This window comes from Strix uralensis, chromosome 3 (genome assembly GCF_047716275.1).
Source record: "Strix uralensis isolate ZFMK-TIS-50842 chromosome 3, bStrUra1, whole genome shotgun sequence".
NCBI classification, from domain to species: Eukaryota; Metazoa; Chordata; class Aves; order Strigiformes; family Strigidae; genus Strix; species Strix uralensis.
Genome location: NC_133974.1, coordinates 97,692,820 through 97,764,908, shown reverse-complemented (window position 1 = coordinate 97,764,908; position 72,089 = coordinate 97,692,820). Strand labels below are relative to the sequence as shown.

General features: G+C 40.1%; 1 protein-coding gene across 1 annotated transcript; it reads right to left on the bottom strand.

Moving 5' to 3' along the window:
• Positions 1–41,665: 41,665 nt before the first annotated feature.
• On the bottom strand, positions 41,666–71,442 carry PPP1CB (protein phosphatase 1 catalytic subunit beta). The gene is made up of 8 exons (XM_074863520.1): positions 71,166–71,442; positions 58,503–58,634; positions 54,872–55,102; positions 54,417–54,521; positions 49,309–49,380; positions 45,683–45,834; positions 44,049–44,183; positions 41,666–43,425 (listed from the first exon to the last, which is right to left on the bottom strand). Exons 1-8 carry the CDS (start codon positions 71,215–71,217, stop codon positions 43,321–43,323), a joined length of 984 nt encoding a protein of 327 aa, XP_074719621.1. The 5' UTR covers positions 71,218–71,442; the 3' UTR covers positions 41,666–43,320.
• Between the last annotated feature and the right edge of the window lie 647 nt (positions 71,443–72,089).

Below are 72,089 nucleotides of genomic sequence, written 5' to 3'. Positions count from 1 at the left end.
CAGCCAGCATGCTGGTTTGTGTATGCGTAATTTGCTGCGATCATGCTATAAATCAAGATGAGACTGCTAAAATTATGTATGACCTCATTTGATAGATTATCTAATAAGGAATTTGCTAATGCAGTTTATCACTTAAAAAGCCATACGACTGCTAAGGATGAGTACTTTGCTGCAGCACATTTAAACCTAATTGTCAGAGGAGAAAAGCAAGCGGATTTCAGAGGTGAGTTAGAAGAGCATCCTTATGAGGATGATGTCTTCACTAAATCAGTGGTGCAATGCAGCAAGCAGGGTGGAAAGGAGTCTCCTCTGGATAAAGGTACAGAAAGCTGCTAGACAAGGCTGCGCTGTGTGAGAGTACTGCATGGACTCACTGACCAGGAAAGCCTTCCTAAGTGTAAATAGTTGCATCCTAATGGCATGCTTGATTTTATTGTTTGATCTAGTGTTGTCTTTTTATTGTTATGACATTTCAGTTCTGTTTCACTGTCTTGCAAGCAGATCTAAAATCCCTGATACATGGAGAGAAACTACCAGCCTAGACCTCTAGCTCTAACTTGCTATTCTGGTTATGATGCTTGTCAGAATGAAAAGAGTAATTGTTTTGCTGCTATATGTTACCATCAAATATTTTTGTTCTTCCAGTCCTGTGACTCATTTAAAAAGACTGAACATCACTTCCACGTACACAAACAGAACTATAAAGTAGCTCAAGCCAATGAAACAAAGCTTGTTTTGCAGGTTTGTTAACCAAATTTATGATTAATATAAATGCCCTTTTCTTTACTGATGATTTTATAAAGCTCATTCTGGGGTCTGAGTGCCCGTATACATTCCCTAGTTGTATGATACTGTTCAAAGCCTCTGAGATAAACATTAAACCTTCTCACAACTCTGTGTGTGTGTGGGGAGGGGGAGGTGTTAGAGAAGTGATGATTTTGAACTCCATTTTAGGTTTGGGCAAAACGAGGTGGCAACATGAAAGAGCTTACAAAAGGCCACACAGAAAATTGTTATCAGAGCTAAGGCTATAGCTCTGATTTCCCTGATTCCCACCTTGTCTCCTGACTGCCCAGAGCAAAACTGGCAAACATCCCCTTTCTACCTCCTGCACCTTGAGCACATCCTGCCTCATTTGCCAGCCTGCCCAAAAGGTGGAGTTTGTTCTTCAGGGGAAACAATGCTTTATGGCAGAAACGGGGAAACTGGACACGGCTTTACAGAAAGCAGGATGTGATCGTTGGCAGAAGGCAGCAGTAGGTAATTTTACCGAGTTCTACTAAGTCAATACGCTAGGTGAAACCTCCACATTGACTTAAGTGCGTAACTAATGATTTGGGATTGTACAGGAGCTACTGATGTCACAAGAAAAGCAAAGATACCCGTAAAGCATTGTAAATCTCAGGGACTGGGATCAAGGAGCTGAAGAAGAAGGATATTTTGGCAGAGTCATAAATTAGAGTCACACAGGGGGACTCCCCATGATATTTGCATAGAAGGCCCACCTAAATATTATGATGCCTGTATTTATAATGTAGTCCCAGTTGAGTAGTTGGGACTGTTCCTGAGAGAACTGGAGTCTGCGCTTCTGTGTGAACACACAAAACACAGCTGTGTGTATACATCTGACTGGAATGATTTATCTACAAAAGAGAAAAACACAAAGTAACGGCATTATCAGCTGCCTCATTAAATGGCCCAGCTCTAAATCGGAGAAGCCACTTGAGGGGTAAGAGTGTAGTTCACCACCATGCCACATCACTATTTGTGGTTTTCCCCACTGACATCAATTGATACAAACTGAGTGAGTGGATTTTACATTGAAGACACATTCTACAACAAGCTGGACTCAGGGCACCTGCTCACTCACCCTAGACTGTCAAATAATGCCCTGATGATAATTTTCAGTCACAGTTGACACGGCTGAGACAGAAGTTTCATCATAAAGCTTTCATTAGTCATTCCTTGAACCATCCCATTTCATGAGCTCTTACCCCTACCAAGATAAAATCTAGCTATCAGTAATGCTTCTCAGAGACCTACCAGTGGTTGTGTGATGCAACCTGTAGCAGCCAAGCAGAATTTACTCCTCTGCATTTTATCTCTTGACTGTCATCAGCAAGGCAAAGTAAAAGCAGCTGCTCTGAGCCCACATTATTGCAGTGAGATTCCAAGGGAGTTGATGCTGAACCTCATTCAAAACCAAGAGAAGAAATAAAGGTCCTAAGCCTGTACCTTCGAAGTTGAATGCTTTTTTTCTCAATACACATCTATTCAAAATACATGCTTCTCATTCCTGCTGGGCAGTAAACCTTGCCATGTAGCTGCATGTACTGTGCTTGGCTGTATAGTTAGTAATGCACCATGAAGCTATACATATCATAAAAATAGTACTGGTAGAATTATTCTTAAAACATTACTTAGGGGCCAAAAATATCCTCTAGAAGAAACAGACTGTGAAAGTACATATTGAGGTTGTTATCTGCTACAACAGGCGAATTCTCCTGCTGTGCAAATCAAAAGGTGGATTGCTTTGAAAACACAAGGTAAACATTCCTAGAAGGACAGAACTGAAATACATAACAAGAACTACAGCGAGCATTCGCTGATCAGCAGTTAAAGAATGCCCAGAGGAGTCCAAGGGATGTGGGAGGAGAGCAAGGCTGCAGCTGAGGTCATACCCGAGGACCATGCTACACTTCTTTTGAGGATGGAAATCCCACCTTACCACGCATTCTCCTAGATCACATGGGAGATCTTCAGCTGAGTCACCGTAGAAGAGCAATGTAGAAATTTCCAAGGCAAAGTTTTACAGACATCCTATTATGTTCAACTTACATAATCTAAGTACTTAGCTGCCCAGATAATATAGTGATAGAGCTTTATAGAATTAAAAAAGAAAAAGCTTCTCACAGATAATAACATAGCAAGAATGGAATTATAGTGCTCCAAAAATCTGTAAAATAAGTCCCATTTTCTTTCTGGCTTTATCGGACATTTCCAAGAGGCACTTACTGCAGCAAAGATGACACCTCAACCCCTATTGCTGTGACACCATTTACACTGAACTTTGACTTCTCAAAGCATTCTTTCGCTTTTGGAAACAGAAGCTTCTGGTGACTTAGAGACGTGAAAAGGCAAAGGTCAGGGTTCAAACAGTAGTCTTTTGTTCATTCCTGTTGAACTACAAAATTTGCACTAACTTCAGTGTGGATTATTATTCTCGTCTGTATGCAACACTAACATTTTGCAAAAGATGGGCAACTCTTATCTCCATATACTGTCAAGATAAACACAAAAGTCTTGCACAAGTGGTTGCAGCAAGGGACTGAAACTAATGTGGAAGATTAATGATGCAAGCATGTTATACCTAGAAATATTTCTTCTCTGATCACAAATTTTGGGGTTTATCTGCATAACATAAAATATCAAGGAGTTAGATCCTCCGCTGGCTTAAGTCGTCACTCTATCAAAGCACACAGAATGATGCTGATTTGTAGAAGATGATCGCATATTTGAAAAACATATTTTTGTCTAGATGGCTGATACACATCAGCAGTGCTCTCTAGAGTAAGGGAGTAGAAGAAAATAAGCCCTTTTAGAAAATAACACATACTTGAGTAAGAAGTATGTCTTACCCAGTGAGAAATGTACCCTTTTTTCATATGTACAAGCCATGGTATCTCTAATGAAATAACAACAACTTGTGATCCAGAAACAGGATGAACACGCATAAGAACAATACAAAGGAGGTGCTAACTCCAGAAGTGATTCCCCTGCACTGCTTCTGGTACCTTTGTCTGCTTGTTTTTCTGAAGTAGCACCTCTCTGGTGGTTCAGCTTCTGTGCAGGTTATCCAAGGACTCTTTTTCAAGTACCAGTACACTTCCAGGGATGCGATTTATCTGAAAGGTAGACTATGCAAATGAACATACAATAAACTTCTGCAGTTCCACATTTTTTCCGCTCCAAAGATTGTTCTTCCATCGCCTGACCCTTTGGTGCAAAATGCATCAACAGACTAGAAGCTGGTATGTAAACTTCACATGCCAAACAGAGGGAATGCTAAGGACATCCATTGCTGAACAGTTTCCATGATAGGAGAAGACTATATTCACGCGAGAGTGGAAAACTTGGTTTACCAACAGTCAGACCATTTGCTGTGGAATAATTTGGTCACTACTGGCATTAGACCAATTACTACTTTACATGGTGCAACTGTCCTTTGGGAAGCATAGGCTTCCAGCTTCCATGACCAAACACAGGACTGAAAAGGGCAAGGAATGATAACAAAGGAATTCAAGCTATCTACTACCAGAAAGCTGACCTGACTTCCAACCAAACACCTACCATTAAAAACTGGCTCACAACAAAATCTGCATTTCCTTTGTGGACTCTCATATCTAAGGCTAGCCAGGGATGAGAGGTAAAATGCCAAACCATTTTGCTTATTGACAATAAAAGTCTGCCAGTTCTTTGCAGCAATAGTAAAAAAAAAAACAAAAAAACAACCACTAAATAAAAAAAAGGTGATGCTGCTTTTCCATCATTTTGAAGCGGTTCAGGATATTGTATTACTTTTTGTCTTTATTTATTTCCAAGTGTTATTGCTTGGCAGGCAAAACTCTTGGACTGTGTTATGTACCAATCCTTCCAGCATCTAGGTTTTCACAGTGATATTTATATTCAAGAATACTGGAACAGATCTAAGATAAATATCTCACTGTCCTCTTTGCTGGGTCCTACACATCAACTACTGCACTAGCATAAAGAAACGTTAGGTATTCCACAACTGGATGGAGAAACAGACAAGGGAGAGCTCACAGTGAAACGCTGGGCGCTGGCTCGCTGTATACAAACAGAATGGAAGATAAATCAAAGCTGCTCTTTGATCCCGACAGTCCGGACCACGTTCTGTTTGACTCTGTGCTGGCAGCCTCCAGCTCCTTCGCTCCCGCACTCACGCAGGCATTGCCTCGCCTCCCTGTGCTGCGCAGTGGCTGGGTCAATGCAGCGTTAATTAGGCCGGGATGAAGATGTGCAGGCCAAATCAGAGCAGAGCCATTGCTCCATCCCGAGGAGCAGCACAGCAAACCTTTCTCATGGCGGAGCAGCCAGCTCTGCTGCTCAGTGCTTCCCGTGATCCAGGTGCCTTGACTTCAACGCTCATCATGTTCCACCTCTGCTGCTCCTAGAGGACTTAAAGGTGTTCCCTCAGATGCTACAATTTAGCCCTTCCAGGCAGCAGTTCTGTTCACCCATGTGAGGGCAACAGAATATTTAAAGCTGAAACAGCCAAAGAATATATTCAAGAATCCATGATAAAAGCTACAATTTTATGCACCATGGAGCATCCATCAAGGACATGCACAGAGCTAGTGCCACAAAATAATTACATGTGCAGAGTCCATTGTAAACACAGCTTTTATGTGCATCAGCACAGCTGGGGACAGTGTTTAAAAATATAATTATGTAATGCATTTTATGTAGTCCATGAGCCATTCAAGTGATACCATCAGTTCAGCAAAATTGCATGCAGTTCTGCATCTATTGGCCTGAGCAAAGACACATTTTTCAAGAGCATTATTTTTTTTCCTGCCACGAAATAGATTTGTCTCTGATGCCTACGGGGGATTTGTGTCTCTGTCATTGGCCACTTTCTCTCCTACTTTCACCAATGAAGGAGAAAGAAACGGGGAGTTATTTTTGGCCTTGCAGCAGACTCCAGCATCTGAATCAGTTAGTTCTGAAACCACTTGGGGTGGTGCTGGTTCTGTTTTAATGGCTTTAGAGAGAAGGAATTTGCAATGTCTGACTGCTAGCAAAAGGAAACAAAGCAGCTGTTGTCAGGTAGAAGGGCAAAGCAAGGTTAAGACGCCGTGTAACAAAGCAGGGTCCAGCTTTTGGTACTAGATGTGCAGCAGATGGTAAGTCATGGCTAGTGCAACACAAAGGAGGCTATTACTAAGTCATATACAGGCTTCGGTCAGCAGAAGATCTCCCTTTCCTGGCCCCCCACCTTTTTTTATTCATGTAATACTGATAGTGTAAGAGCTGCAGAAAATGTAGAGGAAGCTTTGCTTTCCTTCTTGTTTAATCTGCAGTTACAGCTGAGTTGAGGTGATGCAACAGTAAGATTTCTGAGACAGTGCTTAGTAGTGCTGCTAAATGATAGCAGCAGCATGCACAGGCATTTATCTGAGACAAAAATAGAAGTTTGTAGATACTACTTAATGGTCAATTTAAGGCCCCAAAACTTTCACTATTTTGCAGACAGTATTTCATGTCTTGTCCAAATCCTACATGGAAAATTACAGTTGACCTATCAAAATCTTTCTGGGAGACCCAGCAGATTGCTTTTTCATTTAAAGAGACCATCAAAGAAATTGGTACCTAGTTTCATAATACAAGATCCACAGGTGGGAGTAGTGAGAGAGCTTCTTCAGCTAGCCAGGAGCTGCTTGGCACAGAAATAGGACTTGATGCTAATTTCTAAATATGGGATGTGATATCTACATAGAGATTTCCTTTTCTCTGTTAGATGCTGGATCATGTGTAGCATATTGAAAAGGAGAGCGGGGATCAAAATCCAGGTGTCTGCATTCCTGCTTGCACGCTAGCATCATTGAGAAATAGAGACATAGCACCTTGCTTTCTCTCTTCCTCCCTATGAATATTCTATTTCCTTTTGTTTAGTGGAATGGCATCGATCGGAAGACGGAAGGTATCACAGCCAGAAGAGTCCATCACCGGCTGCGTCATGGCAGAGCCTAGCAAAGCAGGAGCTCTGCTTTTGGATCTCATCCGGATGATCAGCAATGCTCAACAGAATAGTTGTTTGTCTGAAAGATGGGCACAGGCATCATCAGCCAGCTACATTTTCAAATGGAAGCAAATACAGCACCATTTGAAAATTCTCAGAATTGCCACATATTTAGATGCTTCCTTCTCCATGGAAATCTCTGTAAAATACATTTTGTAGATGAAGCTTTTTGTGCTCTCTGTGGTAAAGCCTGCATAGATTATCTAGACATAATGCATGCCACCTCAGATTTATGGGGAGAGCGAAGGCTGCTATGAATGCGTTGCCTCCACTGCACAGCCAACTGTCATATGTGCATGCTGGTGACCGTATTTCATGTCACATTACACAATGAAGATGAGGTTTTGCATTAACACTTTATGTACATATATATACATGCACACATATATAGAGCATAGATACTGAGCAGAATCTTTACATAGTATTAGGAAAGATTGTTTTGGGGGAAGTCTAAGCAGTTGAATGTTTTCTGTAATTAAACTTGAGGAAAAGCAAACTTTTGCCTTGTTTAAATCATTCAACATGTGATTTTTAAAGTTGCATTCAGTGGAATTTTTTGAGAGAAATTTTATCAACTCAAACAATCACTGCTTTGCAGCACAAGGTGTACAGTGTAGTCAGTAAAAATTAAACAAATACCTCCTGCCATGCAAACAAATGGAAGGTATATATAAACAGTGCTTTTAAATGAACTTGCTAAACAGTATTGGTCAGTGGCCCACTAAGAAATACTTCAGTGTGTGGTATCAGCATCAAATGTGGGAGCTTTGTGGTGGTTTTTTTCCCTGTAAGATACAAATTCCCATGAGAATATAAAATGTTGCAATTGTCAACTTGAATGTGCTTGATACTTTTGAACAAGACATATTTAACATGGCTGCTGCACAGAGCGAGCTGGATCTTTAAAACCACACTGTTGAGCAAATACCCTCATGAGGTTGTAGGTCTGCGGCTTGCTTATGCAGGAGATAATACCTTTGTAAGTCTGGCTCAGGATGTGTGATGCCAACAAGCGACGACCAAATTCTTCTTTATATGTCTCATCTAATCCAACTGGAATGGTATCAGTATAAAATTTATACAATGGTATCAGTTGAAAAATTTACAGCTTTGGACCCTAAAATGCTATGTTAACTACCTTTCAAAGGAAACATGTTAAGTAGAGTACTGTCAGCAGATGAAACATGGGGAAGAAGCAGGAATGGACACGCAATGCAACTTCCTCAGGATCACATAACAGATTCGTAGAGGAATTCACAGCAGAGCCCCTGACTTGTGTTCCACACATTGCTAACCACTTCTCAGGTCCAGAGTGCTTGCAGTATGACTTTCTGTAGAAATATCACAACACTGCACTACCACAGGAGCAGCAGAGAACATGTTCATTGAACGTTTGTTAAACAGCTCTGGTTTAAGGTTCTTAACACACAAGTTACTTGAAAGGGTATTCTCTATCCAAGTGCATTCAGCACAACTTTATGGCTTAAATGCTAATAGAAAAATTGATTAAGAAAATGGAATCTATTTTATATGACCAGAGGGAACCTTCAAAACACTAAATTTAATAATTTATGTCAGTACCTTCTGGGTGAAGCCTGGCTGTGAATTCAGAGGTAGCAATGTGCAGGCAGCACATCGTGTCCTAGAAAGAGGAACAATGCTACTTCTACCTTTACCAGAGAACAGAAGATCCCAGCACTGACATTAGCATGGAAAAAAAAAAAAAAAAAAAAAAAAAAAAAAAAAAAAAGAGTTAAAAGCATAGGGAATCCTGCAGACTCCCTGTGCAGATATTTCTGAGTGGCCACAGAGAGGTTAGTGCTAAGTATATTCATTAGATAGCAGAATTACCTAGGTGTAACTAAAACTCTGATTCCTTGAAGCCAATCAATCATTCTTAAAATATGGTACATATGTGAAACTGTTACCTCTTCCAAATCAGACAACTGCCTTGGCACAGCAGAGTAAGTAATACTGCAGGGTAAACAGTGGGATTTGGTCACAGGTTCAAAAGAACATCATAAGGAGAACCATCAACCCCATGCCCTTAAATTCCTTCAATGCTCTTCCTTTAATCCCTCATACTAATGTTATTTATACAGTGTTTATTAAAAGTGGTTTCTAATTTCAGGAGCCTCACTTAAGTCATCCAACTGCTAGAGGTCTGCACACCAAACTCCAACTAAAATAATGGAAGCAATGGACAATACATACCCAATACCATCTCCTTACCTAGGATCACAGTAAGACATTCCCACTCTTCTGAACACCAGTGCTCAGCACACATGGCTACTCAAGCTGTATTTCCTTAAAAATTGGGGAAGCATTGGCTATTTGGGGAACTCGCATGCAAAATGTTTTTTAAGTAAGAAGATACCAGCAGATGGATTTAATGAAGGAAAAACATTGAGCAAAATGCCACAGCCACTTCAAATAGTTACAGCAAATAAGAAATGTGAAACTGAAACCCAACTTGTAACCACGTCTTGGCAGCATGCAGTTGCAGGTAATAATTGTCTTTACAGTCCAAATTCTCATGTACTTCCCTGCCCATGAAACAAAGCTGAGAACATGATTGTCTTGCGTAGCGGACAGAGCAGGTGGATGGCAGCTTTGAACTACTTGGAAACTACAAAAGAGACTCAGCCTTTGGAACAGTAGGTACTGGTCAGCCTCTTCCACGATGACCCTCCAAAACACCTGATCATCAGGATATTACCTATTACTTACTCGCTATGCACAACAACAGGAGAAGTGGTAGTATGTCCTCATCAACAAGCATAACCACAAAACAACTGTTTTAAGGACAAGGAAAAGGTGATAGCCAACTTCTACCTGCAGCATCGTTGAAGAGCACCGCGAATATTTCTTTCCCCCATAGAAAAGGTAGGTAGATGTGGGGGAAGGTCCACAGAAGCTCCTACCCTCCATCATACCCTGAATTTTCTAGAATTCATGACTGTTGGCTTAGACCTAGACCCAGTTGAGTACCCACTCATCTGCCATATGCAGGTGAGAAATTGGTCAGTTATAGATTCAGACAGTTTAAGGCAAGAATGGACCATTGCAATCACCCTTTCTAATCTCTGATGTATCACCACCCTTTTAATTTCAACTCCGTAACCCCATATAGAACCAAATAACTGCCTATTTAAGTAAAAATCTGGCTAAAACGTGTCTTCTGAAAAGTTATTCAGTCTTGTCTTAAGGAAGAGGATATGAACAATCGCTCCTTAGGAGGTTTTTCTTAGCAATATATCACCCTTTCAAAGTATAAGCCAAATTTCTATTTTGAGTTTGCTTAATCTCAGGTTTCAGATGGCCAAGACATACTTCACCAGTCTCCACACATACTCGAGCCATTCAATCATTTTTTTGGTGACCAGTACAGTCTTACAATGAGGGTATTTTATACTAAGCAAATCAACTCTTAACCTTCTTCCTATTAAAGCTAATTAGGCTCTCCACTAAAGATCCCAGGCCTCAAATCTGTTTGTGGTTTTCTGCACAATCTTTAATCAATACCTAGGCAACTAACGTATCTGTCATTGCATGTTAAAAAGAAAAAGAAAACATATTGAGACAGAAAAGGGACGTAAGAGGAGAAAGAGTGTGCGCCCTAAATAGCAAGTCTACAATGTTACAAAAAACAGTGTTCAGGTTTAGACTTCATCTGTTTTACTTTGTTTCCTTTAAGTTCAAACCTTACCTTTAGATCTTCTAGATGCATAGAAACTAAATATTACGGGAACCTTTGTATTTCCATGGCTGCAGAAAAATTTTAGACCCCTGCATTATGCACAGAACTTCTTAGCCATTGTGCCGGATGGTGTTCAGACAAGGGCTGTGACTAAAGAGGTGTGAAGAGTACAGCCAGGACAGCGTGGCCATGCCGGGGGCACCGCTGCAAGGCTGGCCGGAGGGACGCTTGCAGCAGCGCTCTGCATCCTGCTGCCAAGTGCAAACTGGGACTGCTTCCACTCAGCCCTTCTGTAGGTCATCTGTTTTGACCTGGAACAGAGCACTGATATCTGGGCTCCAGGCCGTGGCTATTCAAGGACTGAGTTCATATTTGCTAAGCTGTTAATTACTGTGTAGGACTTAGTTTAATACCAATGACACAGCAGGAAGTATCCCAAAGTCTCTACTTTGCCATTCTCCACCAGTACCGAGGGGACTATATACCACTTCTTACTTCACATTATTATGTCTTTTAAAATGATCAGATCACCGTTTCAAGAAGAAGCCATCCTAGGAATGCTGTATATTTAAAAGAAAGGCAATTTCCAATTACTACAGTCTGTAAAAGCCAGAGATCAGATTCAATTACACTGCACTTTGCAATTTACAATCTGTTGGTGCTCATTCCAGCAGAGGCTTGTTAAATGCTCTCTTGCTGCAGACCTTCAAAATGTGCTTACCTACTGAAAAATAAGAGGTTCTCAGTCCAGAGCCTCACCATAACTTAAGCCATCAAAACCCAGGCCAGACCCCAGTCTCCACTCAGAAACTCCACTTTGGCAAAGATGGCACATGGCTGGGTTTCAGCCCAATAAAGGAACCTCATGGGCTACTGAGTGATCTTAGCACGAGCCCAGATTTAAAATGTGAATTCACTAGAATAAACAAATATGCCATTCAGATTCTGACAGGCACACTGACCTATTACTTGCATGCTTCTAAATCCAGAATTTGAATGTTCTCCCTTCAATTTTCCTTTCCCGAGAATCAGGTCCTCCTGGCTTCACAGCTTGGTTGTAATGCAGTGGCACATCAAGTCTCCAGAGGTAACAACAGGCATGTGGTGAAGGTGCTTGCCCTAATGTTTCCTAATGTGCATTCAGGCAGATCATTAATGGGAATGCTCACAAACAAGGCAGAGGACCATAGAGGCAGTGAGATTCCCAGGGTGGTGGCCTTTACTAGCCTCTTCTCATAAGTACAATGCAAATTATCCCTTAGGTATGCTACTATAAAAATCAAGCAGCAGTGCTAAAGCCAATAGAATTGTATCAGTTCACACCAGATAATAATTTGGCATTCTTTAGGAAACCATATAACAGTGGTATATGATGGATCGATTGAAAACACCAACACTGGTTTCCAAAGAATCCACAGCTCTGGCAAAATGCAAGGTGGCTTGTGACCTGTTACAATAAAAAAGATTCAAAATATGCCATTAAGGGTGATAGCAAAAATATTTGCAAAAATGGAAAACAATTACATTTCTAAACTCATCCCAGAACCGAGTTCAACCCACTCGGTTTACTCCTTCCCCCTTTTCTGCACATCTACTTGTATGGACCTTGTCAAACACCAGAAAACATGAAACTAAAGCAGAGGAGGAGAACACCAACAGAAACCACAGCATGGATCTCTCAGTATTTAAAAATGAGACTAACTTTGCAACAAGAAAATTGCCAGAAACAATGATCCTCTAACAAGGCACATCAAAAGGATCTAAAATTTGTTTAGGAGACTAGATACCAACAAGAGTAATTTCCATTAAATCTTGCCTATTAACAATGGCATAGTGTGAAATTAGCATACACCTGAATGGGTCATTGACCTTACGCTGTGGTTATTTAACCTACAATGTAATGGTGCAGTGCACCATGAAAAAACATGGTTCAGGTGGGCAGCTGACATTGCAGAGTCAGCTTTTGTCCTCGGATGCATTTGTTTTGTGTGCTCATTGACATCTATTTCTTTTAAATATTGTGACCTCTTCGCTCAGCTTTCTGCATTTCCTTTTTTAAGCTTGCCTTACCAGGTGTTAGAGAGTTTTCGTTTTTGTTTTGGTTTTGGGTGTGGTGGAAGTCAGAGATATTTATCTGTTATTGTTCCCACTAATAATGAACTACATTAACAGTAACATGGGCTAAAGGGGTTTTGTATAATCAGGGTAAATCAGACTAATTTCAGAGAAAAGCGTGGAGTCAAGCTCAGATTGTGTAAGTTACTCCAAAGTCACAGGAGGAACCAGGTCATATAGCAGACAGCAATCTAAAACCTAGATTTGAACAGGTGTCAGTTGACCCTCCGGCCACGAAGAACGATCAGAAAAAGCACCCAGGGAGGATGAAGGGGAATGAATCTTGAAGGAGCTGCAAGCACGAGAGCCCCAGCTCTCTCAGCAGTCCAACGACTGCAAAAGCACACAGCAACCTCCACGACTGCTCCCTCCTACCTTTCCGGCCCTCGGGGGAGTACAGCCAGAGCAGCACTTGGGCAGCATCCAAGAAGAGGTTTTGTCCCTAAACAGTGGAGCTAAGGAGGTTCCAAGGAAGAAGTGAAAATGATTTTGGCAACCTTGAGGAAAATCCCAAGGCAGTTTTTGAGGGGAGAGCTAGGAGACAGGCAAACTTGGAAATGCAGAAGCTGCAATATCCATTGAAATGGAAATCACATACAGGTTAAATATGAAGACATAATTTCTGAGCTACAAGTATCATTGGGAAAAGGAGCCAGGCAAGTCAGTAGAAAGGGACCTTCAAAGCTGCATGTTTTTAGCTAAACAAACTAAATGTTAACAGGAGACACTGACATGAAGTTGGCTTTTATAAGGAAGAACTTTCCCTTCCTCCTCCCAGCAAGGCAGCAAGCCAAGCTGAAAGGCGATGATCAAAGGTCAGTCACCGCTCCTGAATCTCACTAGTTATCAGGATCTCCGCTGGAAACGAATGCTTTCACACTACAGTTGAGCACGTTTATAAGGGCTGCTGAAAGCTACATTTCAATTAATGCAGAGGTAATACACTTCAGGTTCTGGGCAACATCAGTATGTGAGATATTTCAAGTGGCAGTGAGTCAAGACTATTACTAGCAGCTCAGCAGGCAAAGCACCCGCTGGGAATAGGGATGCAGCTATGCTCTCCCCTCCTGGGAGGGGACCAGGTGGGGAAGCATCCACTTCTGCTGCTTACCCCATGCTAGGTTTTTTGGGTAAGCTGAGAACTTTGGTTTCCAGGATCATCCACTCAGCATCGCTATCAGAACCCTACATTTGCTGTAATAATATGTTTCAAAACTGCTTCAGAAAAAAACAAGCTTCTGCAGATGAAAAGGCTGCTAACGTGAATTTTGAAAGCCAGCTTTTGTCTGCGGTACTCAGGTGTCCCTCCTGACTGTCTTAGAGGCCTGCCTACCTACATTTGCATCTTGCCATTTTGTTGGAAAGTACTATTTATATCACTTACAAGGAATCATGCAACTGGGGTCAGAGAGGTAATTATTTATACTTAGCAGAGGAAACACACAGCATTTCACATTTCCTGCACAAGAGACCCTTTGGTTTCTCTCAGTTTGGGTCTTGGCTACAAACTGCATTCCACTTTTTGACCTTGAGCTGTTGGGAAGTAGCTTCTGGGCATGACAATTAGGAAGAAACTGAAAATATTTGAGTATTGGTGTGGGGTTGTGTACTTTTGAGCAGTGTCCTTGCCCCATTGATGGCAGATAGCCCCCCACACCTACGTGGAATTTTCTGCCTCTCTCAGAATTGATTCTGGAATGAACGAGGACTTTCTTCACTGCCTATAAAAGTTACTCAAGGAAAAAATTTAGAAAAAATACTTAAAGATCTCTCTGAAAGACATCATACTGGTTAACAGAAAGGCAGGGAATTGGGTTTTTTTGCCCATGAGACTGTGTCTGGCAACTCCATCCTGCTATGTCACATGCATACACCACAGCACTTGGTAGAAAAACAAGAACAAGGGAAATGGCAAAATCATGCATCTAACACGGGCGGGCTAAAATGAAGCTGAAGAGGAAATAAAAGATGATATATCCACAAACAGTGGTTAAGTTGTGGGCGTTAATGAAAAACAAAACTTTTCTTCATTGAGCTAAACAGTAGTTGGGACTGAACATTACCCAAACTTAATATGCATCAAATGGAGAAATAAAGCTGTATTTTTTTAATGAATGAAATTCACTTGGGAGACAGTTGGCACAAAGTCTAAGCAGAAATTAAGACCCACTTCAATCCATAGAATAGGACTTAAAGCCATAGGCTTCTCTTTTCACCAGGGCTCATTTCATCCTTCAACAGGCAGAGAAAGGAATGGAAGAGGAGAAACCAACGCAACAGCTTCAGAAAAAAAAAATAAACTCACAAGTTGGAAAATAGCAGCTCAGCATGCTTCGTGGGTTTTCTTCCCCCTTTTAAATTATTGTAGCATTTATTCCTCTACCATGTATTCAAGTTTCTTGCATTTTCATCACTTTAGAAAGGAATTTGAGTGGAGTGGGAATGCATAGCCAAGTATATGATTTGGATTACCTATGGCTTTCTCCAAAAATGCTGATTTATCCCTGTATCAGCTGATTTTGGAGATGTGCCAATTAAATAGGTAACACACAAGAAAAGCGGTAGTCCCATTCTTGTCTTCTTACCAATTACCTCTTCATTAAAGTTGGGAGCAATTTTTTTCAAGCCTTTGTCATATTGTTGAAACACGTTCAAACACAAAACTGCTTGTTGTGCAACAAATAATTCTTATGTCATGCAGTGTCTAAACCCCTACAGTGACAAGAGATCTTTGCATAGGACATTTCCACACTTGCATATTGCTGCCTGACTTCACTGTGGCTCTGGAAAGGTGTGGAGCTCGCTACACACATAGTACACATCAGCAAAAACCATCAATAAAACTTCGCACGTTACCGATAAAAACCAACAGATTTCTATGTACCTTCCTTGCCAAAACAGTGCCTCTGTGGAAAAACTGCAGTGAAGAGGGCAAAGTTTGCTTTCCTGTGCTATATCAGAGCAAGGAAAAACTGCCTTTCACTTGCTGCTTTTCTCCTAGGTCTGCCTATTCCAGCTGACCTTTGAGCAGGGCACAGATAGCAGCATTGTCATTCAGCTTCCTTGAATCACCTGGCTTCCATGTGAAGTTTAAACTCATTACCAACAATTCTCACTGTTACACTCAAAAAAGGGCCCTTGAAATCCATAGGCTATAACTTAATCAGTGCTGCAACTCCCACAGAGCACTTAGTATTGAAACAAGGATGACTGCGTTTCTTTGGAAGTTTGTCACATTTTATTCTGCAGATCGAAAAATTAAGCCATCATACATACCAAATTCACCCACTTCAGTTATTTTGCATATAAGTTTTGATTTCACTAGTAGTTCTGTATGCTATATTCATTTTGTGCAAAGATGAAAACCCCAGTCAGTGTCAGGTCCTGCTGAAAGCTCTGACTCATTCTCATATTTCTCTTTGCTCTAGGGCCTATCTTTCTTCCTAACCTTTATATTCCTTCTCCGTAAGAAGGACTAAGGAAAAAATCTTTTCCCCCCATTTATTGATGATAGTGAGAGTAATGGCTTTTGTTCACAGTCTTAATATAGCATCATCACCATTCTCCTCCTGGTTTTCCATGAAACAGCCTACTTCATCTCATCACTAGTCACCAAAGTCAGTTGAAACGTTTCTATGGATTCCAACGGGCACTGAAATAAGCCCTTACAAAAACCAACTTGTGCAGTTTTACTAAAATCTACTCTATACTAGGAGATATTTTTTTCAGGAAAGATTTTAATGCTCAGGTCTGTTATGTAAGTTACAGAACAACCCATAGGCCCACAGCTGCCAAAGTGAAAATAAATTGAAACATTCGTTGAAATCATGCCTGCAGCTCACAAAAAGAGCTCTGTATCTTCCAGTCTTCTACAACCAGGATGGGAAAGTACTTGTCAGGTTCAACAAATTAGTGACCAGCACCAAAAATCTTTAAGCATATTCAGTTCACCTGGTGGGCAAGCAGTCAGAAGGCAAAGGAGAAGACAGTCCTCTTACCAGTCTACTCTGTGGCATTTGCTGTTGTAGAGTCTAATTCTTCTTAACCTCTGACAGATGCTCCAACAGTCTTCTCAGTTATGCAATGGCTCACCTTTGTGAGGACAACTGCAGCATTTCAGCTACAACATGCAAGAAGTACTAGGCTCACATGATGAAGTTTGTATCAGGTGAAAGCTCATGGAAAAGGGGATTCAATGATCTCTTTTTCTTTTTTTAATACCTATTGAATTTTGTCCTGTAATCTCAGGGAACACTTCTCACTCATGGTGTGCCTGCCAATGAGAACACTAACATTCAGTGTCTGACACAGCCCTTCTTGCAAGTGGTGTTCTGGTGCTGCTCTTCTCCTGGTTTTGAAAATCTAGTTGTGATTTGCAACATGCAAGTCACCTCAGCAGAGGATCACATTTTAAGGCAGCTCACCCTTCTTAAATGCTGTTTTCTCACCACATCATAAAAGGACTTTTGTTCCCACTTAGCTTACCATAACTTTGGATGTGTTACATGATGGGATTGCTCAAATATGGCAGTGAGTGCAGAGCAAGGTGACTACATTTACTGGACTTAGTAAAACACAGTCTACTACTACAACACTAGTAGACAAGTTTTCCTCAAGCAGGGGATTACTCAGTTTAGCCATAGGCTCATTCATATCAGATGCTCTCATCAGAGCCATGACCCAGCTGAGGTGACTTAATGTTGAACTTCCAGAACCAAAGTCCAAGCAAGAGAAAAAAACCCATCAGTCTTCAATTTCAAACTTCAATTTTCCTTTCTTCATCCCTTTTCCTTCTTCCTGGCAAGAAAACCAGCATCAGCTTCTTTGGGTGCAGCACTATACCACCCACACCCATAGCAGACCCTAGGAGCCATCGTTTCTAAAGCATCAGGCTCAGCACCTCCCACCTTCACACTATACGCCAGTGTCTTTCTCCAAAACTTCTAAGGCTTTCAGGCCCTTTTTACAAGGGCCTTGCTTCATTAACAGAGTCCTTAGGACTGAAGATCCTAATCCCTATGGGTGTTCTGTATCTCCTAGCAAGCCCATTTCCCTTCTCATATGAGTTCATGTCTGCTCCCTTCACCCAGGGTAAATAAAACAGAATTAAGGTTGAGCCCCTGTTCCTCTGAAGGGTCCAGCTCACCATGTGACAGGATGCTGAACATAGATCTGCACATGGGGCCGTTTGGCCCGTCAGCATCAAAGTACTCATTTCACCTGAGCTTCTGGGACATTGGCTGCAGCTCAAAGCAGATAGATGTGTTTAACTTTAAACATGAGAACAGTCCCTAGGAATCAAAGTAGTGACATTGCCTACTCACCTACCTAAATGCTTAACTGCATCAGAGCTGATGTGACCTCGCTTTGGCACTAGGTTTAAACATCAGAGGCTGGCTTTTTCACTTGCTGTTTTAAAGGAACATAGCAAGTCTCCTTTTTCATATGTTGAACTCCAGCAGGTTTAGCTAATGTCAGGGGAAATCATGAATCCTTTGGAAATCTCTGAGATTTAGGCACATACTGTATAAGGGAAGATTGTACAAACAATGCATCCAAATAAGTAAATTTTGGCAATAAAACAGTTGTTTACCGAGGAAATGGCATACAGAGAAGAGGAATTAACTGGGAAGTACACTTTTGTAAAATTATTTGCCCAATTTCCATGTAAGCTATCAGCAAATCTCGGAAATTACCTTGGAGATTTCCAATCACTGAAGCATTGTTGCCAGCTCTCTATTTCCATGCCACAGAGATAACAAAGACCCACTGAACAATCCTTCCCTGCTTCCATGCTGCTTTTAGGCAACTTTTCCACTATTTTCTATGTGGTGATGTTTTTAAACAATAAGAAAATTCCACCTGGCATATCACACTGTCCCTCTCCCTCTCTCAAGCACTGTGGGATCTGTGATGCACATTGCTATGTGCACAGAGCAAAGGGGCTGCAGACTGGCTCCAGAAAAAACACTCAGACACACAAGTCCACTACTTCAAGACATAAAGCCAACTCCACCAGCTCTGCACTGCCACTGCAGCACACACTTGGTGCAGAGAGTCATGAAGGCTTGAAGAGAGACCCTAGAAAGCTGCATTTCTGCCAGTCCTCCCGAGATTCACTGGAGGAGGATCATAAAGTTAGGCCACTATTTATTTCCACATTAAGTCCAATGAATAGGAGTGGGCCAGGTACAAGCACTAAAACCAGAACAAGTCTGGCCTTTAATCCAAACGCTGAGACTTGATACAAGCATGAAAATGTTATAGTAAACAATCTTCTTTAAAAAGGTTCCATTTCCTTTGAATATATGGATGCACTTATCTCCAGGGTTGCAGCTGCCAGCCAAAATCTATCCATCTCCAGAGATGAATAGTTAGTGAGAATATGAGATCATATCCTCTGAAATGAATTCCCTAGTATTTAGTTTGTCCAGCTTTGATTCATGAATTCTGCACAAAATGTTTCAGGGAACACAGTGCATCTCAGCTAAAGATGACTTGTTAATAAACAAGATTATTTTATGAACACAGAAATTAGAGAAGGTCAATAAACAAACCCTACTTTAATAACATATTTTGAGTCTTCCCCTCAAGAGAACCAGAGCAGCAAGTAAATTTGTGTTTGTATGAAAACTCCAGCTCCACATACTCTGCTGCTGTTAATCAGTGCTCTTAATTGCTCTGGGGCAAGCCTGTTTGCAACAGCTGAGGATGAGGCCTCCCCTGGATTTGATTTGCCATTGGATATCACAGATAACTATGCTAAAATGATATCAAACAGAAATAAGGTGCACGAGAACACGGCCCTCTCCAAGAAGTGCAGAGTGCATCTTAGGCAGATAGGTTTTGTGGTTTTAGATGTAGGTCCTAATTAAATCATCCACCAGTAAATGGGTGGTCATTTTTTTGGCTGAGCAATAAGCAGGAGAGCTTAATAGTCTATTAAAACATTTTATCCCCTGCATGGCCATTTTCAGCCTATCTATCTATGGCCTGCCTTTTGAGGTATCACCATATTAAAAACGTTCTTCCCTGAAGGTATTTCCACACTGCAGCAGATGTCACTGACTTGGCACTACTTGAAGGGTCTATTAAAAGTAATGCAATTAATTACTTGGGTTGTCATCACAGCACTGCTTTTGAGATATTTAAAATGGTTTATTATTGATAGTCTAATCCTGGCAAGTGCTGAGCATCTTCAGACTCAACCATGGACACCGAGACATGCAAGGGCCAGTGCAGGCTCCCCAGTCACTGGGCATCCTCGGGTCTCCTCCTGATGCTACCGCCCTGCGTGGCACCCAGCATGGGGTGCAGTGCCACCACTTCTAGGAGACCTGACCCAGCAGCAGGCACTATGGCCAGCCCTGGGTGTTTGGAGTCCTGAATCCTCTATCAGTCAGTGATCTGGAACAGCAATATTCACCACAGCCTGGGGAGAACCTGCACCAGAGCAGAGGAGCACGACAAGAAGGGAGCAGCAGAGAGGAACTACTGGGTACTGACTGTAAGCCCGCTCTCTGCTGCCTCGCTGAAGGGACTGATCGTATGTAACCTGAGGTGATAACAAGGGGGGGAATAGAGGAGTTGGGAGTGAAGGAGTAAAGTTGAGCCCAGGAGAGGCGGAAGGAAAGGTGTTTTCTTTAAGTGTTTTAGTGGTTGTGTTTTTGCATTCCAATACCTAAATCAGTAATTAAATACATATATAGTAATTGGCACCATATTAAGTCAATTTTCCTCAAGTTTAGCCTGTTTTGTCCATGATGGTAAGTGGAAGTGATCTCCCTGTCTTCATCTCAACACATAAGCTTTCTCATTCCTGTTCTTCCTATTCTTTCTCCCCTTCCTGTTGAGGTGGGGGAGTGAACGAGCAGCTGGTGGGAGTTTGGCTGCCAGCCATGGCCATCCCACCGCACTTGGATACCAAATATCTCATATGGACAAATGTTGAATCATGTGCAGGGAACTGGGAACTACAGCACCTATGGAAACCTCAATGAAAGGCAGTGGCTGCTGGTGCCCACAGAGCACTGAACTCAGCCAGAGCTAGACCACCACCTTTGCTGAACTGTCTGGCTGCATCTTATTTCTTCATGAGGAAGTGTGTCTTGGGTTCTGCTAAATTTCTGCCAACACATTTGACTTCTACGTTGGGACAGAAAATGCAATATAGCAAAGCATCCTTGAAAAATTGCTGAGCTGTGCTCTGTGGCAGTAATGACGGCATCTATTGCCAATAAAATGAAAAGGGACAAATTCCAAGAAGCAAAAAAATCTTTAGGCATACAGAGGATAAAAAAAAAAAGTAAGAGTAATCTTCTGCCTGGGTCTCTACAGCACAAATGTTTGGTTAATTTCAGTTGTTGATATTGCTGTTGTTTGTTTAATTTCAGACATACCACCAGCAAGCTAAAAGGAAGCATCAGATATAGGGTTAGATTATATAAAATAATTTACACGCAGCTTCCTCTCAAAATTGATTCAAATCATCTCAGATATGAGCCAGGTCATGCAGACTAAGATCTGCCTAAACACTGTAAACAGAGTAAGAATAAGTATGAATTTGAGATATGAAAAGAGGGGGACATCTCCAGACATCTTTCTCAACATCCTCAGTGATATGGAAGGCAGAGTCACTCACACATTAATGACAGTCATGTACAACAGTATTAAACTGGAACTTTTCTCAAGTACTACCAAGGCCCAAGAAATATTACAAGGGAAGAAATACGTGTGGTTAAAGTAGAAAGAAAATACAGCACAAGCAGATTTAGGACCTCACCTGAAGGCTATTCAATTCAGGGTAGAAAGCTCTCGACTCAGTGATACTTTTAGATCTTCCTTGAGCAGGAAGAATTCAAACTAGCATTTTCTCTGCAGGAAACAAAGCTGCAGACACTCCTCTAAGACCAGAGACAAATCTGAAAAGCAAGAATAACAGGAGTGCCCTAGAAGTGAAAGCAGGGAGCTAGCTAGGTATGACTATGTCATGCAGTTTGGCAGCTATGCAAGCTGATATATTTTGGGCTGCAAACACATACATACATGATGTGGTGCCAAGGGACCCAGGCTCGCTCTGAAAGAGGTAGGTGTGTTACCAAAACCACTATGGCCGTGTTTGCTTGGCACTCCATTCAATCTCAGAGGAGTGGGATGTTTTACCTTAGTAACAGGCAGCGTCAGAGCAGCCTGTGAGTGTGGCCAGCAGAACTGCATGCTGGCAAAACCCAGGCTGACTAATTTTCAGCTACAATCCAGGTCTCAAATCCATGAAAGTTTTTTCAGCTGTGGAAAAAAGGGTTGTGGGGAAAAAAACCCCAGCATCCAGGAATCATCTATACAGACCATCATGGCTGGCTGCAGTCACTTGAAGAGCTGAAGTGTTCCTTGTAGCTGCTAGAAGATCTGCCAGATGCTGTCTGCTGGCCACAGTAATGTTCCCAGTGAGGTGAACTCTTTGGAATAGGAAAAGGCTGTACTTGATCCCGAAGTAGAGACTGTGGATGAACAGGCTAAACTTACCCCCGTTTGAACTCTGTGAAACTACATGAGAAGTTCACCATTTGAGTGTCATTCTATTCTGCACCGATTACTTTTTCCCCCTCTTTCTGTGAGTTGAAAGAAATGGAATAATTGGAATTCAGTTGACCTTCTGTTGTTTAAGACTGAGTCTTGTTATGCTCATACAAGGTGGCACAGAACTAAGCAGACATCTAACCTAGACAGGCAGGCTTTCATGTTATGTAAAGCATAAGCAGATTTCAAAGTAAAGCTACTATTAACCTCTGCCTAATTTCTTCTAAAAGGATTTTTTTTAAGAATTTGGAAGCGGGGCAAAGTGAAAGCTGTATTTCAGAGTAAGGCCCGTTGAGCAAAGGCCAGTGAGATAATACATGACTCAAGCACACTGCAGTGCTTCCCTTCATCTGTCTTTCCATATAGGTTGAACTGCTTACCATCAGGTGGCCCCTTTTGCTCTATATACTGCACAACTTGAAACAATGAACCCTTGATCCCCAGCACATCTATGTATTTATGTAATAGTAATAATCATAACTATTCTGAGATAGCAGAGGGTGTTACTCCAGGGAAGATTAGCTCATGGTATAGGTCTTAAGAATTTACTACTTAGTTTGGGAAACATCTGTTGAATATAAAGAAGCAGTTGTACTGCTACTTTCTTCTTTCTTAATCATGTGCTTCTTATTAAGGATATTCAAGTGACCCGTGTGAGAAATTACTGCCTCAATGCTTTTACTTATGGGCACTGCCACAATTGTGCTGTAACAAATTCACCTAGTAACATTACAGTCTGATCTCTGTAGGGAGATTTCAGCACCCTGCCAGGAGCAGACCAGAGAACAAACTAGGACACACAGTTTACTACTTAGCAGTTTAGTCCCCAAACAATGACACAACCAGATACAGAGCCCAAATTCCTCTCAATTCATGCCCAATAGGAGGAACCAGGTAACCACTCCTGCTTTTCCCTTCCTATTTTATCACCTACCACTCTGAAGGGGGCTGACCATGGATCTCAGACACCAGAAACCAGACCTATTGGGTAATGTAGAACTTCTCTCCTTTTATAACAATAGGATTATTTCCTTTAGGTTACTGCATTCGAAGTGTATATAATGAAGCTAACACCATCATATTATCTGGCCCTCAACAGCTGGGAGCTCTATTGTTCTCAAGTTCTTTTCCCTGTGTTTGAATCAAACTCATCTTTTTTTGAACCTTTCCTCAAATTTCTGTATCAGTGACAGCTGATCAAAACTCAAAACTTCCATAATGTGGGGAAGTCCAATGATGATGGAGTCCCAAAACCCTACAGTAGGATTTTTAACATTTTTAACAGCCCTCTGGTTCAGATTCAGCTACAGGTAGGCACATTAAAGCAGCCATCCATTGAAGTCTGACCAAGGTTAAAATAGACAGGCTGTACAGCTTCAATGTGAGTGTTTCTCTATTTTCTCTTAACCCCTTCCATTTAACTCCTCCACCCAACTATGTAGAGTGCTGACCTCACATCTGCATAAGATACTGACCAACCTCAGGCAGTACTGACTTCAAAATAGACTTTCCATCCTCTCAGGAAAATGTCAAAACGTTCAAATTTGTTTTATAATTAAAAAAACAAAAAAGGCAAATTAAAATACTGAAATTGCCTTTCAAAGTGCTTTGTACCAACTTACATTGTATGCAACATCTAAAATTATAATTGGAATGAAATGCTTTTGCCTTGTCAAATTAAAAAAAGTTCAAAAGCTTTCCTTGAAATTTTAAGCAGAATTTGTCTACGTATGTGAAATGCTCCATTTTACTTAACCAGCAATTTCCAACACCAAACCTGTTTACTTGAAACTTTTCAACTGTTTTGCTTTAGTAATTTTGCTCTTTTGTCCTCTGAACAGCTGATTATTTTCACCATTTTCTGTTAATAAGCAGCACATAATTAAACATAAGCAAGGTATCACTGCAGCATGACTTGATAGGAGAGGAGTTACCTCACTGGTACCACACAGCATATGCAGGGCTCTGAATTAGATAAGAATAATGTGGCTTAGCTGTTCCCCCAGAGTTTCAGCGATTCTGGTCTCCCCTAAAAAGACATGAGCCAGTGAAAGTATTCACATCAAGAAAATCTATATTGACAAAACAGCAAGTTGAAATTTAAATAATCAGTAATCAGCTATGCTTTTTGTCTTTGTAGTTCTGGTACATTTTACAGGACGAATTATTCAGTTTTCTGATGGTCACAGAAGAAAACAGCCTTTTGACACCCATCTGCCCAAGAGGCTGGGTTGAGAACGGAGTTCATTTCAAGCTGCATTCTTCACGTTTCATGGTAAAACTGTGATAATATACCACACAATGCCTAATTAAGGATTTCTTATAACTGCACCAGTCTGTTTTACACCCTCTGCTGTTCCTTCAGGTATAAGTATTAAAATTTGGACTTAAATATATTTTCAATACACATTTATCTGTCCACATGGTTGTATTTCAGGGGAATGAATATTAACTAACTTCCTATGTTACAATCATCTCACTGATTTTTTGTGTGGTCAGTTATGAGTGCTTTTTGTTAAATATAGTTTCGTAAAAGCAATCTCTATAGCTATGCATAGCGAAACCTGTTTCTAAATGGCATTTTGCAGGTGTATTGAGCTCTGAAAGCACAGATAGCCTGGAGAGATGTGTGTTCTCCACCCAGTACCTAGTGGACATGCCCTGTATCAGAGCATCCTGGGCACAACTCTCAGAAGCAGACAGACATTCAAGTATTCTCCAACCCCCTGCGGCACAACAGCATGGCACAGAGGGGTCATCTGAACATAGAGCTGCAATAATGCAACACTAGAGTTACGATAAAGCTACAAGTGACAAGCTGCAGACACTACTAAAGCAAAAGGCTTTAATAACTCAATTCCCTGACTCCTCTCCTGCTGCTTATCCTATAGGACAGTTGTCTGCCCAAAATGGGACTTCACCTGGCGTGGACTTAATCTGAGTAATAGGGAAAGAAGAGTACCAAAACAAGATATAGGGGATCTTTGGAAGTTGCAGCTCACCACTATTATTTCTCGCATTTTCCATCCTTGAATAGCTCTGAACAACCATGCAGTAAGCAGCCTTTGTCCTTTACAGATGGAACTGGTCAACCCTCAGAAGCAACCCACTTTGTGAATTGCTCTGCTATGTGAGTCCTGATTTCAACCTATCTTTTGCAAGCACATAGGCAAACAAAGGAAGAAAAAGACAAAAAAACTCCCCAGACTACCTAGTGATGTCTCAGTTTAAAAATATGAGTGACTGCAAGAGCTAGGAACTTCTACAGCCAGTCACATTCCTAATATCCCTATGTGCAGTCTGTGTAATTCGTAGTACACATATCTATCTTTCAGTAAGTCCATCTGTACATATGCTATAGTTACCAGAGAAAAGTTAAAAATACATCCTAGGTGTAGCCATAAGGCAGATCCTCACCAGTAAACTAGGAAATGAGTAAATCCCCCTCTCCTGAACAATTCTTCACAATGACAACTCCCTCCTTCCCACACACGTACACTCTCACACGCCTGGAGAAGCTGGGGGTGGGGGAAAGCTGAGCTTTGCAATGTTGTCTAGAAGCTCATCAGACCTGGGCTACTTCCAATTAAAGGAGGGAGCAAGATCAAAGTCTCTGCTGATCTCAGCTGTGAACTGGCACTGTGTGCAGAGACAACTATGCCTGCTGCCGAGACATGAGCCCACTGAGCCAGAGAAGAGGGCGTACCAGCAAGTCCCCCTTCAGGAAATTAAAACAGGATGGGAGCGAAACCCCAAACCTACTGAGGTGGCTTGCAGTACTGGAGCACTAACTTGAACTGACAGGAGACAGTGGCAACCAAACCCAAGTGCTTCCCGAGCACTGGCAGAAGATGCTGAGGGCGAGCGAATACTAAAGAGAGGAGATGCGCAAAGGGGAGATAATCCTGGCACTGTTCGCATCATCACGCTGTGTGGATCTGAAAGGTTCCCAGCTGAAACTGCTTTGCAGCATTGGCTTCTCCTTCCCTAAATGCATGCACTTTTAAAGTATCTCTGGTTTTTAGACCCTAGATATTGTACTGGGAAATTAAGAAACAGCCTTCCAGAAGATTAAGATATTTCAGCAACTCGTAGGAAAACATGCTCAAGAATGAGTTGTATAGTTTGTCACATCTTTTCCCTTTTACCTACTGTCAGAGAATTCTGAATTGCAATTAAAAATGCCCAGTTTCTGCCATTAGCTTGGGCCTGGATTCTTTGCAGCATACATATACTCTAGAGAATAGGTTCACTGACAAGAAATGGATCTACATAGAGCTTGCATTCGCTGTGACAAGTACAGTGACAACAGTTGTGGCAGCTCCCCTCTATAAGCATTATCTGTCCCTTGAATATCATTATATCAGGGAAGAAGAATAGCGAGAAAACCCGTACTTATATGCTTGTGATACAAAACAGCTTTACACAGAGATAGGCTCCTACTGCCCTCTGCTGTAACATGTTTATAAAACGTCTGAGAAGGAAGTACCAAGCAAGGTAGCCTAATGTGCACACTAGGCATTCCATTCAATACATTCCATGTATTAAAACTGGTAACTGGAACAAGACAGCTAGAAACAATAGGCTTTGATTTCTTACTACTTCTTTTAATTCTTGGAAGTGGATACACACTTCTTGTGCACACATAGAAAACAGACCACAGGCTGATCGCTTCTTGTTATATTTTTGCTTATGAGTAGGTATTTTGATTATGTGCCTAGACTATCACAGCCTTGACTGTACCAAGACAGAGACTCCCTTTTTACAAGGAGTCACATGGAAAAGACAAGGGGTAATGGGAACAAGATACTCCTGGGAAGATTCTGATTGGACACAAGAGGAACATTTTTCACAATGAAAACAATCAGCCATTGGAATAATCTCCTCGTGGAAGTGGTGGATTCTCCAACACTGGACACTTTTAAGATTCAGCTGGACAGGGTGCTGGGCCATCTTGTTCTAGACCATGCTTTTGCCAAGAAAGGTTGGACCAGATGATCCTTGAGGTCTCTTCCAACCTGGTGTTCTATCATCTTTTGTTTTTTCTTCTATTTTAAAACCAGATGTTGACTCAGACTATACCAAATTACTAGTAAGCTTCCCTAACAAAACGCCCCAGTGAACCTGCATGGAGCTTCTTTTGCACTGAACAATCACTGCAGCACCAGAAACATACCAAACATTCCTGGCAGCATAGCAGTTAGGTTGTCCAGACAAAACATCCTACTAAGTAGTTCATATGAATTTAAGCAGAAAAAAACCCGTCTAATTCATCATCTTAAAAGACAGTAATATCACTTAAGTTATAGATAAGGAAGAATGCTGGTGACTATGTAATACTGATACCTATTTGCAAGTTGATCCCTATATAGAGAATTCCATTCATCCTTTTCCAGTAGTTCATGTTCCTTTAAAGCTTTGTAACCTATGGAGACTTTTACAGAGCTACAGGCTTATATAGCAAAACCTGACTTAACACTTTCTTGCATTCATTTTCTTCTGTGTTTTTTCCTTTTACTCTCAAACACCAAACAAGACTAAATTTACTGAAGCTGGCTAAGATATATTGCGTTTCTTCTTTTGCCTCTACTGTTCATGCAAACAAAATCAATTCCTATAGAAAAGAAGATATATTTGGGGGCAGTAAACAAGATGCAGCTATTCAAGTTTGATTTTTTTTTTTTTTACCCCCTGAAATAGAACAGACATCACAACGATGGAAGCACTAATGTAACATGAAAATTTTAGCTTGGCAACACGGATGTGTGAAAGACTGCATAGGAAAGCCATACATACATAGGCTACATGTAGACATAAACAGAGGCTGAGATTCTCAGTGCCATTTGGATTTATGAGTACTTCCCATTAGAACGGAGAGGAACTGGGACATTCAGATCACTCTAGTGGATTTGAAAGCCTCTCCTGTGAACCATTTGGGACACCAGTATTTACTCTTGCTTGCAGTTTCATTCTTAAAGTCTTTTCAATTCCTCTGCAAGCAGCTATCTTTAAGGGGGAGCAGAATTCTATGATCAAGGCTGCAACAAATGGACACTGCATGGGCAGGGTACTGACTCATAGATAAATCCACACCTGCACAAATCTGCACTCTCATACAAGTCTAACAAGGTTCCTTGCCTTTCCACCACCCTCCCTGAACTTTGGGTCAAGTCTGCTGTGTGAGCCACTATACCTTCAAAGAAAGGAGGACACAATTACAACCCAAGGCATTCACTTTTTTTTTTGAAGGCTTCATTCAACTGTCATGCAAAGGACAAACAGTAACCAGTGAGGCATTTGAGTTATGGGAACAAACTGCAGAACAGAGCCTGCAGGCAACTGGGCAAGTATCGGTGAGATCAGTAATGTATAGAATGCATTGGAAAGGGCTGGGGACACTTGTCTACAGAACACAGGCATCATATGTTTTGGAAAACATCCAATTCCTGTTTGATGCTGATTCTTAACTAGCAGTACACAAGATGGGAGAGTCTACCATCCCATTACAGTATATACATGATCTTAAGACCAACGGCAAATCTTGGGGGATGAAATAGTAAGTCAAAAGCCACATTCTGCTTCCAGATGCAACCACGTGATTTTGCTGAGGTCAAAGAATACCGGAAAAAAGCCAGTAATTTTACTTATTCTTTAAATAAGAGATGGGTAGAATGTGTGACAAAACACTGCTTTGCTAAACCCCAAGGGAAAAGGAAGCTTCTCAAGAAAGAATCAGACAAGTACAGGCTCGAGTTACTGTCTGGGGAAAGCATGCACTAATGGGATAAAGATGTGAAACAGTTAAGGAAAGATTAGAGCTGGCATTACTGTACTTGGCTGCCATGTCAAAGAATCCCTGTTTATGATGCTGTTCTGAACAAATGCTTGAACACTTCCATAAAGTTCAGTATGTAAACAGTCCTAATAATTGAAAGGGAACTACTACTGTTCTTAAGTACACATTTAGGTGTGACACTAAATCAGTGCTTAAAAGGATTAAGAACTTCTAATCCATGTAAAAGTTTTCTTCTACCTTATACACCTGAAGAACAGGATTTAATAAACTGATCTGAAAGGCTAATTTCTACTACTGTTCTGAACTACTTTTCAACAGCACAAACTACCAAAAGAATGCAAACCCAAAATGAACCCTAACATGCGCAAGACCTATTGGCCTTAAAAGCAGTACTCAAAATTGCAGGATGGTGATACCACGTGAAATGACAGAATGTTTCTGATTTCAGTTTCATCTCCAGTTAATTGTCATGTTTGCACAAAGCCTCCTCTTTTGTAACATCTGTTTTAACCACTACAAAAGAATATATATACAGCAAACCACTTCAAATCTTAAATTATATACTATTCTTCTTGCCATACAAATTATTTCATAGAGGTTGATTACCCAAGTGGAAAGAAAGGCTCATCCTCTCCCTCCCACAAGCTAGTCCGATTGTTTAAACAAATTCATCTTAACAAGCGATAGCTACTACTGTCTGCAGACAAAGTTCACATGTGGAAAAAGCTACAATACTTCTTCACCAACAATTATAAAGTCCCAAAATCCTGATGAGTGAAAGGCACTGGAAGAATCATAGGGAGAAAGGAAGCATTACCACCTTATTTCATCTTCAGCATGAGAAAGTGTCTCCCTGGGACAGCTCAGCAACTTGAAGTCAGTCAGGTTTATCTTAAGGCTTCTTCCTCTTCCTTGGAGAACAGTCTCGTAAGAGAGTAACCAGTTGCCTGTTCAAGTGAGAATTCAATTTCTTAAGGCTGTGTTGGGGCAAGGCCCCCATGGGCATAGTCCTCCTCTTCCTCATACACCTTACACAGGTTCTAGCAACTAAGAGAGTCCCTGGGGATGTGAGCAGCTTACCTCAGATGCTTCCAAGCCACTTTACTGAGGGGTAAGGAGCCAGAGACTGCTCTTCCCATGTCAGCAGAGGGTTAAAGAACACCGTATGCACTGTATCTCCAAGTGCAGTTGCTAATTCTACTAGGTCAGCCTTATTGCATGTCACCTGTCCAAAGCCAATTTCCCTTCAAAGGAGACCCTTTCCTCTCAGGAGGCAGCTGACTGCTCTCTCTTGTAAGGCAGTTCTCTCTCTTCCTTAGTAACAGTCTTGAGATAAACCTAGATGAAACTTCAGGTTGCTGAGTTTCCAGGTAACTCTTTCCATAAATATAGGATTAGGGTTTGGGGCAACTTTCCTAGAATTCGTCCTGTACAGATGCAAACCAGGATGATTACAACAAAAGGAGCTGTTGGCAAGGGCTTCACTGAAGTTGCAACTTAGGAGCAACTGATGACTAAACAGGTTGCATAGGTCACACTATGCACCTTCCTTCTGGACGCATTTATTAGTCTTGCAGGACTCAGACATGTCCATAGGAGTAAACTAGAGAGGGCCAGAGAATGGGGCCAAGCACTATCATAGAGATGCTATACTATTTAATTTTTAGCACAAATCTTGACACACTTTCACCCATGTCAAAAAGCCATTTACAGGTATCATCTGTATGTACCCTTTCCACACTGCAGAAGAAAGGTCTTGCAATGCACAGAAAGTTATACAAAGAGTGAGAGGGCACAGGATCTCAGATACCTGGACTTTCTACATCCTGCTACAGACATTCTTTTGTGAATACCTGACAAAATATCTAAACTAATAGAAACAGACTGAGGTGAACACTTGATCTGAAGAGACCCATTATATACTAGGGATATCAGTTACATGAACCAATTAGTAAGGTTAGTTTCTTATTTCATGGTTATGTAGTAAGCGTTAGTTCTTCTGTCAGGTGTGCCTTCTCACCAAAATCAATAGGAGGTGAATATATGCAAGAGAACACTGACCTTTTCACTAGTAAGGTTATGCCTAACCTACTCCTGGTTTGCATCAGTGGAAATCTAGACAGAAGGGTGGTAAGAGCAAAGAGGTAGCTGCATCCCTGAGGTATGCCACAGTACCTGTGGCAGAGAAGCAGGTCATAAAGGAAGATGCTGTTGCCAGGGCAGTGAAAGAGTGCAAAGGTTCTGGGCATCATCTCCTTGACTCCCACAGAGTTGGGTTTTGCTCTGGCAGAGCCAGGAGGAGGACAGGAGGCACTACCACCATGCGCCCTCCCACAGGGTGAAACTCTTCCTCTGGGAAAGAGGGCTCAGCTGGCACAGGCACTGCAACACACATCTCAGCTGAAGCCAGCCAGACCCTGTTTCTCTTCAGCAGAAGCTCCAGCTGCTTTCAGAAATCCCAGTGATAAAGTACAAGCCAAAAGAAAGGAATCCAGATCCTATCTTTTAGTTTTGTTCCAAATTAGCAACTGTAGCCCTTTAAATTGTGGGTTTTTTGCCTTCATTTATGAGAAAAACAGTTGTTTGTCATGCTTCAATTAATATATGACCTGACAGGCTTTTTGTTGGGATCCAAAAAAAGACAGTTTGCAGATATTAATCATCAGACAAGCTTCAAATGAGACTTTTATGTTCAATAAAAGGTTGATTCCATGCAGTCTTAGATAAACCTTAAGCCCAAATAGATGGCTTGTGTACAGTGTGAGAAGGAACCTCTGCCCTCCTGGCTTTTTGGGTACTACTTGTTAATGATCCATGCAGGATTCTGGCCAGAAAGCTGACTCACTAGGCTGGCCTGCCTCAAAATATAACCATTGCAGCACTGAAATTTCACACTGGGAATGGTTAACACTGAAAATGAGCATTTTTCAGTGCCCACAGCACTTTGTGCAGCATTCATTTCTATGTAGCTACTTTTTCAAGGCTTTCCATGTCCCTTCAACAGTACACTTGCTGTGTGGTAGGGATCAAGGAGAGTTCACAACTTATCTTTACTGGCATTCTTTTTCATGGAAGTGAGACTGATTCCTTATAACTGCAAGACTGCTGTGCCTGGGGCTTCTAAAATGAGCTGGACATGTGTATTCCATCTGTTTAAAAAGTAATTACAGGGATCAACATAAACTCCTTGCTTTTATGGAACAACATTTGCTCTTATTAGTGAAATAGCATTTCAAGAGTGTCAATAACTACAGAAATATATTGGCTGTGGATACAGGTATATTCTGTAACTACGTGAAAGTTTTATGAATTTGAAACCAATGAACATTTAATAGCCTGACAAATTACAAAATTTTTCTCTGAAATCTGCTATAACAGTTAATAGTTTGAGTTAAGTAACATGCAATACAGGGAAATCTTCAAATGCAAGTTATCACTTGCTTAAAAAAAAAAATCAATACACTGATGCTTCATCAACAAATAGTTAAATCTGTCTACCTGTCATACATGGGATATTGACACAGGGGATATTCAGGAACATGGTTGTATGCCCAAGAGGCAACAACAGATGGTGCATGACTGCAGCTAATGTTATAATCTGTGACCGTTTGGCATTCTTGAAAGAGACAGTCTTGTATTACCACACATCATAAATAGGGTGTGCACTGTTATAATAGAAGCATGAGGTGGGAGCATCTTAGAGTTCAACTCTTTGGAAGAGGAAGTCAAGGAGGTTTGGAAGTATGCTAGGTTCAGGGTACACAGACTAAACTATTCAGGTGTTTAGGCTTGTGGCTCAATCCTTTGTTGTCCCTGTAGCATCTCCGTAGTTCTCAAAAACATCACCCCAGGAGGAAGAAAAGAGTGTTTGATATACAGATGACCTGTCACTGAAAACAGTAGGTTTTTTTTCCTGTTTCCAGATGTTCTTACAAGTGACTATTTCTGAAGGACACTGAATTTTCGGGAAATACTAATTGTTAATAGGTCAGCATTTTGACCTATGGAGGTCAGAATGGAGAAAGAGACCTGATACAAATTCTATCAATATCTTTGCTACAGATTACAGAGCTCAACTGAAGAGTTCCTTTTAGGTCACAACAGAAACTTCTGTATGCTATTTTCCTAAATTATTGCAGCTCAAATTTGAGTAAAGGCATCTCTTAACTCTTCTATGAAAGGCCACTTTGTGTCTACTCTTTTGGCTAACAGTGTCACACATCTCAAAGATGTTATTTGTTCTTGGGGCTGTTCACACCTAGTTGTACTGTTTACAAAACAGTATCACCAACCATAATCACCTCTAGCTGAATAGCTTTAAAACAGGTAGCCTGGATACCAGTAAAACACTTGCTAAAGCAGCATAGAACATGGGAACACCTCAGCAGGGTAAGTTACCTTTGCCTTTATGCTACTGCAATTAAACTGCTTCCTTTGTTTTTGATGAGCTTGGGTGCGTGGGATTCAGGGGTGACTGACTCTCAAACTGGTCACCCCGATTTTCTACTCCAAGGAAAGGAATCAGAAGATTTATTTGAGAATGTATATATACACACACATACACACACCCACCTGTAAGAAAGGATGTCAGCAGAAGCCGCAAACTAATAAAACATCGAGCAGAGGTAATCAAGGCAGATTTTCAGGCTGGAGAAAGTGGATACATAAAGAGACCACCATAAGTGGGTAAGGAACTAGACAAGCAGCTTATTTCCCACCAGGCCTACAATGCTTAGTACTCCCAGAATGGAAATACTAAAGCTGGCTGAAGCCATCTGTGGACAATTTTTTTGCAAAAACAAGTCAGTCTTACTGAAACAAGAGGTAAGCATCAACTGCAGCACACCACTTTTGTTCTTCCTATAGGGAAATATATAAAAGCAATTGACTTTCAAATGTTTTTTCCGAGTGGAGTTTTGATTGGTTTCCAGTAAAAGCTAGCAGCAGGCTCAGATGCCTATTTCAAAGAAGCATGTGTATCATTCCAATGCTCTCCACTTTGAAGTTCTTGTTTCTCTTGTAAGTTGTACAGAACAATGTCTGCCATCTCCCACACGGACAAATGTACAGTGACTTAGTATCACAGGCTAATACCAAGTAAATTCAAATATACACAACACACTGCTTTTCTAAGAGATCGGGACATACACAAATCAAATGCAAAAGGGGGTTTTGGAGAATTACAGTCACTTGAAGTTTGTTGACAGGCACAGCAAGAAGCATCTTGAAGTTTCAGAAGTCCAACTCCTACCTCATGGACAACATGTTGACATGGGATCTTCCACAGCTGTTAGCAGTCACAGGATACTAAGAAATGGCTCCAATGAGAAGAATGCAGAGAGATGCTGTTGTCCCCAGTCTTTGCAGAAAACATCTATAAAGCCACATGCAAGATCACTGCAGCATTCCAAACAATCATCCCAGCATGGCACAGGTTATCCTCTGACATGTGCTAGTATTAAAGCTGAGCAAGGATCATGATGATTTTTTTTTCCTGGTCTCACAATGGTACTGCTTCTTCCTCTATTGAACTGATTCTAAGAATTGCAGGCATCAGTTCAAAGTACAAACAGAAGAGGTTAACATCTAGTAGCAATCAGCATAGGAAGATAAGTAGCCAACAATCTAGGTCAATTAGAACACTGCACATTAACCCTGCAGTAGGTCAGCGCCACTGTCAATATGACAACACCGTTGTGAAGGAGGGACTGCAGTGTTTTCTTCAGCTACTGCTTGGAAGTGTTATTTGTGGGCCAACAAAAGCACAAGAAGAAAGCAGTGTCTCTGATATGAGTGGACAAAGGTTTTTTTCTTATTGCTCATTCTTTGAAAAGGTTAAAATGAAGGAAGAAATAAAAAAAAAAATCAGGATAAAACAAAGACTGAGGAAGAACCAAAGTTCTGGAAGAGTTCCAAGCAAAAAAGTAGAACCTTTTATTAGGAAACTGTGGCCAGCACTGCCAGTATTGTACACAGGACACAGTTACTGTCTTTAAGTGGGAATCGAACCCTGACTGCAGGCCTGAGTCAGGCACTCTCACATCTTCACTCTAGCCCTCTACTGTCAATCAATCCTTTGATATTTTTGTTTTCTACCATCATACTTATCTACCTTAAAGGACTGTGAGGCAGATTTATTGCTTGGATACTTGTGGATTATAGACTACTTTAACATGAAAGGGGGATAGGAATGCATTATACTTGCAGCACAGAACAAACATTTCTTGTTCATAAAGCATTAACATTATAAACTTCAGCTACCCAAGTTTTTTTCATTTTGAAGACTAGGATGCTAAAATCAGTGACTGAGATCAGTGACCTATAAAAAACCTACATACATAAATTGGTAACCACACAAATACAGTTCGAGTAATTGTGTACGAAAATTACCACATCCAATCACCCTAAAAAGTATCTAACCATAACTGCCTGCAAATACTTAGTTCTTGATTTAGATAAGTTACACAGAAATACTGCACTTCACCTACCTAACAAAGCCTACTTGTACAGACATGGGTGACCAAGCACACGCTGAAAAAATGCTCACCATGAACGCATCTCCTTTAAGTGTCACTTTAAGGCTCAAACGCTTAATTGTGGTACACTGATGCCACCTCCTGGCCATTTTGATAACTCAGACACAAACTTGTGTATCTAGTACTAATTTTATTTATTTTTTTTTTAAAAGGGAGAGACAGCAGTTCATCTGAGTGCAAAAATACTCAGCACCATAAAATTCCTCTATTACCAGCTAAAAAAAGAATATGCAGTACTGTGTGGGAACAAGCTCATTCCTGACAAATATAAGTATGTGACAGTCAGGCTCTTGCATGATTCCCAGAGGCATCCCACACAGTAATGCTCAATCCCATCTCCACAAACTGGCCACAAGCTTCAGAGCTTCTCTGTTTCCTCTCAGTCTGCTTCATAGCCTCAGGTCAACAGCGCAGAGCCCTGAGGGCATAAGCTATTATTTGTTCTCAACTATCAGATGCTACTATAAGAGCTGAACATATATTTTATAACCAAAACAGATACATGCTACTCATCCCAGGAGGATGTTTGAGCCAGTAATTCAGCAGAAGGGTGAAGGCATCCGTTCATTCTGAGCCTAGTCCTTGCTGAAGTACCCTTTTCAGAGTTATCGCACCCTTCCAGCTTTTCATGTGGCTCAGTCTCTACCCTAGAAAAGGGTAGAGTCAGGAAGTCAGGTAATTTGAAATGGAAACCCAAAAATCTGAGTGGTCAGAACACCTGAGTTGAACTGGAATGGCTCAGCAAAAGTGTCCAAATTGTATTCCTTGAGAAGTGGCCAATAATCCCTATGTGGCTGAGCACACACAGGGCCCTGGGGGAGCCAGTGGGGCCTAGAACTTCAGGGATAAGGAGAGATAGGAATGAGAGGGCTAATACAAACTTCTCCTAGGGGTTCAACATGGCTCACTAGGGACTAACTTAACAAGTGTGCCCTAACCAAAGGGTTGAAAGACCCCATGAAGTCTGCCACATTTAATGGAAATAAATTTGTATGTCTGAGGTAAGTGTAGTTTCAATGCAGCACGATCTGAGTTATTACAAAGCCATGCACTATGGACAGATTTCAGTACTGATGAAGGGATAAGGTTTCCACATCAGACAAGTGCAGGATAAGCATGCAACAGAACACCAGTTCTGCAGTAACAGCTCTTCATACACTGGCCTTCGACCACTAGATGGCATCTGCATGCTAGACCAACTCTAACATGAAGAAAACTTACGTCAACTGGATTGGGTCTTTTTCATTAAGTAACAATCTTAAATTCTTGTACAGCATTAGTAGAAACAAATCAGACCAAGAAAAGAATGTTTTCTTACTCTAGGTGTCAAAAGCAAGGCAAAATCCTCTAAGGCTAGCATGTCAGTTGTTTGTTGTACTTTTAGTTAAGAGCCTTACTTAGGAAAGAATTAAATAAGCTTTATGTTCTCCATTACCACTTCAACAGAATGGGGTCTTAAATCTTACAGCTCATGCTCTTAACCCAGCCTCCTGGAAACTGGATGCGATTAAGGTGCAGTCAAGATGTCCATTAAAATGTAATTCTCATAACACACACCCTCTCCCAGCATTTCACAGAAATGATACATGTTCTATCTTTGTGGAAGGTGCAAGAGTCACTCAGGAATAGCAACATGAAATACGAACATAAAATATTCTGGGGTAGCTAGTGGAAAATTACTAATTTACACATGCCCAGAAATTTGACAAGACAATGAGGGACTTATATTAGGAACTGTAGAGATGCTGCTAGGAAGTAGCCAGAGGGAACAATGTGAAATAATTGTAACTATTTTCACATCAGGATATATTTACTGGGACTTCAAAGTGATGGAGAAAAACATTACATTGGAATATATTTACTCGCCGAGGCTGTTCTCTCCATTCATTGATGATACGTGCTCCTCTGCTTCATGTCGTAAACTGTACCAGTCTGTCTGCAAGATACCAGTTCTTTTCTGGCTAAGCCTTTTCAAAAATTAATTGGATCCATCTACATCATTCTCTTGCACCCTGAAGATTGAAGCCTTTAAAGCAACATGAGCAGGCATAACTCTCTACCATGGGGAAAATCAGTAACGTAATTATTTTGCTCTCTGCAAATATAATTCACTATTTTTGAATACCTGTAAGAGTAGAAAACTAATCTTGCCTATTTGCTTTACTTCCTCTGTTTAACAGTAACTCAGGTTAAGTTAAAACACAAACTTAACATCTGCGCATATCTATCTTGCTCTTCAAGATTTTTCAAGTGGTGCTCTGCCTGGGAGCTCTCTCATCTTTAACATAAAGCTTGTATCTCCACCCAAAGATACAGTATATCTTTTGCTGATCTTTATTAGCAGCTGATCTAGTTAGCACCTGCTTTCTGATATGGTTGCTTCTAAGACTGAGTCTGCAGTAGGCTACATGGAAGCCTGAGCTGCAGATTCTGTTAACTAAGGCAGCAGAACCCAGGAAAGGGGCTGTGCTAGGCCACATGCATGCATATACTCTGTTTAAAGCTCAACCTGTTCAGCCCATTTCAGCCAGCAGTAAGAGTTTTCCTTGGAAAAGATTACTATAGCAATGTATTGGCAAGGGCTTGTAACAAATTGTTACTTTGAATTATGTTTTTAAATTCTCCTTTCTTGGGACATACAGGTGCAGGGATTAGTATGAGTTCAAACAGGACACCAGGAAACAGAATGAAATTTTGTCCTTATTACCAATTAACATGTTGAGATCGTTATTATTTATTTTAACAAGGCACACTAAGATACAGAACACGTAACCAGGCAGCTTAGCTGGTTTCCCAACAACCTGAGGGACCTTCAAGGAAGATGCTCAGGCACTACCAGTTCCAGAAATCCATGGAAGATGAAAACCTGGCAGACCCACAACACCACAAAGTAGCCAAACTTGGGGTCTTGTCTTGGTAACTTATTTACTGCCCCAGCATTGACTTACTGTTACATGGTTTTCCAGTGTTCAGTCCAAAATGGCCTGAGGTTCCTTCAGCTTTGAACATCTGATACATGCAGTGAGAAGAATGCTTGGTTATAAGCCCATGACTTGCACACAGCCACCTGGTTAGATGCTGTCATCAAAACCTTGATCAGCCTTTGGAATAAAGCAAGCAAAATCAACGTACAGTCCAGGAGAAAAAAGTATACAGCTGCACTGAGAGCAAGCTTGAAAGCTGCTACTGCTAATCAGCAGAAGCAAACAGATGACATCAGAGAAAAAAATACCCAGGGCTATGCCTCAATATCCCAAGCCTGGTACTGATTCACTGAGTTCCTTTTTATTGACAAGAATGACTGTGTGCATGAGCTTTATCGCAACTCTGTTTTGTCTTAAAAACACTGCTCTTTGAAGCATATTATTAGCCTATGTGGACTCGGACACAGAGACTTTTGACTGTGCTGTAGTCATCTGTTCCAGCATAAGGACACATTCTTTCACCCTTGTTTTTTCACCAGTTCATTTGAAGCCAAATATTCACATTTATCCTCATGTACATTACAAAGCAGATGGATGCCAATCATGAATCAAGTTACAACTCAAACAAGTTCAAAAGCAATACAATATTGACAGTATCACTTCGCCTCTACTCTTTGCTAAGCTGTAATGTTACCTGTCAGGTTTGTATAAAGTGTCTTCATCTCCAACAAACCTGACAGCAAGGAAAATTCCAGAAACACCAGCCATGGATACAACACTGAACGTTTGCCAGGAAGAAATTCAACACCCAGTTAAAGGCTAGGTTTTTACAACTATTATCTACATAAGCCTGTACAAAGCGGGTATCCTTTTCTGCTAACCTCTGAGCTTTACACGAAAGGCCAAGCATGAGATATTTGTGTTTGTCATCTACATATCCTGAAAATTCCAGCTATCCAAAACAGTTACTCTCAGGTCGCCTTCAGTTCAACCATATTTGACAGCAGTAGTGTCTTTTATATTTCCATTACTACAGAGCAAAAAATGTGTTTGCCAACCCCAAACTAACCACATTCAGCTCCAGTAATTTAATCTGACAGCTTCCACAGTATGATGGCAATATCCTGTTGGACTTATCAAAAGATAAGCCACAGACAGGAATGCTTCTTCATATAAAAGATACCTTGCTGCTCATCAACTCCTACTTCTATCATCTTTTGGCAGAAACACAGCAAAGAGGTTCTCTATCTTCAAACAACCTTAAAACAGGGATGCAGGCTATTAACAATAAAAGCAACTTCCTTCCAAGATCTGAAGAATTTTTATCAGAGTTTCCCAGGCAAGTCAGTACACAGCAATGCATTGTACTGGGATACTACAAGCCGCGTCATACGTACCTATTGGCTCCTCTCTCAACAGAGAACAGAGTACAAATGCAACTGGCTTCATAAGAGGATCGTGAAGCAGCTGTACACTTGCAGTTAATCACACTAAATTAGAAGCAAAAAGACCAACTCCGACGTCAGTGGCCACACATACTTTGTGTGTCCAGATGTACCAAACTGAATGCAATCCGCTAGTATAAGACCCACTACAGTAACTTCAGTGAGTCTGTTTCTCCAGCATTTTTTGCAAAGATGTCAGATCAGTACAAACATCTCTACCAAAACAGAAAGTGTTCAAGGTATTAGAGGAGCACAATAACCGCAACTATACAAACCACTATTATTTTCCTCTTTTAAAGCAGGAAACAATTATTAATATTCATCAAAAAGTGACCATGAAGCATACAAAAAAGTGATGTAGAACAAGAATCTCGTATCAATCAACACAGGAGACCACAGAAGGACTCCTTCCAGCATATTTTAAATTAAAGTAGGTATTTCTCTAGTGTTTGGGAATCACAAAATGCCTGTCAACCAAAAAGGAACAAGACAAGAGGTTATGTGCCATGTTATACTCTACGAAATCAGGAATAGATATTACTGTCAAATAAAACAGGGTCTGGGGAAGAACATGCAAAAATATCCCTCAAATGGTGTAATGTTTTATACACCTCTTAACAGCTTGTTTGAGAATCCTCCTGTTACTTCCCAGCACACCGTGCTATTTAGCAGCATTTTTAGGCTTGTATGGGCAAGATGTTTATGTGGAAAAAACTTATTAGCAATCAGACCACTAGCGACTTCCATGGAAGAAAGAGTTAATTTTACCTGAGTATAATTAGATTCAGGTTCTCTTTTCTACCTCTTCCAGAATGGACAACAGTAAAAATACTAAAGATCTATATTAACACTGTAAACGTAAGCTGAAGTGGTATGGCGAGTTCTATTACATATCTGATGCTCCTGACTTGCTTTTAGTATGGAATATCAATCATATCTGTAGGGGTAAATTATTAAATCATGCATTTTTTCCACAATACAGAACGATGAGGGATGTTAGCAGACGTCCCAACTCCCCAGAAGTCAAAACATCATTCAAACACTTTGCAAGTGATTGCTGCTATATAAAAAAAGCAATTCTTCAGAATACCACCACCAGATCTGGTTTTCTAGTGCCACAAAATAAGCTAAGAATTTCCTATTTCTTTAGGACACATAAGACGACCTGAAGACTTTTATTTTCCTTTTGACATAGCATCTATAATAACAAGCGAGCATGTTCGGTACTCATATAACATACAGCTTTACACCTGGACATTTCATGATACAGAAGACATTGTTCTAGAAACTAAGGAAAAAATGGAGACGTATTAATCCAGATGTTTGGTAATATGATGCTTCTTATAAAAGCTGGCAGTCGGCAAAACCCAGCATTTTCAGAACTAAACCTCAAGTAAGCAATGACTTAGAGCAGGAAGTTACCCTGTCAAGGCTTACAGAATAGATTTCATCAACTACTTTGTCACAAACTGAAGTTACTTTCATACAGGTCTCATCACTGACTTTCAAGAACAAGTGTCTGAGCAACATCAGAAGAAAATCTACTTCTACATTTTATTCTATGTATTGAAATTCCGGTGCTTGCTTTCAATGTGGGGTAAATTAAACCATTGTTCAAAACCACAGACCAATGCAATATATATCAATAACAGATATGTATGCTGTAATTTTGATTTTTTTTTTTTTAAAAAACAAACTCCACACTTCTTGAGTAACAGTGAGGTATATTCAAATAACCAGTCAGACTTCATTCAAATGAATTAGACAACTTTTACTAAATGAAAAAACCTACATTTAAAATATGCATTTAAAACAAAATGGAATTAGAAAAGAGACTTAAATCCATTTTAAAGAACTTGCTCACTGTGTCAGAAATCAATATATCTCTTGCATTATATAATGTGCCAGTTCATAAAACGTAGGTTACCAGAATCCTCAATTTAACATTTTCAAAGACAATACTGAAGTCAAGAGTTTTACATCTACTGATGCACATTTAGAATGGTATAAATCTGAAGCCTTCCCCCATAGAATCTTACAAATTTGACAATATTCAATAAAAGCTTTTGTAGTTATATCCAGTAAGTATTGCATCCTAAAGCATCACAAATCTGTGCCTTTCGTTTATCCCACTATAAATTTTGTATCTTCTCTGTATCTTGCCATTTGCCAATGTTAACTCTTAAGAAAGGAGAGAACCGAAAAGAAGTACTGCATAACTCTTGATCATGTACAGAAATTATTGCTACTATAGTACACTACAAAGCAGAAGTCTATACAATAGTATATGAAATTTGATCATGAAAATCCAAAGGATATAATCTTTAGTGACATAAGCCTTACAATCATGTTGGACATTCCTACAGCATTTTCAGCTCACTACTAGGCAGCTAGCCTACTGTCCGTTGATCAACATCCGTTTAAACACACCATCTTATGGAAAAGAATGTCAGCTTTCAAAGGCTTAGCAAATAAGGATCTTCATGTTCTGTGGAACTATGTAAGATGAATTTTGATGCAGGTAGGGAGTTACCTGGAAGCTAAGCATGCCAAAGGTGTTTCATGCTAATAAAACTAAAGCCAAGGTACCACATAATCAAGTTACCAACTAATAGGCAATACCATTTTTGTCCTATCTAAGTTAAATGAAGTGCCACAGCACAGTGTAACCTCAATAATTTAAAATAGTGTAGTGCACAAATTCTTTGTGTGGCAGTTTAAGTTAAAAAGTCAAGACAGGTTTTTCTGTCTCAGTGTGTGTTGGCTAGCTGTCCAGTCTGGGCATTTTGGACTTAAGTTTGCCTTTTAATCACTACCATACTATAAACTTTGCATTATAATGGGGCACACATTTGGGCGGCATTATTATGAACAACAGGAGGCTGGGGGAGGATAAGAGATCAATGGCTGTTCTAAAAAGCCCCTTCCTTATTTCAATTTCAAAGAGAGCTGGGAAATAAGACTAGATACCATATTCGCATCATTCTAGCTACAAAATAACCAAAGTAAAAGCAATCAAGCAACAATAAGACCACATTACACAAATGGAACATCATGCTCTCATCTGGTTTAACTATTACATCAAGTTTTAACTGGGATGTTGGTCAACTTTAAAAACCGTGGTAAATGTGAATATGTAGTTGCAATAGTTTTTTCCTAATATTTTTTTTTTTACTCTATGCTGGATATTAGAACTTGGAGCTATACTTGTTACAATACAGTGTCGCACATCTTTCTACTAGAAAAAATTAATAAAGATCCTTTACCCGTCTCTTTAAGTTAAACGTGTGACATCATAAAGGGTGTCAAATGGCTGGATGGTTTTACAGTGCACACTTATTAGATACTGTAATATGGAGTTTTGTCCTTGACAGATCTGATGGTGTTTCTACATTATTCCTTTCTTCACCTCTTCTTCGGTGGATTAGCTGTGCGAGGTGGAGTGACTGGACGCCCAGAATTCAGTCCACCATACTGGTACTTGGCTTTCTTTTCAGATGGTTTCAATATCTTAGAGAAAATAAAGAAGTTCTTTTGAGTCAGTGACAACTAAGAACATTTCAAACACTGTTAAGCCAACATGAAATCTCATTCAGCAGGAACAACAGGAGTGAGGGTGATGGTGTGGGGAAATCACATCACAATCCTACAAATTTCTTAATCTTACATACAACAGTAATACTACTTCTAAATCCTTCTAGTTCTACCACTACATTGGGGTGGGAAGGGGAAAGAAAAGGGGCTGAAAACATGTCCAGGAAGGAGCAGGGATTAAAATCTGATCGGAGTAACCACACTAAAAGGCTCTCGATAGTCCACCAGTCTGCATCATTAGGTACTCTGACCACTAGGTATGACTAAAAAGAATCACCCAATTAAACTTTGAAACAAGCCTCTGAATAGAGGGAATAACTTAATATGCAGGAGTTTGGAAAACAGCAAATCCTATGGAGTTCTCTGGAGAACAGTTGGTTTGCAGTTCTAATTGTCCACAAGCACCAGCCTGCTGTGCAGCCCTTTCTGTAGCTCAAGTATATTATCCTAGACACACCATATGCACGTCAACAAGCAGACTAATTCAGTCCATATAGCCCAACACCTAAAGTAAAACTTAATGTACAAATATATCATACCTGAAAGGAACACATCAGAGTTTCATCCACACTCATCATGCCCCCTGCATTGTCAAACTCTCCACAATAATTTGGAGCCGAGAATAGGGTGACCAACTGCCGTTTAGCAAAGAATTCATATCCATCTTCAACCACCTGTTAACACCAGAGAAATCAATACAGCTCACAAAAGATAAATTTTGAAGAAAAAAAAAGCCAGTCTTGAGGCAAACAGGACTTACACTAAAGAGGTATTTTATGTCTTGGCTTTCAGACAGGACAGGTTCAGTCATTTTGTCTTATCTGAACACTGAATGCCAAATCAGGTAGCTTAACCTGTCTGACACTCCAACATTAAATATGCATCAGCTTGACTGTTCAATATTATCATACCTGAAGTCCAATTTTGCACCGCCAGTTAAGGATTCCCAGCATTTTATGGTTTATACGCAGAATTTGGATGTCTGACCTATTAGTTCAGAGCACACAAGGTCCAGATACCATCTTTGCTGCAACTGTAACCATTAAGTTTCACTTACACTGGTTTTGATAGTACAAACCTCAAGTGTAGGCTTTTTTTTTTATAATTTTGATGCTCTAAAAGTGGGTCTGCCACATTTTCTGAGAGCATAATTCACCTTTAAAATCGTGCAAGTAGTATGATGCATCATCTAAGGATGTTCCCTCTTCCCCAAAATAGAAGCCTGTAGTAAGACTAGTGCACCAACTGCTCACCCTCACCTCAGTCCAATCACCACAGTCTTTTGTAAGATGTCATATTTCTATTATAAAGAACTGAAGTGACTACATGAATACAGGAAATTGGTAGCAATCTTGATCAGCAGTTAAGAAATCTTGATATCCATTCCACACACTGACTAATCTTCTAATGTTTTAGCAATAAAATTGCAAGGAGAAATACTTAAGTGTTCTGATAGTATAGCCAAGCCTAACCATGACACAGAATAAAACACCTATTTTTATTTCACAGCAGAAGAGATCTTTTAAAATTGACTAAATAATGAAACTGAAATGTTATACAGGAATTTGAAACCTGATGTCCACCTAACTAGGGCACTTGCTTAAAGTAACTTAAAAACTACAAAAAAGTGTATTTAAAGATTGACAATGCCAAAAATAACATTGCTTTCTGCACATTTCAGCAGGTCAAACAATCTATGCCAAAGTACTCTACATAACCAAAATGAAGGCAGCAGTGAAAGCTTTTATGTACAGACTTGTTTGTAGAAACATTCGAAGTGAAGCAGAGATAGTTTAAGCCACAACTATCAGAGAACTGACTACTACTGAAATGCAAGAACTCTGAAACTTCAGCGTAAATCTTGAATTCAAGACACTTTGCCACTTTAAACCTGGACACTTTACCTCGGACATTCATATACAACAGTCAACAGACAATACAGAAGAAAGATCAACGGGGAAATCTAGTGTTAGTATTTTACTTCACTGACGTTAGACACTCAGTTCAATATGAGTCAACAGAAGAATACAGCCCTATAGTCCCTTTATTAGGAATATTTTTTTCCTGTAAGTAACCCAATGCAAAGTTTCAAATATATCCTACTGGTAAGCAGCACCAAAGAGGCAGAAAGTCTAGGAGAGGTTTTAAGAAGTAACAGCAGCATAATTCATACCTGGTGAGCTCGACAGATCAAATCCAGATCATGACGATTCAGAAATTTACTGACAACATCAGCACCAAAAGTGAAAGAGACCCCACGATCATTTTCACCCCAACCTTGCACATCTTTGTCTGGGTCAGACCACAGCAGGTCACACAGCAAGCCTTTGAAAGATAATACAAGTGAAGATGCTAGTCTTAGGACGTATAATTCTATAATGTAAAATAGTTTTATTGTAATTACCAGAGCAGCTCTCCTAAAGAAAATAAGCCTTAGCAACAAAATCAGCAACACAAACTGCAACTCAGACAAAAGATATGATCTGCTTAAGTCTGGACATTTTTTTCCCCCCTCACCACTTTACCTTGAGATAAAACAAGCCAGAGCCAAACAGTTCTCTGAAATAATATTTAATTGTAATATTCAGCATGTTCACAGTCAGCATTTGAGGAGTTTAAAAATACTGCAGTAGGTGCATTTTAAAAGACAACCATCAATTTCACAGCTCACCAAGAAAGCTTAGTTTGAAAGCTGCAGCAAATTTTAAAATCGTATGCAAGGCCAGCCATAAATACAGCAAATAAACTTGTACCACAAGCTTCTGAATATGGAACAGCTTTGATTCTTATCTTTCTTACCATATGTGAAGAACCTTTATGTGACTAAATCAAAATTTAAGGTGGCAAAATTCTGCTACATTGTTTCAGGTAGCACTTTCAGTTTGCTTGGACTCCTGTTGACTTCAAAAAGCCTCACACTAACTAGTCTGGAATCTGAATTAGAACAATAAACCCCTCTGGCGTTTTAGCACTGGTCAAGATCTTTTTTCTGCTGCCAACAAAAGGTCAGCTAACTCTGGAGTTAAAACTGAGTACTAAAAAAATTTCTCTAGATCAATTTTAACACCTTTATACATAGAACTTTCAAAGAGTTTTCACATGAGAAAGAAGCAGGCCAGTTCAACTACAACGCAAGCAAACCAAAAAGCATTCAAAGTGTATTCCAGTCTTCCATGAAACTAATCTTTCTTCACCTGTGATGACTAACCCTTAGGCATTTAAATACTTAAGAGCATTGTTTCACAACATGAAAGGGATGCCAGCAGGCTCCATTATCTGGCACTCAGAAGTTCAATTTACAATTATGTCTGGTTATTTGCTAAACAAAATATTGAAGACACTATTTCTTAAATAACAGATCCTTCAAGTTGTAATCAAAACTGATGTCTGAAACCTACTGTGCAACTAGCCCATTCTGTATTTAGATATAGATATAAATGGTCTTTGGTGCCAGTCACAGTTCCTCTCTAGCAAAGGCTAAGATTTTATTTGCTTTTAGAAGACAAAGAACAGAGCAAGTTCAATGCCATTTTAGATAAGCTATCTATCTAGGAAAAAAACCTACTGAATACAGACAGCATATGACCAAAACTTACTTTACTGAAATTTAGTTCTATATTGAATAACATGTTTTTCAAAACAGAACTGTTGCATTGCAATCCCTAACAGTTTCTTATAATGAATTTCCAACTACTGACAAAAGCTGCTTGTCTCAGCTGCTTAGGGAGCGCTTCCTCTTCTATTCTCTCCCCAAAATCAAATAATCTTTAGGGTTATACACAGCAATAGGCAAATCTGTCCCACAATCTTTAGCAGTGGTGTAACAGAACCCTGCAACAAGACTGTCTAAACGAAGCTATGCTGCCCAAGTAGGTTTGTATTTTAACATGCAGTGTCTACCATTGCAATATCTTAGGTTGACCAGGAGTGCATCATAACCAGCTGATACGAGGCATTCGAGATTACACAGAAGAGGGAGTTACAGTTTCCCAATAAGCAAATGGTTTGCAACGCTGACCAAAACACATCATTTATACCTTGGCCTCACAAAATGCAATTACTTTAACAATTACCAAAGCTAAGTGATTTAAGTTGGAATAGAGTCAGATTTGAGCAAACAGCTTCCAAACCCCATAAAAATGCCACCGAAATAAAAGGTCTTTAAATTGCAGTTGAGGTTGAAAAGGTTCTTCTTCATCACGCTAGAAGAAACCATCATAAGGATCTAATCTTCTCAGCACAAGTTACACAAACATCTACCAAGAACTTCTGTATCAACACAAACATTCACTAAGTGACATCCCTTCACAAACGGAGAGCTTTTAAGGACTTGTAGCTTTCACAGAAGTGAGACCACTTCAGTTTCTTTTTCACTTTTCCACAAGATTACTTCCATTCTGTAATACTGGTCACCTTAAGTAGTTCCAAAAGGCCAAGATCTATGTGACTGTACCATATGCAATCATGCCTCTGATGGGACATTTCATTTTTCCTCTGCTGGTAAACATCCAGCTATTGCTTCTGAAAGCAAAATTAAGACTGCAAACCACTCTGTAGATCAAAAGCCTTTTTTAAAAATCTCTATGCTTATTTTTAGGAGGTACTAAGAATACATACGATTTCAGTGGAGTATCCATGGAAACCAGAACTACATTCTGCAAGGGCATTCCTGAAGTGGGGGTGGCTCAAGCAGTAGTAATAGCCTGTTGAATAGAACTACCTTTTCTGAGAGCTCTGATAAATGTAAAGATTGACTTGTTTGTACTGACATTTATTTGGTTATGCACTGAGTGAATAAGTAGCATAAAAGGAAGAATAATGTAGTAATTTATACTACAGAAACACTCATTCAGCAGTCTAGTAATGCTTCTGGGTGTCAAGTGTGTATATACCAGCTTGTAAAGAAATGTTGTTGTTTAAGGGACAGTACATATATTAATGGTAGTCCCTGAATTATTCCTGTGCATCAGCACTGAGGAACACTGCAGAAGTAGAATTCTTTTATTCAGAGGTTAAACTGTAATTGTAATTTATGTTTTAAAAAAGGTTTAGATGTGATATCTCCTCTGAAAGTTAATTTCAGACCACTGTTGAAATCAACACTTTAAAAAAATATTCCATTCCACTGCCTGACAGTCTTTTCAATCTATTAGTAACAAAATTTGGAATAAATGGGACACTGAGGAAGATGATTAATTAAACCATTCAAAAGATTATTGTACAGAAAGCACTGGCCATTTGCATCCAACATCTTTATACAAAGTATTAATGTATTATAAGAAAATTTCAGGACTAGCACATTGATACAAGCAATTGAAATCGCAACTGCAGTGAAGTAGGAGCTATATTTTACAAATTTAGAGAGGAAGGAGATATGACCCCACGTAAAGAGAAGCCCAAACACTTTAAATAATATTCAGCAAGCTTTAAACAGTTATGTTCTCTGATAGACTAAAAGGTTTGGGTGTGCCTAACCAAAGCAAGAAAAAGAACTAGCTGTTCAGTTTCATTTGACCTTTCACTAGGTTTCTAAGTTTGTTTTAAGGCAAACTTGTGGATAATGTATTCAAGCTTGGATAATGTATCCTACTCTTATGACAAGCAACAACATGGGCTATAGCCTCTAACGTATCAGATAACTTAGCCATCATGAGCAACAAGACTCACGCCCTACACAGACGTCAAAGAATACTGTACTATGGACAGAGGTTGTGTTAAGTCACAGCATTGCCTGTACAGAAATTGATTAAACATGTTTCATTTTTAAGACCTACTTACAGTAAGTTCCATGTAACTCACCTGTGTCAGGAACATCTGTAGGTCTCATAATTCTCCGGATCTGCTCCATTGACTGGAGATCTGGAGACAGTCCTGTAAGTACAAGAAAACAAGTGACTTATCTATGTATTTTACCTGTAACAAGGGTTCCTGAGAACACACAATTAGAGGTTCAAAGTCATACAGCAGCCATTGTTTCCACTGCAATATAAACAAAAGATAGTTTGCTATAAGACAATTAAGCTCCTGAACAGAGGGACAGAAAATAATGCAAATTAAATTAGCAAGGGGTTTTAATTGTTTTCCTACCATCTTTTTAGCTACATAGCACAGAACTCTACAGTTAACTATGTTCTCTTAAACAGGTTCCTAGAGAGAACCAGTGAAGGACAGCATTTCAATTATCTAACACAATTAAATTGGGTGCAGGTGACCTTTACAACCACCTTACTTTATAAAAGCTAGAGGAAAATCCCCTGCCCAGCTTTGAAAGACCACAGCCTGCAGGTGTGACTGGAATCATGTCACATCTCTTTATTTCAGTGTTTTACCACATACCAGCTGAGCAGCGATCACTGGATGCTGTAAACAAATACTAGACAGAAATTGCAATACATAAGGAACACAGAGGTAGTCATCTACTATAGCTCAGCTGCTTAGTCACTTATAAAACCATAGTACCTTGATTACCCAAAATATCATTTATCACAGACATAGCTCTCTTTGTATAGCTTTGCCATATTAACATGCAATTACAGCCAAAACATGGGATTCCAAAGCCACCCTTTGAACAGTTTAAGTACAAACTCTAGAGCTTTTCTACTTGAGCATACAGAGATGAAAAGGAGCCTACCAGATGCTCTAGCATCTTAACACATCCTTAAATAAGGGTCCTGAAGTGACTTAAATAACTTAGGCCAAGATTACCTAATTAAGAAAGTTGCAAATTTGGAAATAGAGCATGATGACATAATTTGTGATGAAACTTATTTCATATTATCAAGCCTTATCCATTTGACTTGGTCAAGAACTTTGAACATGATGGAAGAAAACCTGCCATTGGAAAGGAATCACCGCATAAAATAATTTCAACTGACATCAGAGTTTGCACAGTGGCAATGTACGTGTTACAGGAGCAATGACTCCAATGCATTTGATATAAAGACTCGAAGAACTTCGAGTATTAAGATTTTAGACTTCTGTTGAAGCTGTCCTGTGATAAAAGTCTTCTACCCTCATCAGCTTGTTAAGGGTGTCTTCACAACATTACCTTGAGGTTGTGAAGGATGGCAGAAATCTTACATTAAATAGCGTATCAAAGGAGTTTTAGTCAAGTCTACTTACACAACAATACAGGGATACTAATATAAATACAAATAGATAATCAGCTTTTAAAACTTTGACCAACCTACTACTTCCCCTTCCCCAAGACCTGATCTATTTGCATGCAGAGTACATAAGCACAAAGGCATGTGGATTCTACTGATTCTACTCAGCACCACACCCCAGAGATAGCAATGGACAATCTCAGTGAAACAAGCAGTTTGTGACATTCTATGAGGTTACAGCTCTCAGCGTTTCAGGTTGCACCCAAAACATTAAGTTCTTTAAAATATATTATTACCAACCATGTCTTAACCCTGTAGCTGTTAATTTTTCTGCTATTTCACACCACTTTAAAACAGCAAACCCCCACAAAACCGCCTGCATGTTTGTAGACCCCTTTGTAACCACCCAAGAGGTCTTCTTTTCCCAAATATCTTCCTAACTCTCCCTGCACAAAAAGAAACAGCTAATGTCTCAAATTCAGATCTACAGACAAAAACTGTAGATGATCAGCATTAAATCAAGGAAATAAGAACACAGGCTACTGCAGTTCATTGTCAAGCTGCTACTACTAGTGACTGCTACAACCTACTGAGTACTGAAAGAAAACTGAAAAGTACATATTTGAATTAAGTTGTCTTGTCACATAATGACAGTTAAGCACAGAAAAAGGATCTTTCAGTATACTATCTTCTCAAAACGTAAGAGCAGCACCCCTTCCCTAAAGGAAAACAGAAAATGAATTGTCATTATTCCTGGCAGACTCATCAACTCCAGACTCTAGATTTGAACTACTCCCTGATGAGGTGGAATTGGTAAAGTAAGAGTAACTGTTACTTATTTTTATAGTGTAATCCAGGAAGATCCGCAGGTCTCTTTGGATACTATGTAAGATTATCAAGTAGACTTCACCTTCAACATACACTTCATTGTCACTAATGTCACAAGAACAACAGAATTACAGAGCTTGAAAGTACTGCATAAATCCAGTATTCTACTAAACTAACATGACTTCCGTCTCAGAGGTTAAAGCCAACGTGATAAGACCAAGTGTTCCATCAATATGACACTACAACATGGACTTAATTTATAGAGACTTGAAAGTAATCACATAAGGTCTCTAGAACTAGAGAGGGGTGTCACATATAAGAGGAGAATACTGTACAGCATACAAAGCAGAGCAAAGAGAGCAGTAGGGAATGGTTATGGAATAAGCTTTAATGAAGCAAGATAAAGAGCAAAGTCAGAAGTCGAGAGGAGAGCCTTAAGAAAAGGCCAAAATATGACCTGCATGAGCAACGTGGAAAGACAGGGAAGAGAGAGAGGTAGGTCTTGGGAAGGATACAATGAAAGATCCTTTCAGCGGCATGAACATTTGAAGACAAGGATGGCAAAAGAGGTTTGATTTATATTGTGAGATAGAGAACTCAAACCAGCAGATGCCCAGAAAAGTCTAGGTAAAAAAAAATCTGACTGAGGATTTTAAGCTATTGTAGATAGCCTACTGGGGTAAGTTAGGTGCCTTTTGTTTTACTATGTTATGCGGTTTTGCAAAGTTTTATTATATATCCCAGAGGACAATATTTTAAAAATAAACTATGCAAAAATGCGCAATATAGTAAAAAAGGCACCTACCTTATATCTACATGCTAGCTTCAACCTCCAGCAGAGTTGAATGGTTTATGTTGCTGCCTCAGTGTTTATTATAGTAGTAACATCATGAAAAGGCGTTGACAGTCCATGACTTCATGGGATCTGGAATGCAGCTTGGATAGGATTGGAGAAGAGCGGAAAAAGGGCAAGACTTATGTGCTGAATGTCCACTTTCATTTATTAGGAGCACACAGCGCATTTAGTAATCTTTTCACTTTATTTCACAGCTGCAGATCAGTTGCGAGTGATAGTCATTTCAGTTACAGATGAAGCCTGTACAAGTTTAAGGGACAATTAGCATTCAATAAAGTAAATACTGCTTTTCATAACAGGATCCTTAAAGCATACTATGCACAGAAGTTCTCCTATTGATAAAAACCAAAAGATTAATCCCCAAGATATTATAATATGTTTATAATAAAGCTTTATTTTTTTTCCTTGAAAAATACCTTTCTAGGCTTCTTGCTCATAAGTCAGGTCTCAAGCACATATACACACAAAACTATTGGATTTGTCATAGAACATAGCATTCTACTCTACCTGCTAAGCTTCCTTGATTACCTCCTACCACCCATCTAAGCTTGTTTGCCTCAAACACCACAGTATTTTGTCACTGTTCATTCTCTGCTGTTTCCCAAATAAAACAAAATTTGAAAAAGTGTAATGATAGTAAAAGAATAATTCCTCTGCCAGCTTTTTTGAAATCAAATTTATTACACAGCTTTAGCCACTGATAAGCAGCTACCTTGGTGCAGAAGTGATTTTGTATCTCACATTCTAAAAATTATGAGATCTAGCCCATAAAATAGGTACCAGTTCTTAAGAAAAAAAGATGACAACACACCACACTGACTGCAAATGAGATGAAAAGATGACCTGTGAGAAAACAAGTACTTTAATATGTCCATGCTACCTGGAGACTGTCAGATTCAGCTCTCTATCACTGCATTAATTCTGTATTTAGATAGATGACAATACCTCAGAGCATATAATGCTAACACTCTAATAGCTTATACTAGCAGGCACTGAAGGCAGAAGCTTTTAATACAAGATGCAAGAAGAGCCAGAATCATTTCTACAGAACATTCCATACAGGCAGAGCTCTTGCAGAGGTACCTGTAATTAAAGGCAGGATGACAGCCTTCAATACAACCTCACAAAGTCTGGAAAAGTCTGCTCAGGAATTCTGGGTGCACGCTATTTCTAATTCCAAATGGACTTGTTCAGTCAAACTAGAGGTTCCTGCAGTGCTCTCACTTCCACTGATCTCCAATTACCTCACTGACAATGCAGGTGTGACACCCACCACACCATCTGGATCACTCAGTGCAAGGCATCAAGTTGCTTATTAACAGAGGTAGTTGCAAAGACCGCTGCAAAAAGACAGGACAGCTCTTACAAGTAATTTAAAATTGTTGCTAACTGTTTGACTCTGCAAGGTCCTGAAAACCTGTGAGCATCATTGCCTGTAAAAATATGGGGAGTCCCCTTCTACGAAGAAGAGTGCTGAAGTAAGTTCCAGTATTCAGACAAGTCACCTGCCTCAGTCAGATCAACATCAAACACTTTTTTCACTACAAGAACGCGGTAGCACTGGGACAGGTGCCCATAGCATGCAGATTTTTTCCAATAGTGAAGGTTTTATGGACTCGGAGCAAGCCATGGCTGACCTGCTTGAACATTAACAAATATCTTCAAGCATCAGGCTTAACCATGTGACCTCAGAGGTCCCTTCCACCAACATCTTATGAAACCAGCTAAAGAGGCCAAGACTATAGAGCTGGGGTTACCTGTGAAAGTTATTCTTTCAATTCACTGCTAGGGATGCTAATGTTAGCTAAGGCTGCACCGATAGAGGGTAACAGCAAAAAGTCATGTGGCAAATCATCAAGAATTCTAGCATTCAGTATCCTTCACAGAGCCATACGGATGCTGAATAGATGCACTTGCCCCTCCCTCAGGCAAAGGGCCATGTGTATCAGGTAAGGATGACATCCACCTGTTGCCGGGTGCACAGACAAGCACAAGGTGTAACAGCAGCCTCACAGTCTCCAGCTAAATATCAGGTATGCACATCCACACCCCATTTGGTATAGCATTAACCCAAAGATCAGTTTAGACACAGCCTTTAAAAGCAGTTGTCAGCTTACCTCCATGACAACAGAAGATCTTCTCATCCACAATGGCTGCAATAGGCAGACAGTTAAAACAGTCTGTGAAGGTCTTCCACAGCTTAATGTTAAATCTCCGCTTGCCTACAAGAACAGCATGCCACATTAGGAAGAGAAGTTTTTTTTCTTAAAGCCAACCTGCAATACCTATCACAACCTGACCAAAAATGCTAGCAAACTGTCTTCACAGGGCTTTATTTCTGTCAGTGTACTTAGGTTTCAGTCTCCTGCAACAGCATTTCAAGGACATCAGAAGAGCAAATAATAATTCTCTAGAGTGACTTTAACCTTGGTTTGAATTGATCTTTTAGAAAATGTCAAAGCAAGTTCACAGAATATTGAAATCCTTGCAGTACAAGAGTCACTACTAGAAGCATCTCCAAAACACAGTATTAGTCTGTTACAGTCTTTCAAAAGAAATAGGTTTTGCTTACATTCATCATAGAATCCATAGATCCGATTGATGCTAGCACACTCGTGATTTCCTCTTAAGAGAAAGAAGTTTTCTGGGTACTTGATTTTATATGCCAGTAATAGGCAAATTGTTTCCAGAGACTGTTTGCCTCTGTCTACATAATCTCCAAGGAAAAGATAATTAGCTTCCGGTGGGAATCCTCCATATTCAAATAATCGAAGCAAGTCTGTATACTGACCATGAATATCACCTGAATGAGAAAATGTTTACCAAGGATTAGTGCAACAACATAAGGAGTACACAAATCAAGAACGTAAGTCAGCTAATCACTTTATTAATTAATCTTAAAAAAGCATTAATATTTCCTTTAAAAACAGACTGGCAATAGGTATCAGAAAGGTGAAAATCATGTTAATATTACAAATTGAAGTCCTCACTAAATGTAAATAACCCACAGTATTTGCAAAACTGCTGTGTCAGTTATGAAGCCAATCTGAAAACCAAAAGCTACAGAAGTTTTCACAATTAAGCATAAGCTTTCTAACCAAGCTCTAATTTGTTCAAATTAAAACAAGGTCACAAAGACAACCTCTAATTGAACAGTTACACAGCCAGGAAGCCAATATTAAGAAAAAAGTCAATTATTTACTGCAAAATCCATCAGTAATGAATGCAGATAGACCAGAGAGAAACTGAACATTGTACTGGCAGAGAGCACTTCAAAGGTGAACTGCTTGTCCTCCCATAACAGCACTGTACTAAGATTCCCATTCCCCAGCATTTAGGGTAACTCTTCCTTCGATGCAATTATTCATATAAGAACAATACAGAGACTCAAAGACTGATATCCCTTACAAGATATTCAACAATGCAGGTATATCTTAGGAAAAATAACTGTCATGTTACTCATCACAATGCCAGCTTTAAAATTAAGCTGACTTCCCATGGAACAGTTGTGTGGCAATTACAATACCACAGTGTATCATATCAGCCTAGCAAAAGCTAACTGCCCATAAGATCAAAGATACCAAAGCTGCTCTACAGTAACCTGTAGAATACATGAGCTGTATTCCAACTGACTGTGGAATTCATTACCAAAGTGACTGAATGCAAAAAAGCTATGCAACAAACCTTCAGCACAAGCTGTATGTTGTTTAAATTTAATACCTCCTGGTCCCTTACACTAAGCATTCTATAAATGCATTTTCATTTTTGCTGCTTGTTCAGTGGCAAAATCCCAATTTTGTTAAGCACAGCTATTCTCCAGTAGAGAGTTAGATACTACGGCCTTAAAGGAAAAAACCCAACATACATATCTCTACAACTTTTTCCATAATCTTAAAAAAGGTTCCTAAACCTGTATGCTCTCCAGTTCAATTCTTAAAGCATAGATAGGTAAGAGTACATAGCTATATTCCTCTTTACTCTGTCAGAAGGGCAACACTTCCTCCTTTAGGCAGCATTCTTCCGTAACTACTTCTCACTCAGGAATAAGAATAATTTCCCAATTTTCTCCTAATAATGGGGAACCCTATCCACTACCCAATTCCAGACACAATCTGAAGTTTCACTGGCTAGAATAATTTTCACATATGTTGCAACAAGAACTATTCCTATTCTACTTGATATTTAGAAATCTCCAGGTCACAACCAGAAGAAAGCATAGAAGACTCATCAACAAGTCATTGCTATGCTGAGTCTAGTACTCCAGAACTACACTATCAATACACCCCCCCGACTTCACTACCACCAGAATTAACTGCCAAGTAAACATACTACAGAAAGATTATTATAATTGTGTTCATTGTCTAGAACTACTTTCAGTTACACTATGAGCCAGAGGGGCCAAAGCACTTAAAGAGTAATGGAATATTTTATAGAAAAAATTTTGTAAAGGGACCATAGCATTTATTATTCTATTCAAGGCACTTGGCATTTTAAAATACAGCTTTATATGTGCACAACTTGAAGTCTACCAGATACAAAGCCTTACAGTAAAAACTGCACCTATTTTAAAATGGACGTTTACATAAGAATGTCTTTCATCTTACATTAAAACACAGCTATTCAAGATGTAAAAGCTTATTTTGAACTGACTTGATTATATGACAAGACAATCCTACAATGGTTCCTTAGGCATTGCCTGAACACACTAAAATAGTAGTTCAAAGCAGTACAGTTGCATATTTTGCTTTTGGTGAAAGTGATCATCTTTCTTTCACTTTTATCTAAATGCATCTTTGACAATTGCTCTAATATTAAATTTAGATGCACCTGACACTTCCTGGTGCAACCACTGTGTTTGGAACCCATTTTAAAAATAACAAATGCCTTATTTAACTGTGCATCTGCTACCCTATTATTGTGCACCTAACAATCCTTTCAACTGTCTCGATCTAAGCAAATGAGAAACTAACTTTGAAGGAGGCTAATTATACTTTCTAGACTTTGACTTATGTACAACCTAAGTATTTGAGTTTTCATTTTTTCTTTATCTAGGAATATGATGACACTACTGTAGTCTTTTCAGAGTAACATAAACACAGTGTGGTAAATCTGGATTTTTACCTCCAATTTTATGTCATTAGGCAAGCTGGTCTGGTTTTTCCTCCCTACCCTACCAAGCAATTAGCCATTTAAAAATGTCTTTGCCATTAGTAGTTTGGGGTATATGTGTGTGCGTTTTGTTTTGGTTTTTTTTATTGGTAATATCCTCTCTTAATGTAAGAAACACTGTTACATTAGCTCTGCCAGGAGGAAGCCTAGGAAGAAGCTAATCTATCTTTGTGCATGTTAGTAATAACAAATTCAAAGACTGCTTCAATTTTAATACTATGACACTTTAAGAAGCCTAATTCAAGAAATTTTATGCTTTCTAAGTCTGTGTTTGCTGTTAATAACTTGAAGGATGATTACAAGCCAGTATTTACAATACTTTTGTAACAGTTTTTTACAAGCTTGCATACCTATTAACAACAGTGTACTTCTGAAGAAGTCTAGCATCTTATAAAGGCTTGGAGAGGTAAAGAACACACACTTCTTAGTTCTACCCATATTTGACAGTAATAACATTTGTTAAAACCTGCTGTAAAGCTCAAGAAATTTATTATATGGTAACTAAGCCTAATTTAACAGTCTGCATCCAGTTTTATTTTTTCACTTGAAAGACTAACAATGCTTTCTTTCTTCAACACCATTTTTGAAGTGTTCCATTTCACAACACCTAAAGATCTTTGTTTTGCTTATGCTCTGAAGAAAGCAACTACAACATTAAACACTTGGATTTTTTTTTTTAAAGTAGTTAGCTGCTTTTTGAAATAGTGATCAAAAGAGTAGCATCTCTGTGCAAGCAGTCCCTAGGGAAGTACAAGGGACAGGTTGCAAAATTTGCAGTAAACAGGGCACAAGCAGCTCTTACTGCCAACAGAACTTGCTCCTAAATAGCAGGAGAAGCATCAGCAATCTACCAACCGTTAGCTGCCTTTTCTCAACTTAATCCAATCTAAATTGAAAATTACACTTAAGACTGAAGACCTAACTCTATATCACCCAAGTCAAGGTCACTTGCCTATCCCAGTATCCTTCCAACCCACCTAGCATACAACTAGATTAAAACACCTACAGAAAACATATATATGAAGTATACATACCACAAATTTTCAGAGGTGCCTCTAGTTCCAGGAGAATAGGCTGGCTAAGAAATATTTCCCGTGATTTTATGCACAAGCCCCGAACTTCTGCTTCAGTCATCTGAACAATCTTCCCAGGACGACATCCTCGTACTGAAATGAGATGTTTAACAATGGAAGGTAACTATCACACAGATACACAACAACAGGTTAATGCAGATGTGCTGCATTTGAAATCTATATTTGACAAAAAGCCAGCAGCACATTCCAACATATCTACCAAATGTGTTGGAATTCTGTATTCCAACAAATTCTAAAATTAATCTCTGATACTGTGGTAACCTGTGCTTAAAGGTCTGTATGCATTTCTATTAAATCAGGTTATCAGAAGAGAACAATTTAAGCCTTGCTTTTGTCCCCATTTGGACAAATAGCAATTTCAAAATGTTTAAATTAACAATCCCATTACACAAGAATGTTCACAATTGGCAAAAAAATCCTGAAAACACTGTCACATTAGCACAAGATAAACTCCCTTAGGACTGTTGACTGCAACAGTCAATACAAAGAAAAAACTACAGGCGTATTTACACTTTTGACAGCTGAAATTGCCGTATTAGGAACATCACACTAAAAACTATGAAAGTTTGATGCAGTCTTCACTCATAAAATGGCTCGAGTTACTGGAACCTTTATGTCCAAAGACATTCTAAATAGAATGAAACTGAATTCCTAAACCAATAAGTCAGGTACTCGGACCTATATTTAGCCCTAAGTTTTCAAAAGCATTCACATGTCATTGCACTCCAACCAATATCCTCTGGCAAGTTTATCTGCAGCTGCTTCTTTCCACAAATATCTATATGATTCCTCTGTCAGAGGCTTTAATGTGTCTTTAATGAGGCAGCAAAATAGAACAAATGTGTCTGCACTTTGGCTGATCCAGTTCAGTCCTGCATCTCAGCATAAACCAAACTTCAGAGTTCAAAACTAATAAGCCAGAATGTATCAGTGTCTACAACAGGCGAACATCCTGTTCTGCCATCTGCTTTAGATGGAACCAACATTCAGCATTAAACCACAGTAATACCTACAAGAGAAGGTGGTACAAAACTTTAGCAGTTCAAATCCAAACGCTTTCTAACTCAAGTGTAAGACATCACTTCAAAAAATTTTAGCTGCAACTTCAGAAGTCTAATAAGGTAGATTTGTGAACAGAGTAACAAAAACTAGTTCTTCATGCATAAAGTAGGTTCCTGCATTGCCTACTACCCCTCCAAAACAGAAGAGTAAGCTTCTGTTAAGTTTTTTTAAATTTAACATAACTTCCCCTTTCCTTCTATTTCCACTTAGCTCCTAGAAAACATAATTTACAGATGAGATCAGCATCATTATCTACATTGTGCAATGGGGAAAAAAGGGTATGAGAGGAAACAGCTTGTCCTAGGTCACCTACTACTACAGTCCAAAGTGTTAAGCTCAAAAAGCTCTGCTTTGGTTATCAGTGCATACTTTTCCCAGTATGACTGCACACCTGGCTATTCCAACACTGTGCTATGAATTTTTATTTTTTTTTTTTTAAGTAACACCAGACACACCTGTTAAACTGAGGTTAGGAAGCAGCCACAGGAACATGTGAAAAGACAGAAATGAAGAATAGTTTTCTCAAGCAGGGAAGATATGTGAAACTAGATCCTGGGAGAGTCAGTTTGAGTGCCAAAATAGCAGGAGGGCTTGTCTATCTGCAGTGAGGATACACTGAAATACTTCACTCATTAGAATCCCACAGGAACAAGGCTGTGACATACAGGACTTCTTTCAGTGAAACTCTGAATCAGTACCAGGTGATAGTCACATATGGTAAGTCACACTCCTTTGCTAATTAAGATTTCAACTATACTTGAAAAAGCAAACAACTTTTTAGTAACACTTTTTTTTGGTTATTCTTCAAGCTAATGCTTGAAGAATACGTATCAGAAGAATACAAAGGCAGACATTAGACACAATCAAGGTGACTAGAAAACAATAAATGCCTACAGGCTTCCATTTCATCACATCTCAAACATCAACTAAGTGATGCATTTATAGATGCCTCTTCAGCCCCATGGAGATTATTAACAGAAAAAAAAAATCTCTGGCTTGACAGCTTTGCACAGGACTTGACTATCCAATTTGTGAGGCACCAAAATGCTCCAACGATCTCCACCTTTTCAAGCACTTGCATGCTGGTAGCTTATAATGATCCCTTTCAAAGACCAGAAACTCATATTGATAGGCAGAACAAATTGTCACTATACATAAGAAATCTCCTAGCTGAAAGAGCAGTCTTAATATCGCAATGCCTATCATTTTATTGAAACAATTGTTATATTTTAAACCCATGGCTTACAACATCAAGGTCACACCGAAGAAGCATGCAGCATAATGAGCTTTTCAGTCCCGTTTTTCCTCTACAAACTGTGCATTCTTTTAATCTGTTTTGATAAGCAATAACATTCTCCTATGTATTTAACCACTTTCATAATGTTTTGCAACACCAGAATCAAGCCATTCATGTAGATTAAAACCAAGTGACATAACTGCACACTTTTTACATCCACTCTAGTTTTGGAACTCAAACCCAGGAAAGGCCACCATACACATTAATATCAGTGTAAGTAGCACCAGACCAAGCACAGAGTCCAAAATTGAGACAGCAGTTCAAGAAGGGCACGCACAATACTTAAAATAACTTTGATCCGATCAATATTTCTTAGAATACCAGCTTTTACCTCCCTTTGAAACTCACGTGGAGGTTTAAACTTGGAACAATTGCTTTATAGGATTGAGGCTTTAAGTGCTGCTGGATGTTTGTGCTAGAAGACATAGTGAACACACAGCTCCTGACTTCAAAATTAACTGCCATAGTCAGTGCATCCAGTGTCTTGGTTCTTTACTTGTTACGGTAGAGCCTTAAACATTGCAAGCCCTGAACAGACAAACCAACAAACAAGGCAGTAACTTACTACCACATGTCAGATTCTCCAGATAAGAGAAGTTTCTACAACTATAGCAACTATGTCACATGCAGAAGAGGAACAACACACACCTAATGATTGCAGTTACTTCCAGCCCTTGCGAAGGGTACAAATCTGGGCCACCACACCTTTGCAAAGGTACCCTCCACCTGAATAGTCAGCAGCTCCACATAGCAAACACATAAACTCAGTTACATTTGAAGAAGGACAAAGTCTAGGGTTTCATGAGGAATAATCATGAAGAATATAGTTAAGAGAAACAAAGTTTTCTCCCACAATCCCCTGATCATCAATAGGGGTACTACATATTGAAAAAATGAGAAGCTACTGTGACCCTGGAAGCCTCAGCACTTCACTGGATTGGCAAAGGCACTAATAAAAGGTTCACTACGTAGTCACCCAGAACAGTTGTGCCCCAGTTGAGGTACGAGTACACAAGCAAGACTAAGCACATCTTTCACCAGCTTACACTACAACTAGAATCTTGTTCAAGTTTCCTTGACTCAGCTGAGCACTGTATGGATTGTAAACAAGAGCATCTCTCACCACATTTAGTTTATCAAAAGCCAAATCCCCAAGAACAGATTTAAGAGGAGGTTATAAGAATAAGATCAAGAGTGTAAGTGATGTTGTTCAGACTTGTTTACAAATTACTATAGCTAACCATTCTTAAAACATGCAAGTCATAGCTGTATGCATTGTAAAAATCTGTAGCTCACAAAAAGCCCTTAACAGCATTGGGAAAACCATCATTTTTAATGGCTGTCATTTACCCAGAGCAGAAATAGCATCTCAACATTAGATGTAAATTAATTAATCTAAGATGCAGATGTTGTAAACAAGCTTTGATTTACATAGAAGTCTTCGGCAGGGACAGCAATTCCTGTTGTAACACACTACCCCACGTGTGTAGTGCTATGCCAGAACAAGTCTTTGCTGCAAGGAGCTTAAAAAAGACTGACATAGCAGGGAATAAAGAGAATTAAAAGCAACTATATGCATTGCACTGTCAGGCTATTATTTTAACACAACAGATCCTACAGTAATCCAAAAACTGCTCTAATCTATATTAAAATGGTCTCTGCATCTACACAAGCTTTGAGAAGCAACTTTAGCAAGTCTACTAACTACAATTAGTAATCCAAGGCATGAAAGAAAAACTTCAAAAATAATTATTTTTGTAATCCCTCCAAATTCATACCAGAGAGTAGCAGATTATGTAAGGCAACGCTGGAGAGGAAAAAAATAAATAACACTAAGGAAAGTGGGTCAAGGACTGCCTGTTGGAAGTTCCATGAGCATCACTTTTTGCCATATTCTTTCATGAACTGGAGAAAATACATTTAACCTATTCTGTCACACTGTTTCTGGTGTGCCTCTCACTCTAAGTAACCGAACTGCTCATTTTGTGGCATCACTAATAGAAGTTTCAATTACTAAGTCAGCTGTGGTATGCACAGCCATCCTAAGCATTTACACTGTGTTTTCCAATACCAAATGCGTCCTGTTTACTGGACAAACCCAGACAGACTTCTAACTCTCATAAAAATTGGGCCAGCATCATTGCTAAGAAGCAGTCTCCTTTCCCTATGCTTTGCTTTTTTTTTTTTGCAGGCATATGCATTTATGTGGCCATGCAGTAAACTGCATCAGTGAACTGATCTTTTCTTTCTAGTACAAAGAAAACAGAACTGTAGTCTAGATAGTTCCCCAAGCTGGAGTCTACATCCACTGTGAACTTGGGCTAGGACTAGTGAAGAAATAAGCAGCTGGTTCTCCTTTTCACAGTAGCTCCAGCCAAGCTTATTTCTGAAATTATGGCTTTAAAGATCTATTTTGCCAGAGTATATCTAAAAAAAACCCCCAGAGTACAACACAAGACTTCAAGCATGCAATTTCACAAATTGCACTCCGGCAGTTCCCACAAGCTTACAGCTTTGGAGTATTTGGTGAATCCTGAACAGCTTCTCAATAGCAAGAGCAGAATGGATCTGGAAGCCAAAGGTGGCATTACATATGACATGGAAAAAAAAAACCAAACAGTCCTTACACTGATTTTTGGAAACATATTCTGAAGTTATCTGCTCTCAGCATTTTTAAAATTCAAGTTATATGTTTTTATGGTTTTAAGTCAGGAATCCTACACTAGATTTTAAAGTGCTTTTCATTTTGGAAAGCAAAACTTCTACTCCCTGAAAATATTTTTCTGTTATTTAAATTGTTCAGCTGTCATCCAGAAGCAGCCACTCCCTATCTTGCAGCAAAACACTGAGAGTTAAGCCAGCAATACAAGTTTTCAAAGTTTTAGAATTGCTGTAACAGAACTAAGTTTAGAATGGCTTTCATTCATGTGTTACACTGGTGGACAACAATAATATAAATGAAGCCCTGCCAGAGCTTTCCTCAATTCAGTAAGAAGCATGTTGCTGAATACACAGCTCCTCTGCATGGTGTATGCAGCAAAGCCCTGTACCTTTCCTAGGGTACATCACTCAATCTTCCCACTAAAAATAGAAGAATCAGCCTTTCAGGGAGTTTTTTCCTTAAGAACTGTGCTTTTATATCCAAGTAATTTGAAAATCTTAATAAATTTGCCTTTGCTGGATGCTCTTAAGTATTTTGCTGAAGATCAGTGATTGCTTGTGAACTCATTTTAGCAGGACTTAACATCAAACACAAATTCACTGCAGAGTAAGAGACTGCCCAAGCCTTTAATTTCTAACCAGGAAAATAACCAAACAGTGAAGTGGTGTTCTTCTACCCAAACTTGAATTTACATTCTTAAAATATATACTATCCAGCAGAATTAATGCTCATGGAGAAGGAGCTTCATTAGAAACTAGTATGTAAAGTTGCTTCAGGGGATACCCAAATAAGCCCATGAAAACATGCAAGTGTCCCTACACCAACCTTCACCCATTATATTTGCTTTTCATGGACAACCTGCTTCCTTACACAGAGGTTCCATGAACTAACTGATGGTCTCAGCCATTCTGTATCATGCACAGTTCCAAGAACTGCTGTATTCAAGGTTGAAGGACAAGATCACGTTAGTTACTCCATTCTGTAAGCAAAAATGTGTAAGCCTAATACTTGTTATTGGTCTATATTTACTGTTTGCTTAATGACACTTGAACCTAAAACTCATGCACCTAGCAAAGCATAAGGTAGAAGCCTCTCACTATGCTATATTATACAAAGTGATAGCAGCTGCTGTTCTAGTCCACCTGGAAGGCTAACCTAGCATAAAAATCTTATAAAACAAAGAATTTCAGCTTCTTTCTCAATATTTGACTTCCTTTTCCTCTAAAGCAGTGCTAATGAAATTCCTAAAAGTTGAGGAAGGCAGAGGCAAATTACAAAATGACTTCATAACTCCTGAGAAATATCAAGGACAGAAGTTACTTAAGTTGCAATACAAAAAGCTAGGGTTTAACACTACTTTTGCACCTCCTCAACTTCTCAGGTATTTAACTGATATGGTTATGTGGGATATACACACAAAAGCTTTGTATCAAGCTTGGTATTAACAAAACAGAGATGATGGTGCTGTGAAACTAAGACAACCTAGCATATGTATCAAGACAAACCACACAACAGTAAGAGAAGGCAGTAAACAAGTTCATTTCTGTGTTCAAATTACAAACCTGATACATTTCGCATTACAAGTGCTTCAGGTTCTAGTTAAGAGTAGAGTCCCCTGTCACACACCCCCTTCACCGAGTAGAGCATCTGACTTTACTAACAGCCAAATACAGTATGCTTGACTTCACAGTGCTAAACTATATATTGTTTTGGTTGGTTTGTTGGGTTTTTTCCTTTTTTTAAAGGGTTACATACCTACATTTGGTGGTTACTAATGAGCATTTAATTGCTACTATCAAGTATTAAAAATCCTCTTATCTACATTAAATAAAAAGTGTTTTTTCCCCTTTTATACTATGATTTAGCCATACTGTAAGCAAGACACTGAATGACTCAAGTGTAAACTGTGCTGCAGAGTATCTAAATGAAACAGTTACTGATTCATGTAGCCTTCAAGGGGCAAAACAGCCACACAGCATAAAGGAACACCAGCACACACTGCCTGACACTGGGCTCTTGGCCTTCACTAAAATTTTTCAAGCCAACTATTCCAGTTGTCATGTACTTCTAAAGCTAAAGATGAACTGGCTGATACCTGCACTGCTGTACAAACCCAGAAACAAACATCATTATTTCTATCCCTTCTCCCTGTTTAATACAATACCTACCCTTCCAGAGACACATGAAAACTATTTTCTCTAAAGACTAGTTCAAAAATACATCATTTGCAATAAATGCTTTAAATTCTCCTTGTTTATTTTTCTAATAGCAGATTAGCCAGTGATTGCACACCAAACCAGGTAATAATCCTTGTTCATTCAAGGTTCACCTCCATGGTTTGTTTATATTGTTCTGCAACAGATCATTAAGGCCTATTTTTGTTCTCTACAACTGCCCCTCTTTTTCAGCACCAGTTACAGAGCTTGTGCAACTGCAGGCACTACCACTGTATCATACCACACCATCAGGCTGGCTGGATACGTTACTTCGTTAAGACACTAGCCAAACAAGAAACACATTATTGACCATAATACATTAGGCCAGTAGCTCTATAGCATTTAAAACCAATAAGGAAAACCTCAATTATTTCATAAGCATTTCAAATCCAACATCATTTGAAAAATTGATTAGTATTCAAATTTCTATCTTTATCACAACCTTCAAGACCTCTGACATTGTAAGAAAATGAAGCCATCACCTCACACGGTAAGAACACTACACAACCAGCTTTTAAGGCAATCAAAAAAAAAAATCACATTTTGAGCTGAACTTTGAAGCAATAATCATTCTTCACATCTACTAGAAGTTTGACAACTCTTTTCTTGGACAAGTATTTCCCAGCTTTCTTGATGGATTGGTACTATCAGAACTAGTAGGCCTCCTAGCCTCACCAAAAATAATTTTTAGAGCTGAACCACATTAAGTTCCATAGAATTAATTTTAATTGTTAATTTTAAATAAGGTAGTTAGATTTAGACAAGCAAGGGATCCTGCCTAGAAAAGGTAAATCTGTTTGTACAGCTATATAAATAAACCCTCTTCGGAGAAATCCAGCTTGTATTTAAGGCCACTGTATGTCTGGGTACCCTCAAGTTCATCCTCCCTTCCATATGGTAAACTCCTTAGTGTTTACCAATACAGATACCTATATATTTGAAAATTATGAACTCCAGTCCAGCTGGGCTGCCTCATAACCAGAAATTGAGAGACATATACAGCACAGAAACAGGAAGCCCAACACCCAGACATAAATGCAGCAGCCTTACTTAACACCATCTAGAGCACTCTTTACAAGCATTCTTGCTTTGATATAGAGGGGACTTTTCTACACATCACCAAAGTTTAAACTAGCTTAGAGCCTGGCTTAAATGTGAGCCTGATGTATCCATTCAGCTCAGCATTTTTGCAAATTTGAGGGCATTTCCCACAGAACGATACATTGTATGCCTAGATGGGGCTAAGCACAACACAGGTACTAGCTACTTCAGCTGCAGAGACTAAGGAAAAATGTGCTGAAAGAAGAAAAACTTCTCTATTCGCTCTGGAGAAGAGAAGGCTCCAGCAAGACCTTTTTGTGGCCTTTCAATACTGAAGGGGGGCTTTTAAAAAAGATGGGAACAAACTTTCTAGTAGGGTCTGTAGCAATAGAACAAGGGATAATGGTTTTAAACTAAAAGAGGGTAGATTCAGGCTAGATATAAGGAATAAATTTTCTGTGATGAGGGTGGTGAAACACTGGAAGATGTTGCCCAGAGAGGTGGTAGATGCCCCATCCCTCAAAACATTCAAGGTCAGGTTGGACAGGGCTCTGAGTGACCTGATCCAGCTGAAGATGTCCCTGATCACTGCAGGGGGGTTGGACTAGGCGGCCTCTAAAGGTCCCTTCCAACCCAAACTATTCTGTGATTCTATATTCCCCATCTGCTGTACAGTCTCATGTGCGTGCATACTCCTGTACTGTCCACAGCCAGAATGGAACTGGGAAAATCTATCCACCAGATGGCATAGCTGGGAAAGTAGGAAGAAAACAAAACAAAAAAAACCCAAAAAAAGTCTGCATACTGAAGCAAAGACAAGGCTATCATCTTTATTTGTACCACAGTGCAACTAAGCCTGACCCATGACTAGAATTCTAAATACCAGTGCAAGAAGGAAACAGTCTTAAGACTAATTTGGCTTATACACTTTCATGGTCACATATCGGTCCAAAAGTGTTTTAGCAAAGCTATGAAATTTTGTGTTTACATGACCTGCAAATCTTTGTAGATTCACTTATGAGTGATTTATCAAAAGAAATCTTATAATAAAGCTCAAAGTATCTCCAAGATCAGTCAGGCACACATCTAAGAGCACTAGCATCTCCTTCATTATTCTAGTGTTTAGTTCCTAAACAGGAATTGGAATTTAAGTCTGAAGGTAGAAGAAATAAGAGAAAGCATTGCTATGTTCAGACTTTATGCATACAGTATACACTTTAGTTTTACTTTCCTCCAAATAGAAGCTATTTATAAGGTATCACTAGCTAATAACCAAGTACTAGGCACACTGCAAGAGAAAGTCAATTCAAAAAGCTCTTACCATTCCTAAATTCACCACTTAACCAATGAATAAAGAGCTTAAGAACTTGGTATATGCAAAAGAACATGGAAATTAAAAGCTGATGTCCTAGAAGACTATCACCATGCATTACACTGTGATTGAATCTTTCTGAAAACTATCCCCAATTTAACTCAAGAATTAATCAATCTGGCTTTCAGCACTCAAAAGATCTCTGAAATAAGCCCACATTCGAAATAAGCATGTATGCACAGGTGTTGAGAGTTGGGAAGTTGTTCTTGATGAATTCTCCCAAGCAGCCCGGCTATAGGCCACCTCATATCCATACCTCAGAAAAAAGAATAAAAAGTACACACATGGAAGGTAAGATGATCTAAGTAGGTAGTTCCAATCAAAAGGCAAGTAGATGTGTCATTTAACCCAAAAGATATGTAGTCTTGAGCAACAAGGGTAAAAACAGTTAGAGTAACCTAATTAAAGTAGAAGCAAGAACTCATGACAGCTAATATCACAGCCTAGAAACAGGTGTCACCAACCAGCAACGCAATGACAGCAGGGAAGTTTCCTGCTGCTGTGGCTTTTGACACGTATTTGCTATCTGTTAAAAATGAGGTGCAGCAGCCACTGAGAGACAATTGTAGACTGCTATTCAAACTTAAAGCCATCCATTTCACTTAAAGTAACCAAAAGGACTAAATATGGACTGCATGACAACATTTCATAAACATCTCTCTATTACTTCAATGTGCATTTTTACAGCTCAAAAGCCATGCTTCCTTAGCCTTTAAGTCAAAGTTGAAGTGTGAGTAATGGAGAAAAAAAACTTGCTTTAAACTAATTAATTGCTCCAGAGTTAAGAGTCAATAGAAATTTTTCTGCGCAAGCAGCATGGGGAGGGATTCATACTCACTTTACCAGAACAGGTCAGCTAAGCAACAGCATGAGCTCCAGAATGTGAGCTGCCAATTGTACAAAAAACAAAGCTTCATTGTGAAACACTACTATTCGAACCACAGCTTAAAATATTATATGCTAGCAGTACAACAAATAAAAGATGTTAAATGGAAGCAAAAATAATTAATACACAATGCATTCTTGTAATAGGTTTTTTTCCCCCAAATAAAACCTGCAAGAATCTATTCCCTTTCAGATACAAGATGTTGTACAAGGCACTCCTACTACTATTAGTAGGTGACAAGCAGAGAAAAAACAGCCCATTTCCCTTCAGAATCTTCCTAATCTCTGCTCAGAGGGAGAAAGACTGAGAAACAGAGATGAGAAATTACAAGCAAAACTTCGTTCAGAAGTTGCACATACACATCCCTAAAGATTAAAGTACTATGGAATACAAAACACAGATTAGGTTGCTGGGACACAAGGTACCCAATCATAACCCCAAAAGCTAGAAAGTTGCAACACAAGTATTTATGGTGTACCTAAAAGGTATGTAACATGTATTTAAAAAAAAAAAAGATAAGCAGAGTAATATTTAAGATAACAGGGAGCAGAACAATCCAACAAGTTGCATACCAGAACACTGAAGAATCCCCTCCTCTTAAAGCAATCTATATTTAAGTAACTATACTGATGAGCGAAAAGTACCTTTCAAATGTATTTTTTAAAGTGCCACTCAAAAAACCCACCACCACACATACACATGCTTTCTGATGTCCCAAAAAAATCTGCACTACAAAGCCAATGCTTACTAGGTTACTATTTGCTTTGTCTTAAAAACCTACCTACTAATCTGGGTTTCAACATCCAGAAAAAGGGAGTTTTATCTGTATTAGTGATCAAAGACAAACTTTGTCTGATGATACCTGCAGGTTTCTTCATCCTATGCTACACTGCATACCTTACATCACAAACACAAGCACAACTGCACAAACCCTTTATGTATTTTAAAATGTTGATTTTATTGTTCATAACTAAGTTTCACATCTAAAAACAACATACCAACTACTAAAAAAAAAATCGGAAAGCCCTAAAAACTCTACTTTGTCATAACTCGGTTGAACAAAACTTTCAGACGTAGAAAACTTGTTTCACTTCCAGAACTGTACGTGCTCCATAAATTCCTTTCTATAAGCCTTCTGCATAGCGATCCAACTATCCAAGGAGTACAGCAAGCAAATAAGTGAACAGCGCATACCCACGCATGTACTCTCACCTCCAACATACCAGGTATCTGTTGAACGTGGAATGAAAGATTCATGGGAGAAGAGGCCTAAGAAGACTAAACGTTCAAGACATAACTTAAATAAAAAGAAAATGCTAGCAAGAATTCCTCAGCTTCTCCAAAAGCATGGAGTAAACCAGCTTCCTCCTTACTTTAAAGGGTCACTACTTAATACACATAAAACCCTTCACAGCTTTTATTAGCCATCCATAAGAGCCGCTTTTGGAGACTGCCCCGTAGGCAGGCAGAGGAATGTCAGTGCGCTAAATCCTTCTGCTTCCACTGACACTCACGTACATACAACTCCACACCTAACACAGCTTGTACACATAATTTTAAACACGGAAGACTGCGACTAACCCAACCCGAGGAAGGGGTAAGGCCGCCCATAGCTCAGCGAGGCTTCTCCAGCTCGCCCCTCAGCCAGGCAGCTGCAGCGGGGTGGCAAAGGGAAAAAGGGAGGCTTGGGGTTCTTTTTCCCTTTTACATGGGAAGGCAGCCGCCTCACCTAGACAGAGACGACGGACCCCGCGCACGCCAGCGCCCACAGGACGCGTAACGGCCCCTCCGAAGGGTTCCGCAGGGCCGGGCCCGGGGCTCGGGGCACCGTCCAGGCGCACCAAGCCCCCTCCCGGCGGCCACCCCGGGCCCGGCGGCGCGGGGGAGGCGCTGCCCCCGCTCCCCCGGCCGCAGCGCGGGACGAGCTCGCCCCGCCCGCCCGCCCGCCCCCCCCCCCCCGCCACCGCCGGCAGCCCCGGCTCCCGCGGGGAGGCGACGGTACCCTCCCGCCCTCCGCGGTGCGCGCGTGGGGCGGCGGGCTGGGGCGCTGGCCGGCGCCTCGCTCACCTTCCAGCAGCCGGGTGATGAGGCTGTCCACGTTCAGCTCCCCATCCGCCATTTTGTGGCCACCAGACTCGGTCCCGGGCGGGGAGAGGGCGGGGTAGAGGGCGCTTCGCGGAGGAGGAGGAGCAGGGAGCAGTGGCCGCAGCTACAGTGGCTCCCCCCCACCCCCCTCCGGCAGTCCCCTGCGGCCACCCGGCTTCTCCCGCGCTGGCAGCCGAAAGCGCCGCGCCCGCTCCCTCACCGCTAAATGGGGGGAAGCGGCCACCCCTCCTCCCTGCGCCTCCTCCCCGCCTCAGGAGCCGCCACGGCGCATGCGCCCCCTCACCCCGACCGCCTCGCCCGCCGCCCCGTGCTCCACGCACCGCGCAGGCGCCGGAGGTGCGGGCGGGCTGCGGGGCGCGTGCGCAGAGCGGCACCGGCTTCCCGCCCTTCTTCCCCGCTGGGCTCCCGGTGCCCGCGCAGGGTGGCGGGTATCGCTCGGCGGGTCCCGACCGTCACCCGATCACCCACCGGCCTGCGGGTCTCGCAGCAGGGAGCTGCTCAGCCCCTGCGCCTTGAGCTGGACTTCCCTGACCTGCTGTTTGTCCGGCCTGGGCCTGGCAGCCGGGGGGCGGCTCGCAAGCCAGGCTCCCGCCGGGTTTCCTCGGGGTCCGGCTCTGGGTCAGCCCCTTCAGGCCTCCCCAGAGCGCAGGGTGAGGAAGCCTTTTCTGTCACGGCCAGTCCTGAGGGGTTGGGCAGCTCCGCCGGCTGTTTCTGTAACTCCGGGAGCAGCTCCGGGGACTTCGTGGTGGATGTGGGGATACTTGGCACTTCTCGTGGTGCCCCACCTCCTTGTAGCTGCAGGAAGGTGGTAGAGTTGCCTTAAAAAGAGGTTACGTTGACAGCTATCAATTAGGGACAAAAGGCAAGAAAATGAGTCCTAGTAAG

What these genes read in the sequence shown, in the direction of transcription:
- PPP1CB (XM_074863520.1), bottom strand. Translation starts at nt 71,217, where the DNA reads ATGGCGGATGGGGAGCTGAACGTGGACAGCCTCATCACCCGGCTGCTG. An exon ending in GATCTTCTGTTGTCATGGAG is followed by an intron (nt 49,381 to 54,416) that starts GTAAGCTGACAA and finishes TTGTACTTACAG; the next exon opens with GACTGTCTCCAGATCTCCAG. An exon ending in CTCTGATGTGTTCCTTTCAG is followed by an intron (nt 43,426 to 44,048) that starts GTATGATATATT and finishes ATTTTCTCTAAG; the next exon opens with ATATTGAAACCATCTGAAAA.